Genomic DNA, 61,049 nt, shown 5'->3' on the forward strand with positions numbered 1-61,049 from the left:
TTCTCCCGACCGGGCTTATTACCTCGATCTAACTAACTTTCTTGTTTTGCAGCTATGGCCGAGTTCGGTGATGAAGACACCGCCCTTCCCCCACCCGTCAAGATCTCGCTCGGCGGGAAGAAGAAGGCCAAGACCAAGGCGGCCGGGGAGAAGGAGATCCCATCTGCCCGACCTCTGAGCGCCTCGACCATGACGACGGGCGAGGGCTTCATCGTGGAGCAGCCGGACGTTCTAGTCACCCGGGTGGAGGTCGCCCGGGGCAAGGAAAAGGTCGCCGACCAGGGCGCGACCGAGGTGGGCGGCCTGAAGCGCCGCCGTGAGCAGCACAGCCCGACCCCTTCGGCCGGGCGGGAGAGGGAGCCGGCATCCGTGCTGGCACGGATCGGCAATGCCGCGCCAGCCCGAGCGGACCTGGGGAAGATGACCCCGACCCAGGTCGCTGAGCGGATCGGGTACGATCTTGCTGAGGTAAGCCCCAACTTTTAATTTTTTTACTGCCATAGTATCTTTGATCGGGCTAATCTTGAATACTCTCTTTGTACTGCAGATCTCCCGGGCGACCCAACTTCTTCAGGGTCAAGCTATGCTGGCCGAGGAGGCTGATCACCACAAGAAGACGGCCGCTCGCCGTCTGAAGGAGATCAAGGAGCTCCAGGCCGAGCTAGAGAAGACACAGAAAGCCCTGAAGAAGGGTGATGAGGAGCGGGTCCTCGCTGAGAAGGTCGCCAGCCGGGCGATTGGGGAGGCCAAAGAGCTGAAGGCTCAGCTCGAGAACCCGGGCGAGCTGGCGCGGGCCGCCTTCAAGGACAAGGACCTGGGTTCGGCCTTCCTCACTGAAGCCCGGGGAACGGCGATCGGTGAAGAGCTGATCGTCTCGTTCGGCCGCTGGGGTTTCATGGCCGGGAAGCGGAAGATGCTCGAGCGGGTCCGTACCCGGCTGGAGCAAGCTTTAGAGGGGGAGGACCTTCAGCTGGTCCTCTCGGTCTTGCCTCCCGATCTAGCCGATCCCGGCCCTTCTCCCTTTGACCCAAAAGCCAAGGCTTCCCAGCCCGGGGCATCATCGGCGGCCCCTTCGAGCGGGAAGGACGCAGCTGCCGGAGCTCGGGAGGCGAAGAAGTAGGCTAGGCTTGTCTCCCCTTTTTTGTAACGCTGACTGATCGGGAGCCCGGTCCCGCATTGTACCGGGCATCTTTTGTTGATTAATAAAATTCCTTTGCACACATCGCTCGTTTTTTATTTTCTTGCTTCTCCATTTGCACACATTGATCATAATCACTCGACCACCTGGCCTTTAGACCCGGTCTCGCGATACTCGATCCGCTCAACGCCCGACCTTACGGCCTTATGGCCTGGTCGTGCGTTCGATGTTTCGACTTCAAACTGGCCAAGAACAAGCAAGCCTCTACGGTCGGAATGTAACCGAGCGACGGGCCGAGAACAAGCAAGCCTCTACGGTCGGAATGTAACCGAGCGACGGGCCTTGTATACTTCCTTGTCCCAGCCCCCACACTATTGTGCACTCGAGGCACGAGTGGGTGCGATAGTGGACAGAAGTTGGACGGATCGGGGAATAATGGTGAGAGCTCCTGGCTTCCCCGATCGGTGGCGTGACTTGAGTGTCCGCCTATGTGGAGCGCGCTTTGACCGGTCGACAGACTTCGCCCGATCGATTGAATGTTGAACTGATCTGCTCATGACAAGGGTGAAAGAAAATAACCGATCGTGCCGCCGTATACAAACGGTCGAGCAATCATTGATCGTATATACATTAAACTTTCCCGCTCGCAGGCGTTTGAACTAATTTTTACAATCATAAAATTTACATAGAAATGACGACCGGGACTAACTCGCAGGTCCAGTCCCCACTTCGTCTAAAAATACAAAAGATAGGCTAGTGCCTAAAAAGAACGAGGTGCTCGGAATTCCAAGTCCCCTTTATTAGCCGACCCGTCGTTGTCTCTAGTCGGTATGTTCCCGGCCGGATGACGGCGTTGATGATGTACGGCCCTTCCCAGTTTTGAGCTAGCTTTCCCCCTTCTAAAGGTTGACTGGCCTCCGTTCGTCGTAAGACATAATCTCCGACTTGAAAATAACGAGGGTTGACCCGAACGTCCTTCGAGCTTTTGACGCGCTTCTGGTACTCGGCCATACGCCGAGCGGCTAGCTCTCTTTTTTCTTCGACCGCATCGAGGTCCACAGCCATGGCGTGTTCATTGTCCTCTGCATTGTAGGTTCTCTCTCGATCGGTCGGGATCCAAGCCTCGATCGGTAGTCGGGCTTCAGCACCGTAAACCAGGGCGAAAGGGGTCTCCAAAGTAGCCTCCCGCGGGGTCGTCCGATAAGTCCATAAGACATATGGCAACTCATCGGCCCAACTACGACCGGCCGAGTGTAACTTCTTTTTCAGACCTTCCAATATCGTCCGGTTAGCATTTTCCACTTGTCCATTTCCCTGCGGGTAAGCGACAGACGACCGGACATGAGTCGTCCCGATCGTAGCCAAAAAATTCTGAAAATATTGGCTCACAAATTGGCGACCGTTATCGCTGATGAGATGTACGGGCACGCCAAAACGGGAAACGACATTGCGCCAAAGGAACCGAGCACACTGCTGAGATGTGATCGTGGCTAAGGGCTCGGCTTCTATCCATTTGGAGAAGTAATCAACGGCGACGATGACGAACCTTCTCCGACCGGACAGCTGAGGAAAAGGGCCCAAAATATCTACCCCCCACCTAGCGAAAGGAACTGCGGTCGTGATAGGCTGGTAGAACGTTGCCGGTCGTCCAGGCATCCGGGCGTACAGTTGGCACGTCTCACATTCCCGAGCTAACTTCTCACAGTCTAGCTGGAGGGACGGCCAATAGTACCCGATCAGCATGATACGACGGGCCAGGGATCGACCTCCCTGGTGCGAGGAGCAGATTCCCGAGTGAAGCTCCTTCATCACTAAATCCGCCTCAAACGCGGTCAGGCATCGCATGAGAGGGCCTCCATACGATCGTCGATATAGACGATCATTCACGACTTGGAACCTCGGGGCTCTCAGCTTAGCTTTTCGAGCACGTTGCGGGTCATCTGGGAGTCGACCGTGCTCGAGATATTCCTTCAGATCGGTGATCCAGCTATCTTCCACCGGTTGGATTGGATTGACCGGCAAGCGATGGATACTGTGTTTGGGGATCACCAAGATCCGAGCTATCTTCGACATGTGTTCCGGGGCATCTTGGGCCAATTTGGACAAGATATCCGCATCGGCGTTATCCAATCGGGGTATATGTCGTACGGTGTACCCCCGGAACTGTGCAAGCTTCTCCATGGCGAGGTCTCGGTACAGTTGTAGACGTTCTCCGTTAACCTCATAATCTCCGAGAACTTGCCCGACCACGAGCGCAGAATCTGTTTGGGCTCGGACGTATTCAGCCCCCAAGTCCCGAGCGCATTGCAAGCCATTTACGAACGCCTCATACTCGGCTTCGTTGTTGGTTGGGTGGAACTGGTACATGAGAGCATAATAGACTTTGAATCCTTCTGGGCTCGTGATTACTACTCCTCCTCCTGCTCCTTTTTTGCTGCTTGACCCGTCAGTAGCTAGCGACCACCACTCGGCCTCGGGATCCTCAACCTCGGGGGGTCGGGTATCCCGGGCGGTGCACTCGACCAAGAAATCTGCCAGAGCCTGACCTTTGATGGCTGGTCTCGGTCGGTATTCGATCGCGTACTGGGTCAACATTAACGCCCACTTGACTAGGCGACCAGACGAAGAAGCGGTGCGGAGAACTGGTCCGATCGGCTGATCGGTCAACACGCGAATTGCTCGACCTTGGAAATAGGGAGCCAGCTTCTTCGCGGCTATATACAAGGCATAGACGACCTTCTCTAACCGGGAGTACCGGAGCTCGGGACCATGTAGCGCGTGGCTTACATAGTACACCGGTCGCTGGACCCCTTCCGGATCGGTTCGGCACAATACTGCGCTTACTGCACGATCGGAGACGGCGAGGTACACGTCTAGCTCTTCTCCGAGCTCGGGCTTTGAGAGCACAATAGGTGACATGAGGTACTCCTTCAACTCGTCAAAAGCTGCTCGGCACTCTTCGTCCCAGACGAACCCATTAACTTTTCGCAATACCTTGAAGAAAGGTAAAGCGCGCTCGGCTAACTTGGAGAGGAACCGGCTAAGGGCTGCCAACCGACCGGTCAATTGCTGGACCTCCCGAACGGTAGACGGTGGTTGCATGTCCAGAATCGCTTTAACTTTGGCCGGGTTGGGCTCAATTCCTCTCTTGGTCATCATGTAGCCGAGGAACTTGCCGGTCTGAACCGCGAATGTACACTTGGTCGGGTTCAGCCGCAACTGGTACTTCCTCATGATCTGGAAGCACTCCCGGAGGTCCCGAGTATGGTCGGACCGGTCCCGACTCTTGACCAGCATATCATCAATATAAGCCTCCATCGTCCGGCCCAATAGATCGGCGAAGAGCATATTGACCATCCTCTGGTAAGTCGCTCCTGCATTCCGGAGGCCGAACGGCATCACTCGATAGCAATACAGCCCGTCCGGGGTTACGAAGGCTGTCTTGCTTTCGTCTTCATGGTGCATCATTATTTGGTGATATCCCTTGAAGGCATCCATGAAGCTCATCAATTCGGCCCCGGCCGTCTCGTCGACCATTTGATGAATGCTCGGTAACGGATACGGGTCGAGCGGACAGGCTTTGTTGAGGTCCGTGAAGTCTATGCACATCCTCCAAGCTGGGGGCTTTGGAACTAGAACAATGTTTGCCACCCACTCGGGGTAAATAACCGGGCGGATGTGCTCGATCGCCGCCATTTTCTTGACCTCCTCTCTGACAAACTCGCGGCGATCGGAAGATAGGTGTCGTGTCTTCTGCACGACCGGCTTCGCTGCGGGATCGACGGCTAGCTTATGGCAAATGACCGATCGATCAATCCCGGGCATGTCCTCGGGTCCCCACGCAAAAATATCAGCATACTCCCTGAGTATGCTCAGAACCTCTGCTCGGAGCTCGGGGGTGAGGGCCCGGCCAATTTTAATCTTCCTATCCGGGCGGTCCTCGGATAGGGGAACTTCTTCTATCTCCTCGGAAGGTTCGGGTTGCTCCTTCCGTTCTTTAGCCTCCTCTTTGGCTATAGTGTTCACCCGGGAAGACGGACCGGAATCGCGTCTGTTGACCGCTTGAGTGTAGCACTTCCGGGCGGATTGGACATCGCCACGGACCACACCGACCCCACTGGGGGTGGGAAATTTCATGCAGAGATGGGGCATGGAAATTATCCCCCCGATCTTCATGATGGCGGGTCGGCCCAAGATTATGTTGTGGACACAATGGAGGTTGACCACAACAAACTCCAGCTCCGTCTTGATCGACTTTGGAAGCGTGCCAATCTCTACGGGGAGCATTATCTTTCCCTCGGGGTAGATCAAGGCCCCGGTAAATCCCGACAGTGGTACACCGACCGGAGTCAGCTCCTTCCTGTCGAGGCCCAGCTTCTCGAAGACGTCCAAGTAAAGGACGTTCACACTGCTGCCCGTGTCCACCATAACCCTGTGGACATCCGTCCCCTTGACATCGATCGTGACCACCAGCGCCTCCATGCCGTGGTCGCTGCTGCTAGGTTGGTCCTCAAGGGTGAAGGTTATGGGCTCCATTTTTTGTCTTTTCCCGGTCTCTCGGGAATCCACGATCGCAACCGGGCAATTCGTCTTCGATCGAGATGCATCTTCTAGCCCACCAAATATGACATGGATGGTGGGCTTGCCGACCGGGCGACTGCTGGTCGGGGGATCAGGGTCCCGTCGGTCTTCACGACGACCGTCTCTTCGGTCCTGACCCGACCGATCGGAGCGGTGATGAGATCGCCTGTGATCCCTCCGATCGGTATTCCTCTTGCTTTCCTCTCTTTTCCCCACGCACTTGTCCAATTTTCCCAAATTGAGCAAATCTTCCAGCAACTGGCGCAAGTGGGTACACTCCTCGGTGTCATGCCCGGCGCATCGATGGTAAGCACAATGCTTACTCTTATCAGGGCCGTCTCGATCGGGATGGGGGAGTTTGATGAGGTTGCAGGACTGGGCATATTGCATGGCCTCCGCTGCGGATCGGTTCAGGGCCGTAAACTCGCCATGCCTGGTGCGGGATCGGGGATTGTCACCTCCCGATCGATGTTCCGCCCGGCCGGCCGGTTTACGGGAGGAAGAACCGACCTCTTGCGAACGTTTCACGGCATTCGCCTCACCAGCATTGGCGTAATCCGTGACCCTTCGGAGGGCCTCCTCATACGTGGTCGGGGGGTGGAGGATGAAATCCTGGTATAGATGCCCCGCCCGAAGGGAGATATGGAGCATGTGAGTGGCGGTCGCATCATCCATGGGCTCGACCTCCCCGACCGCTGCCTTCCACTTGATGAGGAAGTCGGTCAAGCTTTCCCCTTCGAGCTGCTTGGCCTTTTCGAGGTACATATAAGATTTCCTCACCACTTTGGACGTAATGAACTTCCGTACAAACTTGATTGCCAGGGTCTCAAATTTGTCGATTGACCCCGGCTGCAGGGTTCGGAACCACTCTGCTGCCCGACCGGTGAGGGTTGAGTAGAAGGCCCTGCACATCACGGCGTCTGAAACGCCCTTCAGCATCATGTTGCTGAAAAAATCATTCACGTGAGCCTCAGGATCTGTCCGACCGTCGTAGCTCTTCTCTCCCGAGACCTTTAAGTCGAGCGGGTAAGGCTGAGCCATTACCGCTGCTGTAAAAGGCGTCTGGTGTAGGGTCGATCGGTCGGCCGGGGGTGCTGTAGGATACGCACTCCTGAGCTGCGCAACTTCAGCTTGGAGGTTGTAGAGCAATCCTCGGGTTTCGTTGAGCTCGGCGTTCTGGGCGGCTTGGGCTGTATCCCGAGCGCGTCGACGTCGATGTGATCTCGACCCGCTGTACCCGGACGAAGCCTCGTGGCTAGCTTCCTGCATTTGTACGTCCTCTTTCCTGGGATTCGGGTCCTGGGGTCCCAGACGCTGGCGCATCTCTGGTCGGAGACGATCGAAAGCTACCGCACGGGCAACCTCCTCGGGGTCCTCCGCTCGGGCAGGAGCTTCCCCTTCTTGCTGGGCCTGCGCTGGTGCCTCCATCGCATCGGCACCCCCCGACCCCAACCGCGAATGAGCCGAGCGTCGAGCCCGGGAAGTGGACTGACGCTGCGGCTCTACCTGTGCGATTGGTGGTACTGGAGGGGCGGCGGCTGGAGCTGTATAGGCAGGCGTATATGGTGGATAGCCGACCGGGGAAGGGTAGCACATCGGTTGGCCTGGCCAGTACCCGTATGGTGGAGGTGGGACCGGGTACGGGTACTGGGCGGGATACATCATCGGCTGCTGCTGATATGGCAGACCGGGTGGTGGGTATCCCGGTTGGATGTAGTTGACCGGCTGTTGGGCGGCCGGGTAAGCATTTGACAGGTGCGGTGGTGAAAGGTTGAGGTTGAGGTCCATCGTCTGACCCTGCTGTTGGGTAGCGTAGTGGTCGGAGGAGCTCGCTGCATCCGCCTGGTCGTCGGCGAAGTTGTTGTGTGCCCACGGATACATGCTGGTATGGTGATCGGGTGCTCGTCAAGACGTTGGCTTGTTGCACGGATCCCCACAGACGGCGCCAAATGATACTGCTAATTCTACGTAAGCAATATAAATAACACAAGACCAATTAAAGCAGGTAAAGTCTTTATTGATCAAGGTAAAGTTCCTAAGTACAATCTACTTGGTTGCTCTGAGTACCGACTGAGTGCGGTCGGGATTCTCTAATAACAACCTATCGATCGTCCAAAAGTCCCCTCTACTGTAGCTACTGTGGGCATTTATAGCCGCTGTGCCGGAGACAAGATCCCCGCTGCTCGGCATGTCTTCCACGTAGCCACCACGTGCCTTCCTCCTGGGTGCCCTGCCTGTCGATGTAAAGAGCCGCCACGTGTCTTTAGTCAGCTCTCTCGCCGAAGGACTACCGCTCGGGGTTGACACCCTCGCTCGGGCAACTCCCGGTCGGTTCCCGACCGGGTTCTTCTCAAGGAGCCCGACCTGTTACCTGCAAAGACAAGGAGAAAGAGAGACTCCTCGGTCGTGGTGAAGGTATGTCGGTCGGGATATTCCCTACCAATAATTATTAAAATTAAAAAAAAAAACGGTGACAATTTGGTAATTTTTGCATTTAGGTCAAATTTGAGGTGCATGATTTTTGACTTTTTGTGCTTAAGGTGCGTGGGTTTTGTGCTCAAGGTGCGTGAGTTTTGTGCTTAAGCTAAGGTGCGTGGGTTGTATACTTAACGTGAGTAGTTGTTGAAACTTAAGGTGCGTGAGTTTTGTGCTTAAGGTGCGTAGGTTTTGTGCTTAATGTGAGTAGGTGCGTGAGTTTTCTTCTTAAGGTGCATTGTTTTCATTCTTAATGTGTGATTTGTATGCTTAAGATGCGTCAGTTATGGTGAAACTTAAGGTGAACTATTTTTAAACCTTATTAGGTGCATGGTTTGTGTTCTTAAAGTGCTTTGTTGTGTGCTTAAGGTGCATGATTTGTATTCTTAAGGTGTTTTGTTTGTGTGCTTAATATACGTGGTTTGTGTTGCACCCCAAACCTGAACCCTTCCATATATATATATATATATATATATATATATATATATATATATATATATATACCATTTAGACATTATAGAATTTTCTAAATCTTTGATTATTGTTAATTTGGTAACTCAAGAATAAATTAATATTAAATGTATGGGCAGCTCAATGGGTCATAAAAGTGAAAGTTGAAAAGAGATCAGAGATCGAGTCTCACCAGCAGCAGTGTCCAAACTTTCACTTCTAGCCTCTGTGACTATTTATCATTTTTTCAAACTTTCACCTCTATGACCAAATAAAATATTTAATATTATTGACACCGATATTGATCCCACCTATAAAATTATAGAAAAATAATTTATATACAAAGCTGAGTGTTAGCTTGTAATAAACGTTTCCACCTTCCTTTTTAAAAAATGACGTACACAGAGGAGTGAGAAAGGTGAAGGCACTACATATATTACACACACCCTTCTCTTTCATGCGATATTCACATTGAGACACGACAGAGAACAGAGAGAGAGAGAGAGTTTGATGAGCTGAAGAAGACAGCGGCGGGCGTTGAAAAAAGTGAGTAATTAATGTCGGTTCTTTAATCTCTCAATGTCTCTCCTTGTTTCTCAGATTCAGACATTTTTAATTCGCTTGCTGTTTCTCTTTGATTGATCAACCGATTTGATTCGGTTCAGCTAAGCTTCTTATCGTTGCATGCTTTGATTGCTTTCTAGAGATCCAGAGAGAGCGCATTGAACGGTTATATCCTCTTTTTTTTTTTTTTTTTTTTTTTTTCCCACTCAATTTCGTATTCATTTCCGTCAGTAATCCATTCAAAATGAAAGGAAATGTGGCAATGGATCAAATGCTGTCAAAATATGTGTAATCTATGATCGTATATATGAGAATTGTTACTTTCTAACTCGTTTTCTTAGATTTTTCATTATGTAGTTTTCATGATTTTGCGCTCTTCTTCGACGTATGAACTGTAATATTATGAATACTCAAATGGAATGAACCTTATCATTTTAACTTTCCTTTTATGTTTTTTTATTTGTTTGCTTTATTTTATTCTATTTATTTGTTTTCTTTTGGTTTGTCTACTGAATTTCCTATCCTGCACGTGAATTTTGGCAGGAAATGTGTTATTATTTCGGAGTAGTTGAATAATTGGCTTATTGTATTCTCTGTTCCAGTTGTTAAATCTAAACTTGCTTGTTCTTTCCCTTATTTGGCCAACGAATTCGTGAGTGATCCAAAATTTTAGTAGTGCATGTTAATAATAAAAACTCTAAAAAAATTTCTTCTGCCTGTTTACACTTACAGATCACTGGAAATTGTGTATTGTGTGTTTCAGTTCTTACTGATAAAAGGGTAACCGTTACAGAGTTGCAGTTAGTTAATGATGAGCTGGAATTCGCAGATGGAATTTCAATACACAGACACAACCTTGCCTTATGACTCAATTGGAAGCTTCATGGATTTCTTTGGAGGGATAGCTTATGACCATTTGAACTATATCTTTGCTGATGTTCCATATGCTCAGGTACATTGTTTTATCTTTTATGAGTATTTAGCAATATGGCCATTCCAAATTGACTATAAATGCTGTAATGGACTGATGTTGAATCGGGGAGAGTAAAGCAACTGTAGTGCCATTTTTGCCCCTTCACAAAATGACATAACTCTTAGCCTATAAGTCAATAATGGAAGAAATTCTGTGTCTATCCAGTATTGCTGGCATAAGCATTGTTGCATTATTGGAGATATATTTCTGGTATTGATGTGACTAAGTTAATTTGTACTTTTTTAACATAGTTATTCATCTCTATTGAAGTACTAGTTTTCTTCCTGGTGAATTTGGATATCTTCTTAAGCATAATAATTAGTTTTTTTTTTTTTTTTTTTTTTTTGACAACACCTAAACACAGTTTTTAACCTTCTGTGTTCTGTGCAGGAGAACTCTTCTGTTAATACCAATATGTACAAATTTGGGTTCTCTGAACCTGAAAGTTTCTCTTATTATGATTATAGTCCTAGCTATTCTGTGAGTCGTCAAGTTTGTGGAAATGAGGGACAAGATTGTCATTTTGAAAACTCTCAAACACTTGCTGATAATGATGTAGTAGCAGCAAATATGCATCAAGAAGACAATTCAATCTCCACCCCGCATGCTAATTCTGTGGAGTGTGAGTTCATTTTCTCCATTTGCTCTGGTTGCAAGGCTGAGGAAATAGTTCATTTCATTTCTTTGACTGGCATGAACTAGTTTAGCAACTGTCTCTCTTAATTCACTGGAATCGTTTTATGGGGATTTTGTATAATTTCTCTAGTGAGTCATGTCCTCTTGTCTTTGTGTATTCAATAATAACTTCATTAGTTTTAGATAATGTGGAGTAGTAGATACAAACTCTGCTTGTAGGAGTCCTATAACTGAATATTTTGGATGCTAACCTGTAGGTTAAATAATTAATGCTTAATCAAGCAGTTCTGTTCCCTGGTTTCAAGTTTCTTATATTTGTTGATAGATGCATTGTAGTTAGAAATGAGTTACATATAGGGCACTATTCTGCCTATCTTTGTGCTTAGGTTGTAACATGCATGAAATTTGTTAATTACTAAAAGCCTTTGGCATCTTACATTCTTAAATCTTTGTACTTATCCTTCTCTTTGCTATGAATCAGTGACTGTTGAGAAATTAGATTGTCATGACTATGATAGATGCAATATTAATTATGTTTGCTGCAATTGCAGGTTCTCGAGTTTATCAGAATACTTGTGATAATGAGGTAAGAAGTTTTCTCGCTTACATTCAGACTTTACTACCATGGAACATCCTTTTAATGAAAACAGATTTTTCACTCTTTCTGAATTGATACAGGTTGTTTGGCAAGACAATATTGATCCTGACCACATGACCTATGAGGTTCAACATCTAAAATTTAGAATTTGCATCATTGAACTGTGTGAATTTGTTATATAAATGCTGATAATTCATTTTCAGACACCAATTATCTTCTGTCTTTCATCCTAGGATTTGTAATGATTTAGGAGGATTATGATTTATTAAAAGGAAAAAAAAGAAAATAAAACAAAGTAATGGAAGATAAAGGGTGATTAATATCTGCAGGGAGAAAACAGCACCCAAAATGGAATCCATTAATTGCACATATTTTATTTGCATTTAAAAGACAGCTAAGAGGCACAAAAGAGAACTACATTAAGGTTAATATTATAAATTGAAAGAGAAATTGGTAGGTTCAAATAGATAAAGTGCACTTTCTAAAACTATATGCTTGGTGAGAGGCCAATGGAAATGGAGGTAATATATCTAACCAATAAAATTAGTTGGTTGATTTTATAGCTAAGAAGTGAGAAGGATGGGAGTTTTGCTGATATTTGGAACCATGTTGGTCTTGTTATCATCCCTAATCTCTACGGCCTTGGTTAGTCATTTACCTTATAGTTATGGCTTGCTTGGTGATTAGTGGCTTACTCTTAATATTTGTTCTACAAGCAGTTGGCATATTGACTTTAAAAAATCGTCCATGTTTTTCTTAAGATTGCCTCAGTTTATTAACTGCAACAACTACTTTTCTTCCAAGTCTTGTTGGTCTTTCTGGACCCTAAGGTTCAACACTTCAACCTTCCCTTTCTGCACCTTTAAGTTACATACTCTCAACACATTGCTTAATTAGTTTCTTGCTTTTATTTATTTATTTTGAAAATGAAAAGTATTGAGAAATTCTTTGTTACTTCTGACTTCTGAAATTCAGGTGATGAGGATGATAAAGTATATTGAGAAGCCCAATCATTTTCCTGTCACTTTATTTTACCTTGTGTGGAGGAATACTAGCCAAATATATATAATTTACATATTTTGAGTCAAAGATGAACCTAATAACTAGGGTTGAGCCTGCGAGGTTCTTTTTATATGTTTGGTGAAAGTAGCAAATAAAATATCTCAAGAATACTAAGAAAATGATGTATAGTGGTCCATATTTCTGGCTTTCAAGTATCTAGAGATTTCGCTCTTATATTGGGAATTACTTGCTGGATATTTGTTTGAGATAGGATCAAATTACGAGTTGTTAACAAGAACTCTTTGAAAGTAAATATAATAAACAACCAGAAAATAATGCCAGGACATGTAAAGCAACTGGACCTTGTTTTGAATTTTATGGTAGAAACTGAACCAGATAGAAATAATTATATAACGAACAGCAATTATGGATCACTGCTTGGATGCAGTACTTTATACAAGATTTTAGCTAGCATTAAACTCCTGTTTTCTCTATAAGTGCCAGAACCCCACACTTTTTAATGTTTATGCTGCTATTTATGGAGTATGTATATAAATTGTTATAGATTTGCCCATTGGTTCACAGGAACTACTCGAATTGGGAGAGGCAGTTGGGACACAAAGCAGAGGCCTTTCTCAAGACCTTATCTCTTTACTTCCAGTCACAAAGTTCAAGTGTGGCTTATTTTCAAGAAAGAGATCAAGAAAAGAAAGGTAAGATAATGAGTTTCTAAAAGGCTTGAGTGGCTTTATAAATTTTGTGGATTTTGTCAGTACTCACTTCAATCCCTGTCAATAGAGTTTGGAGAAAACAGATATGCAGTGAAATTTCTTAAACTGTTAATCCAATTCTTAGAGAAATATAAGTATCAATTTCATGCATTTGTAGACTATTTGCTATTTGACCTGAAACATAAATAAATATACCCGCACATCTACATATCAGTTTACAATTGTTTATCCCTCGAGGTTACATCCTTGTAATGGCATGAAGTCAAAATCTCTAAAGGATTATCTTCATCATCCTACATATATATTGGGGCAGAATTCATTTTTTGTTTGTTTGTTTTTTGGACTCTTAACTTAATATGGAGTCATCATTTTTCTAGATGGATTTGCCATCTATTGATGACCATCTATTTTCATGAACATATTGAATTTGGTTTCTTTCTCAACAGGTGTGTAATCTGCCAGATGGAATACAAACGAGGTGACCGACAAATCACTCTTCCATGCAAACACGCGTATCATACTAGTTGTGGCAGCAAGTGGCTAAGCATCAACAAAGTAATCAATCAATCACCATATATAATGCTTGGTCTAGCAAAAACTAGCTAGGCTATTTATTATATTGCTAAACTTGTCCTAATGTAACAGGCATGCCCGGTCTGTTACACAGAGGTGGTGGTTGTTGATGCATCAAAGAGGTGAAGCTTTTTTGTTAATCCATCAGCATAGGGGCGGGGTACCAACTTCAAACGTCTCGCCTTGTCTTTGTTCAAGCTAAGGTTATGAACAGTTTTGCTCCTTCCTTTTCCTTTGGTGCAGAATGTAGAATGTGAAACCAATTCAACCAGCATTTTGAATTAAAGGAGTTTAATTTGTTGGAGCTTGCATGCACCACAGACTATATTGCTCCACATTTTCAATATTTCACCTATATATATGACCAGATAACTTTAGGGGTTCGTGTGATTGGACTAGCGATCCTTTCCTTCCAATCCCGTCTGGTTCGTATGATATATAACCAGAGAAACAAGATTTTCTGCATTTAATTTGTACTTATCTGATATGTGGACAAGCTGTTTGAAATTAATTGAAGATTCACTTGTTTGCTGAATGGAAAATGCTTATTTCCATGCATTTTGTTACCGCTAAGAATCTCTCCTTAAGTTAGAAGAGCTCACTAAATAAAAACAATGTTGAACAGTTAAAACATTTTCATTGGTAAAAAAAAAAAAGGTAATATGGCTTTTACTAAATCAAAATGTTATAAAAAGTAGAGGGAGTTTAGCTTGATTACTGCTGAATATTTCATTATTATCAATGTTGCAAAATATTCTTAGGCATCTATTAATCAGCGCTTAGGTATTAGGTATCGGCTGGTCGCTTAGCATATCACTATAATTGGTGGTCTAAGCGGGTGGCTGCCTAAGCGCTGCCTAGGCCTCCTAGGCACCGACTAAGCTGCCTAATTAGCCGATTAGTTATTTTTTTTAACAAAATATATTATTTCACTCAAAACGACACCGTTTTAAGTGAAACAACTCCAAATTGTTCAAACTCTAGATGTTTTTTATTAGGTTAATATTTTAAATTTTAGTACTCTGTATTAACTATTAAAATATTAAATAGTTTATAATTATCAAGAGTCTTAGAAAAATTAAAAATTTTAAAACAAATTCAAATAAAAAAAAAAATACATTGGCGCCTAAGTGTCGATTAATGATCGTCTAATACATTGGTGCCTAGGTGCCGATTAATGATCGTCTGGGAGCGTCTAGCGATTTTTTCAACCATGACTAATATAATATTATTAATTTTTTTTTTTAAAGAGAGCGTGTTTATTTAAATGATCTATTTATTTAAAAAAATGATCTATTTATTTATTTATTGTTTGTATAGTTTAAAAGAAATATATTTTTATTCCCCCAATTATTTATAAATTGCCTGTATTAGTATTTCATTATCCAAAATTATAAATTATATATCTTCAACTCTATGATTGTGGCAGTCTTAATGATTAATTTCATTCAATAATCGATTTACACAAAATTAATTGAATTATTCATTGAATTACACACACACATACCCTACCATTGCATGCAAGCATACTAGCTAGCCATAGCCAATATAAATTAGTTAAGGCAAACCTAATTACTTAATAGTAAATTTCTTATTTAACTTTATTACCAACTGGATTATTTTTTAGGAGAAAGGGCCGGTTTGGAAGAAGTATAATATAATGTATATATGATAAACATTATTTTTGTTGTTATTTTAAATAATCTTTTTATAGTTAAGTTGCGAATAATTGATTAATTCTTATCTATTTTTATTTAGGGAAAATGACACTTTTTCCCCCTGAGTTATATACTTATAGCACTTTTTCCACCTCAATTATTTAGCTAAGCACATTAGCCCCATCAATTATTTAAAAAGTGGTGCTTTTTCCCCCTGATATATTAAATTGACATTTCTACCCTTAAAGTAAACATTTTATTTATTTTACTTCTCCAACAAATTATTGCGTATACGTAGGGATGTCCATAGTTCGGTTTGAACTGAACCGGACACTAAAGCAATCGAATTAAAAGTTTCCGGTTATGATTCAGATCTAGAACCCAATATTTAGATGTCAATTTATTAAAATTATGTATCAAAAAAATTGAATCTTGAACCGTGAACCGGTGGTTCCGGATCCGGTTCGCGATTTTGAACTGTCTTTATTTTAAAATAGTCTAAATTCAACAATAAATGTATTTTTTTTTTAGTTCGGAACATGAACCGTCCGTTCCGGTTCACGATTTTAATAAACTCTAAATATTGGGTTTCGATTCTAAATTGTAATTTGAATATTTCAGTTTGGTTGCTATAGTGTTTGTTTGGTTTGAACCAAATTATGGTCATAATTTGTTGGAGAAAAAAATAAATGAAATATTTATTTTAAGGGTAAATATGTCTATTTAACATTTCAGGGGGAAAAATAGTCACTTCAATAATTCAGGGGGAAAAAATGCTATAGGTATATAACTCAGGGGGAAAAAGTGTCATTTTCCCTTTTTATTTATTATTGCTATAATTAGTTTTTAGTAATATTATTCAATTTTAGGTTGTTTTTATTAAATTTGTCTATTATTTGAATTCTGTCAGTCTAATAATTCTTTAATCTTAATTTAATAATAATTTTTGATAATACATGATCAGCAGGAGTTTAATAAATGTAGATTAATTATATATGGTCTCTAATAAGTTTATTATTATTATTATTATTATTATTATTATTATTATTATTATTATTATTATTATTATTATTATTATTATTATTATTATTATTATTATTATTATTATTACTAGTAGTTGCGCCCGTGCGATGCACGGCCATATTATTATGCCGATATGTATAAAAAAATTGTTTTATTCATTATATGGTCAATAAGGTTATAGACGTCACAAATACACAAAATAAAATATTTCATTGTAAAATAATGAAACAACAATTACAAATTATTAAAGATTTCTTTATAAACTACATTTTGAGTCTTATTTAAAAGACCCCTAGACTCGCCACATATTAAGACCTTAAGACCATCTGGATTACTGACCCGAGAAACTGCAACATACAATTGTCCATGGTTAAAAACTGGTTTTTTCAGTAACAAACCAACATGTGAAAGCGTTTGACCTTGACTTTTGTTGATCGTCATTGCATATGATAACATCAGTGGAAACTGCTTTCGTTGAAACATGAATAGAAGTCTTGGGTCTGAAGGAGTCAAAGATAGTCTCGGTATCAAAACCTTTGTACCTGCGTTATTCCCAGCTATAATTTTTCCCTCGATAACATGATTTCCCAACTGTGTTACTATTAACCTTGTACCATTGCACAACCCCATAGAGTGATCTATATTTCTCAACAGCATAACTGGAGTTCCAACTTTCAACGTTAGAGAGTGATTTGGTACACCCGAACACCTCAAGCTATTTAAAAATTCTGTTGTCTGTACTTGGGACTGCATATCAAAGTTTGAATCTGCCTTGCAAACAGAATCACAACTCAAGTATGTCATTGAAGCAGCTTGATTAATACCATTCATGTATTCATTGACCTCATCAACTACATCTAAGGTTGGAGCTAATATAGCTCTATTCTCCAGTTGAATTCCATCCATGTTCCCAGTACAGTAGTCAGGAAATGTGCTTTCAACAATTTGCCTAATAGGATCAACCTCGTTTTCTAATACAAATGAAGACGGTATCATTATATTGCAATCAACACCATTGTCTTCACCAAGATTACCATCACCTAAATCCGCAATCCATTTGGCAAAACTATCTAACTTTTGAACATCATCTTCATTAGTAAGCCCTTGCAATCTTAAATTCTTGGTTAGACGCAGAACTTCACAATTATTCCACAGGTAAGATGAATTAATACTGGCTTGAACAATATCTTGTCTAGTACCTTTTGGGATAACGGGTAAAATTTGTCTAAAGTCTCCACCCAACACCACTGTTTTCCCGCCAAATGTCATTGATGAGCTCCTTGAGTTCTTGAAACGCATTAAATCTCTCATTGTTCGGTCCAATGCTTCAAAACAATGTTTGTGCATCATCGGAGCTTCATCCCAAATTATGAGTTTGCATTTGATTATCAATTCAGCAAGCGCACTGCCTTGCTTGATGTTGCAAGTGGAGTCTTCATTAATAGCAATTGGTATAGCAAACCTGGAATGTGCAGTCCTACCACCAGGCAGCAGCAACGAAGCTATACCGCTTGATGCTACATTTAGAACTATCTCGCCCTTGGACCGTACAGCTGCTGAAATAGTCTTCCACAAAAATGTTTTTCCTGTCCCACCATAACCATAAACGAAATACATTCCACCTTTCTCTGTCTCAACATCTGCCATCACCTTATTGTATATGACTAACTGTTCATCGGTTAGTTTCGGATGCAACGAATTATGTTGATGCAATAGAGCTTCCCTATCATATGACATCTCCTCGAACAACAACCTGTTACCGGAAAACAAATCGTTGTTTTCATCTGGCATTGGCATAGGTGGATAATCTAATAGAGATTTGTTCCAAGCATTCAACAACTTCTCCATTTCAATCAAAGCAAAAATTTTTTGTTGAGATTCATTTAGACTTAAATCTACAATATAAGAAGAAAAAACCGTAAGATGTAATGCTTTAAAGAATGGCTATGAATAATTAATAATATAACAATAAATGTTACTTGGGACTGAGAGGTTCCTTCTACAAATATATTGAGCATCATCTGATAAGTATTGCCAAACCATCTCCCAAACATTTTCTGGCTTGGACATTGAATTGGATGTCAGAAGTGTAACAAACAACTTACGTAGAGAATGGGGTAAAGACCAAGATGCTGCCTCAGTGATTGCATCAACATACTCTTTATCATCTTCGATTAATCCGCGTGCATAACATGCATCTCTAAATGAATTGTATTGAACACCATCTACTTGTTTAATCTCATCAAATGAAGTCGGTCCACGAACTATATTAAGTAAACATCTAAGATAAAAAATCTCACCAGTATTTGGTGGCACATAAAAGATTCGACCAATTGCCCAATTTCTTTGCCTAGGTTGCCATTCTCTTTTATTATTTTTCCAAACAAATTTGGTTGGCATCTGTGAGTAAGTCAACTGCCTCCCTGCAGCGTACTTTTTATTAGCCTCAAACCAAGCAGTAAACATGCTTTGAGCTACTGTCGGTCTATTTACAACATCATTGACCAAATCGTCGTCATGAAATATTATTGATTGCTCATTGGGGAGATGAAAACTCAACCGCTCAACCGATGGATTCCTGAATTGTATGTCAAACGCAAAAATCCTCCACGCGGCCTCAGGGGGTGAAATATATCTACAGTCATAGTACATCTTGATTTCATCTATAATCTTTCCAGTAGATTCTTCCACCCCACTGTTGTAGAATTCAGCCGTGACCCTATCATTACCCTTGTTGACGTACTTGAATAAGTACTTTATTGACCTAGATTGGTTGCACCACTCCACATTAATATGAGCCATGTACTTCATAAGCAAATGTCGATTGTGTGGAACAACATATCTACTATCAAGGTCAATCCCATTCCTCCGAACTGTACGACCATTATCTCTACGCCGATATATTGGATATCCATCAAAATCCACTGTTGAGTTTTCCACAAATTTTTTGGGGAAGAATTTAGAACACATGCCTTTTATCATGCAAGGTGAATTCTTCCTAACTGCACCACATGGACCGTGAATCATAAATTCTGCTACAGCTTGAAAATACTCGGGTTCGCACAGTGGGCTTGGAATCTCGGCAGATATGATCCGGTTAATATCTTTAGGATTAGGGTAAGGGTTACTCTTGCTCAAGAATATCAGAATGTGAGCATGTGGCAGTCCCCTTTTTTGAAATTCAATGGTGTAAATTACTGCAAGAAACAAACAATATGCACATGGATCTTTAAAATTGTTGAAAATTTTAAAAGATATGTAACAACCAAAAACAATCAAATATATTGATGAAATGACATAAATTACCTACATCTACCACTCCAAAAATTTTCTCTTTCTGAATGTCTTTAATTAGTGCATTTAATTTCAGTTTAAACACATGGCATACTATATCCGGCCTATCTTCAGCTTTGACTTTCCTTGGTTGTAAAAATCTTTCAATCTCTGGCCACTTAGGATTACATGTGAATGTAATAAATAGACTTGGATAACCGATCCATCTACAAATAGCCATTGCATCTTGGTAAGTCTGCACCATATATCTTACCCCTCCGGTAAAACTCGATGGCAAAATTATGCGTTTTCCTTGGGCAGTAGGATCTACTTCGCCACGTGTTAACGCATCTGTCAAACCTTTGTATGATTCACATCAAAGTGACTTTTGATGAGACCTAATATAAACCAAGCGTCCTGATTCTACCATGGTATTGTTGGAGAAATAGGCTGATAAAGTGAAAACTCAATAACTGTTGTGCCGTGGTATAACCACTGCCATAGAAGCGAATTCGCCGCTACCGGTGCAGGCTCACAACAACGGCGTTGCCCCCGAAGGTTAACACAGCAATCCCCATCTCCGTGCACCCGGAGCAGGGATTGGAACATACACAACATTCTCAGAGTGGAAAGGGGACAATAAAGACAACAAGACAATGTTTGTTTGTGTGTCTGAACTCAAGAATACCCCATTTAAATAGTAAAAGACCAAATAATTAGGACCATATACTGCCTAACAAATCTTGGCCATTCACCACCTTGTGGTGAATAGTGGACCAAGACTAAGTTATCAGTAAAATACTGGCCACACACTTGCATTTTCCCAACAATCCCCCACAAATGCAAGGGAATGTCAAGGATGCTAAGACTCTGAGAAGTATAAAGGTTTGACACTTAAGTGCTAGTGAACGAATCTTGAACTGGCACGTAGTGACACATGGTATACTCTGATCTAGTGAGTGAACGAATCTTGAACTCTTAGATTAGAAGTTTAAACCAAGTGACACGCATCACACCTTAGATCTTGTGTAAGTTCCGCGAAAAAACTACATATATATTTATCCCAACTGAACTTTGGGTTGCTCATGAGTGCTCTAGAAAGATAGCCCATTATCTTTCATAAAAGGCGGCTAACCCTTTTCACTCAAGTAGGTGATCTCATTAAGTCTATCTCAATATAGACTACCCAATTTAGAGTATGAAATCATTAAGAGCATTTTATGCTCACCCTCTCAATTATCAAGCGGTGAATTCATTAGGTCCTCTCAATAGGACTACCCATCTCATAGGTTATAAATTCATTAAGAGCTGTAGCTCAACCTCACTAGTACACACATCATAAGAATGACCAATTAGTGTACTACTTTGTGATTCTTTCCATGGCTTCGTTTGACCACAAAAGTGGGATCCACCACGAATTCATCACCTCTTGGGCTTTGAGTCATTTCATCAATAACTTAACAACTAACCTCATAATTAGTCCTCTTTATTAAAGTAAGTTGATCCTCTCGATCAAACTTACGTACACTTTAACGTGTACTTTATTTACTCACAAATAACTCCCTTGAAATTTTCATGTTCAACATAAAATATATTCTCTTTTTACCATTATTTTCGGTACCACAAAGGGACTTATAGGAAAGAAATATATAAGGATTTAATTACCCCCACAATGCAACACTTACAAATACTTTTCTCAAAAGTATTTTATTTCTTACCCAGATTTATTTTAGGCGCCCAACATTGGCTCCTTAGAAGACTGAGCTACCCAGACTTTTATAACAACTCTGCACTTGGTTAATACACATTCAGTAGTGGATTATATTTCAACTAAAATAGTTACCTCTATTTCAACTAAAATAGTTACCTCAAACCACTAAGATTTCCCTTTATATAGGAATCCTAGGTCTTGAAACCGACTCAATTAATACTTTAAATCATATGTATAATTGCTCATTGCCAGTAAGCCACATAGATAATATTGTTTGCATGTTGCTTCATAAATTTCACATAATTTTTTTTTTTTGAGAAAATTAAATCTCATATTCAAAAATTATATTTAAACTGACATTTATTAGAGAATGATTTATATCTACATAAATTTCAACAAGGTGAAATTCAACATATATAACTTTATCATTCAAAGTTATTTCACCTTCACAATTTTCCCACTTGAGAAAATTAATAACTCATATATAGCATTGATGTAATGCAAATCAATACAAATTTCATATTTATTCTCAAAAGGACAAATAACCCGTAGTTATTTATAACATGATAATTTAAATCAATGCTGTTATTAAATCACTTAAGCAATATATATTTGCAAGGCTTAGATATTTTAACATCATGTGAAAGTCAATCTCATTTTAAGTGAGAATCAAGTAGCGCTCTACATGATCAACACCCTCTCAAGTCTAATGGTGAAACCGAAGTTTACCTAAAAACCATCTTTCAAAAATGATCTAAGCTTTATTGAGAATATGACTCTTCCATGTACAAATAAATTTCAACAATTTAAACTAGCCTTTGATATGTGCTTGTAACCATTATACAATTAAATTGAGTACATGCTTCATATTTCTAAGGTAATGAAACAATAACATATATGCATCTCATATTCTCAATTCATTGCATGTTAATTTAAATAACATGTGATTTTTCATTTGAAAACAAAAATCACAAAATCACTATAATGCTTTATTTTCACGCACCTTACATATATCACCATAATTATATTCCAAGTGCGTAAAACCACATAAATTAAAGAGGTATATGTGATATATAAAGCATTACCTTAAAAATGTAATAGGCCGGAACTGAGTCGTGAAACATTCTGAAAAAATAGCAATAGCAACCTTACATGCATGTATCACTTCTTAGTTATACAAATCTCCTCGTATGTTTTGGCGTCGGGACCCTGGGGAGTCATGCAGCTATGGAGGCTTGCACCAACTGGAAAAAAGTCATCAAGTTTTGCCTAATATCCTCCATAGATCAGGCCCATAGATTCACAACTTTGTGTATTGATCAAACAAATTGGTGTTATAAGGGCAGAACTTGCTTAGATCATACTGCATGTAAACATAGCACTTTTACTCCATAAGGATTAAGGAACTAGTATTGATAATTTTATCAAGGTGTAAAGATCCTTATACCTTGAAAGAGTAATAATATTTAAATTAAAAAGCTTGCATAATACTTAGCTTAATTAAGGAGGATGCATTAGACCCATATATACTTAGCTTCAATCGTGCTGCCAGGATATGATACTGCATACTGCAAAGTACCGAAACCATGCATCATCAAGTTGACCCTAAAATTTAAGTTTCAAATGGTCAGAATCTCTCCAGTAGCAGCAGGATCATTCAACTCATCCGCAGCAAGCGCCCTAGTTCACTTTGCCACCTCCTCCTCTTCACATCCGTTTCACAAGAAATATTGACTGCATTTATTCAACAGTTTCCACAGCCGTTACCGCCGCCCACAACGTCACCACCATTCTCGAAGGTCACCCGGAATACAACCAGTTCATCGATGACTACCTCTCCCGAACTAGCTGGCCGACGAGATCAACAGCAATGCGCTTGGGAACTTGGGCTTCGTCAACATTACGGATCAGAAAGTTGGGAAATTAAATTCAGATTCGGATCTGCTCTTCCCGGCTCGCCATTGGCGTCTCTGTACACCAAGTCTGTTAAGCAACGTGATCATCACCCACAACATAACCTGACATCAACGTTCACCGGTTATGGCTTCACTGTAGCGTTGGTCTTCAAACTCTCATTTAATTACGGCTAAAACTGTATTGGAAATCTGGAAAGTACAGCGTAGCATATGCAGGCATTCATAGATATATATAACATATCCATGCAGACACCATTTAAGAAGTACAAACAAATGCATGAGTTCATAAGTATACTTAGCTTTGTTAGCAATGGAATAAACGTTGCCTTCGATTATCCACACCAACGAATGAGCCAGCATCACCTTTTAGTTCGTCAATAACGTGAGTATCCATGCCCTTCACATCCACAACATCGTACGCGATAGATGCCCTGGTTAGAAAAGTCGAGACCACCTTGGCATTCGCATGATGAGCAACAGGGATGATGTTCTCAATTTTGGTTTGGTTCCTCATTCACTATTATCAGCACTAATTGAATTCGCTTCTATATTGTTGGAGAAATAGGCTGATAAAGTGAAAACTCAATAACTGCTGTGCCGTGGTATAACCACTGCCATAGAAGCGAATTCGCCGCTACCGGTGCAGGCTCACAACAACGGCGTTGCCCCCGAAGGTTAACACAGCAATCCCCATCTCCGTGCACCCGGAGCAGGGATTGGAACATACACAACATTCTCAGAGTGGAAAGGGGACAATAAAGACAACAAGACAATGTTTGTTTGTGTGTCTAAACTCAAGAATACCCCATTTAAATAGTAAAAGACCAAATAATTAGGACCATATACTGCCTAACAAATCTTGGCCATTCACCACCTTGTGGTGAATAGTGGACCAAGACTAAGTTATCAGTAAAATACTGGCCACACACTTGCATTTTCCCAACAGGTATAAGCATCAACCAAATATTGTTGGAACAACCGCCTAGCATAAAGCAAAGTTGACATTTCATTGAACCTATCTTGCAAACGGAATGAGAAATACTCCCTGGGACTAAGTTTACTCCTTGCATTTGAACTCCTACCTTCAAGAGTAGTAAATTGTATGTCGTCTCTGTATCCGTCTTCACCATAAGGAAAGAGTAATGGGTACTGCAGTGGGAGATATGCCGGATTTAATTCAGTTATTCTTTGAAAATGTCCAGCTTTGGACTCCACCAATATATCTCTTTCTCCCATGTTTGGGTCTAAATCACCAACAATCAATGCAACCACCTCCCCAACCTGTGGCAAGTTATATGTCCTTGCATCCTTGGTCCTCTTACCGATGAGTTTGATTTTAATATCAGCTCTATGGTTACTTTCCATCTCTGTTTTGGCCATTCTAAAACTCTGAACCAAAACATTATTTTCATCCAGTGCATCTTTAATGTCTTTAACAATTTCACGATGGATTGTAATGTTTGACTCATCTTCCCTGTTTGGAATATAAAAACCCATACAATTTTATAATGTATATTGTTACAAAAATGATGTTAATCTATTTAAAATAAATAAACGTACATAACTTACCCAAGTGCAGTTATACGATTGGTGATCTCGTTTTGAGTGTCATAAATATACAATTGAGCAAACTTTGGTCTCTCGCAAGATTGTGGGAGCAAACTACCGATCAAGTGAAAATTTTGACCATGTAACCTAAAAGTCGGTGGTGCACTACCATTGTTGACCGTTCTGTCAATTTTTCCACCCATGGAAGTAAAGCAAAACATATTGTTAAAGCACCGAATGTTCTTTAGGAAATGGTTACTCTTTTGATCTTGGTTAAAGAACAACTGCCTGATTGCCATTGGTGGAATATTAGGATGCGGCAACTTTATCTTTCCATGACCGCAACATAGTGAATATTTGGGATTCCGAACACCGCTAGATTTATTTACTCGCTCCTCTAACCAAAACATAGCTCCACAATGATTGCATGAGTACGTTTGATCACCAATATCACTGTAATAATCTAGAAGAAGCCAAATGTTATTACTCTTACCTAAAAAATAATAATAAAGGTTATTACTCGTACCTATACTCACCATTAACATTTGCCGAGTTTGACGGTGTATCATGGACCACACTATCAAAAGCGGACAACAAATTAAATTGCATTGACGCCTTTGGTGTTGAGCTATTGTCATCCACAACGCACGATCTTGTTGTTCCAACTATAAGATGATAAAAAACGTTATTATTCATAAACTAAACACTATACATTTATATTTTTAAAAAGGATTTACTTAATTGCGCAACTTTACCATTTGTTAGATTTGACAAAGGCCCTCGCCTTTCGTTGGACACCATAGGGGTAGTTTCGAGCACGTTAGATTGCAATGTCATTGATTGAGTCATATTTTGTAAAACTATTAGGAAAAAAAATCAATTTTAATAGACCAAAAAAAAATCCAAAAATAATATAGTAATTATATATAGATATATAATTTATAATAGAAATTTGACTATTAATACCTCCACTTTGTCCACCCAAAAAACGGCTATTATTAACATGTGTAATCTTCTCTCTATCACTTGCCAATTGTAGTGCAATTGAACACTCTAAACAAAGAATTTCCAAAAATCTAACATTAATCTCTATAATATAAACAAATAAAATAAAATTTATTATACCATATTACCGATAATATTGATTAAAATAAGAGGACTAACCATCTATCACAGTTACTTTTGGTGTGTTGAATGTTGCATTTTCTGTACAATTAGATAATAAAATAAAGAATTACTAATAAATCTTACGAAAGAATACAATGGTGTTGTATGTACTAATAAAAGACAATAAATCTATATTGCACCATATAGATTATCACATTAAATAAACAAATTTATCCCAAAAAAACAAATGCTATATATGTAACATTCCTAAATTAAAATACAATAAACACCACACCAAAGGTTCCTATATAAATAAGCGTATGTATAATTATGGCTGATTAACCATCAGTAACCATAACATCTCATACCATTGTATACGTTTAAATGTTGTGTAGAAAGACCCCCACACCGTGTCCCAATAAAACACCTCTTATTTTGAGATGTTTCAGTAACAAATGTAAGCTGAGATCTATCATTTGACACTTCGACTGTCATTGAGCACTCTAAGCAAAAAAAAAAAAAGGTACAAAAAGCTAACATTAATATCCCTATAATATAATATGAATATCACAAATAAATGTACTATAAAATAATACCTATATTGCAATTAGAAATAAAGGAATTACCAGCAATCGTAGTTCGTTTCGGTGTGTTGAATGTTCCACTTTCCGTACACTCATTTTCTATCATGAAAAAATAAAGATTTTATAACCAATAAGATAAATAAGCATGAATATAATTTATGATTTTGAATTAAATAATACAACGATTACATAAAATAAACAATTCGACTGAACAAACAATAAAACATATATGTCGTTCCAAAATTGAAATACAATATATGAATCATAATAAACACCATATATAATACTAATTTAACAAAAATGAATAAAATAACCATATTAAGATAATTTATTCCACCATATATATAGTAGCTACTAATAATAGATAGGCATACTATATATTATACACATATATATACATGTTATCTACTGCGCATTTTATATATATATATATATATATATATATATATATATATATATATATATATATATATATGTGTGTGTGTGTGTGTGTGTGTGTGTGTGTGTGTGTGTGTGTGTGTGTGTGTGTGTGTGTGTGTTTATTTATTTATTTAACCAAAAAAAAATAGGATCAAGTGTCATTCCGCACCATGAACTAATTGCGATTTGTCATGCCGCACCTTGACCTTTAATAAGTGTTGTTTGGATGCACGAACTAAAAAAATTTTGTCGCCTAGAACATTTTGCAGGTTTCCCTGTTGCCTGGATGACGTGGAACCGGTAATGTGCTGACGTGGACCTTTTATTAAAGTCAATTCTTATTTTCATCTCATTTTTTTCAATGTGCTAATATGGACCCTGTTCTTCAATCGCGGATTCGCGGTGAGGTCCGACCGCCTGTTCTTCAACCGCGGCGACAATAGCAGCTACTCCCTCGCAGCCATGGCGGCAACGACGACGAAAACCCCAACGAATAATCAAGAAAATCTGGAGGAAGAAGGACAGATCTCGATCTCTGTCACCGAGATTTGAATGTTGATCGGAGAATTCTTCGTCCTCGTCATCTCCATCGGCCGAGGAGATTGACTGATAGTATTCTGGAGCTTTGTCGGAGTTCGTATCTGAATCGCTTTCTCCGACGTTCACTAGCACAAAAAAAATCACTAAATAAAAACTCAATTCCGTAAATACTGCGAAGAAGGTTAATCCTCAATTACCTTGGTTGAATTCCGGCGGAGTGTTCGACACCGCGTTCATTGCGCCTCAGCTACAGAGAAATCGATAAGTTGAGATAAATGTTCAAAGCAATCACTTGGGGATAAGCTTAGATGAATGTTCAAAGCAATTGATAAGCTGAGATGAATGGTTGCATAAGATGCCAAAAAACCATATAATACAGCAGTGGTTATTGAAACTGGGTTGCATGGGGAAACAATCACTTGCTTTGAGTATTTTTTCAATCACTTGCTTCGGCGAGGTGGACCAACCAGGGCCTTTGCGGGGGAGCTGGAATTTTAGACGGCGGAGTGGAGGGAGCCGGAGAGAATGCCGGCGTTTGCGCCTACGTCCTTGAAGACCGATACGGTGTCAAGGGTGGATTGATCGTATTCCTGGGAAGATTTGAGGACAGGGGAGTACTGGAGTAGATACCAAAGGCGTACGATAAGTCGCAGCTGCATTGAATCCATTTGCTAAAAAATGGATGCGCCGGAGAAGAAGATGGAAAAACAGTTTTGGGTGTTCAACAATCGGCAGTGGAAAAGTCAAAAAATAAGCATGCCATGTCATATATTTAATAATTATTTAAAATAGGCTAATAAAAAAAAACTCCACATCAGCTTTTATTACCTACAACTTGTAGAAAACCTGCAAAATGTTCTAGGCGACAAAATTTTTTTAGTTTGTGCATCGAATCATCACTTATGAAAGGTGAGGGTGCGATTTGGCACTTGAGCCAAAAAAATATAAAGGAGTGTCCAGAAGTGAGACTTCTGGACACAACCCGATCCTAATTCACACTTGTCTACTTCCCTCTTCTCCCTACGATTTCTCACTCCGTCTATCTCTCTCTATCGCTCTCAATCTATCTCTGTAATCCAGACGTCTTAGGCGTTAATGGCGTCTGAATTTTGTATCGGCCATTATACACAAAAGACATTCTTGATCCAATCGCAGACTATACTACGATTTGCTTCGAGAGATAGATAGAAGAGGCCGATTTTAGGGAAACCCTAAATTTGTGTTTGGGGTTTTAAATCCTCTTTTATTTGAAGGAAGATCTACTGAGATGGTTGTTTGTTTGTACGGATACACTTAAGGTGAACACTCAAGGTGGTTACTTGTAAGACTGTAACGTACTCATTCTTACTTAATCTTTACTATCCTTGCTAAAATGTATATTTGTATAATTAGGGTTTGAACCTGACTAATTTAGCGACCGAGTGTTGTATGTTGCACTTGATTTATATTGATTTGCATTTTCTAACGTTAAGCTTTCCTATATTTACCCAGAAAATTGTTTTTTGAATATGGGGATACTATAGTGTTATCCTTGCGCTCCTATGAAAATTTATGCTTTTTAAACAGAAATGATTTGTAAAAAATGTTTATACAGTTGATAATTGCAAGAAAGAAAAAAAATCAAATTTCATAGGAGAAGGTTTATAGACAGAAAATAAGAAAGACGCAAAAGCTATGAGAATAATAGATGTTAAGATAAATGTTCAATGTACCTTTGTTTGAAATTGTGTCCTTCCTTTTGGACCAATGACAGTTGATTTAGTTAACTTCCTCATTTGCTTGATCTCCTCAATGTTTGGAAAGTGTTTCTCTGTAAGTAGTGTGTTTAGTTGAGAATGAATTGTGTACTCTCCATTTAAAAGTGATTATCTGATTGTAACTGAGTTTAAAACATAAAAGCCCAATGAAATTCCCTAGAATTTTGCTGGAATTCATTAATGATTACTTCTTTTGGGAAGCAGAAAAGACACACCTTGAAAAGGTAGTATTTATTCCCATTCTTTATCCTGGCATATGTTGGTGTCAAAACAGTTATTATGGTTTCTAGCTTTACAACATTACTGATTAAATTTAATTTTGATGTCAACAGTCACCTAATTAGTATATGTGTATTTTGTTTCAAAATTTATGATCCAGTACTGTTTTTGATTACCAGTTCGATATGTTTATTATTTTCTGTTTTTGAAAATAGTTCACAATTCTGTTTGTCTTAATTTATTCAGATTCTAACATTTGTTTTCAAGGAAATAGCACATGATGATAATAATTTCTGATGCCATTACATTTCAGAGTTACGATATACCATATTACTATATTTGAAGTTTAATTTAAGGTGATCTATTGCATTCCACTACTGGCAAATACAACAAAGGAAGGCGTCATGTTATACTTACATACCTGGCGCACCGAGTCTTCAAGATTTCACAACTTGACTATAGATTTATTTATAAAGTACAATCCAATTTTGATTGTTTACTATGTTTGTGTGAATATACAAAATCAAAATCATTGTTTTTGTTTGAAATTGTATGTTCTAAGACTTTGTTTAGACTTAAGTATTTACTACTTGACTGTTTTGATTGGGAGAAATGTTTTGATAAATGAATGTTTGATTTGGAATTTTGTTGTAGTCCTTATTTGGAAGAAACATTATGGCTTTAATATAGAGAGAGAATAGGCATAAGAAAGTATATTTGTATTAATTACATACTTTGCTGATTTTGATTGAGAAGAAGCTATTTTTTAGCTATTAAAAGTACTTGACTATTAAGCTGTAGTCCTTGACTATTAAGCTGTTTTCCATGACTATTAAAAGTACTTGAATATAGATTTTATTTAAAAGTACATGACTATTTTGATTGTTTACTATGTTTTTCTCAATATACTTGGACTTTAATTTAAGCTGTAGTCCGTTATTGAAACATTTATTACATTTATTCATAGAGAAGAACCTATTTTTTAGTTCTTAAAAGTACTTGACTATTAAGCTGTAGTCCTTTATTGAAAGTACTTGACTATTAAGCTATTTTTTAGATATTTAAACTACTTAATGTTTATATATGATTAAGCCATGATATTTCAATTTGATATTCTTTATGTTTTGTATGATATTCTTGATTTGGTTAAATTTCAAATGTTTATTGACTTTGTATATGATCTATAAAGTAGTTTAGTATTTTAGAATGTCATGAAAAGAGTGTGAAGCCAAGTTCAGATGTTGACAAAACTGAACTCATGGAAAAAAAAAAAAAAGAACATAGCCAAAAAGGTGCCATTGAAGTAAAATAGGTGAGAAATGAAACAAATGATAATCATAGCTTTATTGTTCAGTTAAAAAACTTCAACAGTTGGATCAAAATACATAATGCAACTGATGAATGAACAAATTCCTCTATTTCAGATGTATTGGAAGTTCAAGGCCAAAACAATAGAGATACTATGCCTCACAGATAAGTCATTTTAAATTTCAGCCACTCATGTTTCTTGCAAATCTATTTCTTGTGCCTGCCACTTGATATCTGCCTGTTCATACCTGCAATGAGTTAGGAAATAGACAAACCACAGCATAAAAACATATAAAAACCATCAATGTTGCAAAAATCGCGCCTAGGCGCTAGGCGCCATTGCGCCGCCACGAGGAACGGCCTCCGCAGCCTCCTCCGCGGCCGGCCGCCTAGACTGCCTAACCGGCCGGTTCGGCGGTTTTTTTTTTTTTTTTTTTTGGAAAATGTCGGAAAAGTTTCGGAAGGCATAACTTTTGACTCGGTTGTCCGATTTGGACAATTTTTTTTTTTCAAATCGCGTATTTTTTCGAGATCTATCCACCGCCGAAGGCAGTTTGGTCCACTAATTTCTCAAAAAGATGCTTCTTTAGCTCTTAATTTTAGTTTTTTATGTATTTAGATGGTTTAAACAATCTTTTGAACACTTTTACAACCACTTTCGTAAATAATTTCTAAGAAATAACTATAGAAACCTTATGTTTTATTACTAAATTTTAAAAATTTTTAATTTTTAATTTTATTTTTAATTAAAAAAATATAAAAAAATATAAAAAAAATATAAAAAATCGGCGCCTAGGCGCCCTAGGCGCTAGGCTCCCCCTTGGCGCCTAGGGGGCGCCTAGCGTGTTTTGCAACATTGAAAACCATTGATAAGACTGTAAAAGAAAGCACTAATAGACAGTGCATAGTATCCTTGTCAATCCATCAACAATCAAACATAATATGTACTCAGTAGTACATATTATCAAAATCCATATTACAAAAACAAATGAGCACCCAAGTCACCAGTATCATATTGTCCATCATTGAACCACAAAACACAAACTTAATTTTACTCCTGTTTAACCAAAACAGCTTTTGCTTTCTTAACATCTCTACTTGATGAAAACTGATCAAGTAGATTCCTTTTTGATGACACTGCTTCCAATGGTTCATCTTGTTCATCCAGCTTTTGCTTCTTAGCTTGAATAGGATTGGGACTGGTTGCCTCATCACCCGATTCAGACTCCTGTTACAAATAAGAAAAAAAATTTAGTTTTACCATGAAGTAGTTAGTTTATTGAATCAAGTGACCATTAGTTAAATACTTACATCAGACTCGACTTCTGGTTCTTCTTCATTTAACATCCTTGATAGCTGATCTTGTTCATCACTTAAACATGGACAGTAGTGATCAATTAAATCTTCATCCTGTGCTATTCCAACCACAGGTATCGCTATTGCTCGGTTCCTGAAGTGATCACTCTTAGCAGAAATCTTGAAGACCATAGCCTTATTACGGACTTCTTCCATACCGGTTGGCAGAGGAGACCCATCCTGAAAAAAACAAAAGTGTTTAGACAGCTTTCAAAGGTTAGAAAAGTATTTCATAAAAAAAAAACATTTAGAAAAATGTCTAGTAGTCCTTTTTTGACTCAAGGTTTAATAAAATACCACTGAGTATTTGCTCCTTAGGTCGAATGCAGTCTTTCCAATTATCTCGCAGCCCTCCTTGTCCCACAACAGAAAAGGAGCATCTGTGGTCTTATCACCTACCCTCACAGTGAGCCTGTACCTTAAGTTTCCCTCTTGCCAGCTTGTGGCACATTTTAGGCATTGCAAAGCCCCATTCTTCAAGTGTAATTTCCTAAAGCATCCCTCACTTCTACATGAATGGTAAAACCAATTGGTAGTACTCTCCATAGCAACAATCCTTCCAGGAACCCAGTAGTAGCCCTCCTGGTGGTTCAAATTAAATAAAATTGTTAAGTTAGGATTAAAAAAATGAAAATAGAATGTTAAGGTTAAAGTAAGTTACAATGTACCTCGGCTCTTTCATAAAGATCCTCGATTGTAGTTACTTTAATAGGAGTTTTTGAATTATCAGCAGCATTGCCATGAGACATGTGAGACACAGTCTGTACACTTAGAGGTGGCCTGGTATCAACTTTCAAACTGCAAGGTAAAGAATTAAGATTAATTCATCATTGATCTAGGAAAGGTGATTAGAAATACAAATTATTTGGAATTACCTGTCTTTAAATTCCTGGACTTCCTTGCAAGGGTGATTAAACCATAGTTGTGTAGCGTTGTATGAGCTTGAAATCCTGAATTCATCTACATATTACAAACACAAATTTGATTAGAAATAATCAATACAGATGTTAAAGAATATCTTATCATGAACTTACTATCCACTTTCTTTGCTCGACAAAGTTGGAGTAAAACAATCAAAGGACCTTCCACATGAGTTTTGAAATAATGCATGGCTGTATCCACATGTTGATCACAGACAGTACACTTCAGACGATTGCCCCTAAAAATTAGTAAAATAGATTGTAAGTAGATAGAATATATTCTACTGATTAACTTTATATTGAGTTGATTGTTTAATGCTTTTTTATTATATAACAGTTCATTAAATGCAGGTGAAACTGAACTATAAGTCTGAGTGATATATAAAGAAGTCTGTAAGCAGTATAGTCAGAAAATGACCAAGATAAGTATTTTTGAATAATATATGTTTTAGCTTAATCACTTCATATGCACAGTTTACTTTAGCATGATTTACTTTATTTGAGATACATGATGTACATTTATATTGAGTTGGTTGTTGAAAATAGTTTGAGATGGGAAAAAATATACAGTGGGAGATCAGAACCTTGGGTTCATTAAAGGGATAATACAGATATGTAAGAGGTAAGCTAAAGCTAATTGCTTGTAAATTAAAGCTCAATGATTACCAGTTGAATTAGTTCCTTATTTGAGTTTTAAATTTTATTTGAATCTGCTTAATAGGCAATTTCCGATTTAATCACAGCTTGAATACATACAGTGGTTGGAGTTTGGCAGAAATATATCTTGGGAGAGCAGAAAATTGGGTTCAATCAGTCTCAATCCTAATAACAATATGTAAGAGCTAAGTTACATATAGTTTATTGAAACTTCAATTAGTTTCTGATTTCAGTTTTAAAATTTAATTGAAACTAATTAATAGCAGATTTCTTATCTCACCACAGATTGAATACATAAAAAATGGATTGAGATTCGCACAACTATACAGTGGCAGCTCAGAAACTTGAATTCATCAAGTAATGTTACACATATGCAATAGGTAAGTGAAAGCTTATTGATAGAAAGTTTTAAGGTCTATGTTTACTGTATTGGTGACAAAAATATTTAACACACATGTCCATTTTCTAAGCATATTAGAATTAGGAAAAAAACTGTAAATCTTATGCAGTTTTATATGGAAATAAACTTAGAAAAGTAAGCATACTTATTGGTCATCTTCTATGAGAAAATCCACCAATTTGGAGGGAAATCCAGCTATAAGAATCTCTTTGGGAGTGTAGTACTCCACCACTCTACCAATCACATCTAAAATGTGAATAGAACAAAACAAATTAAAATTAAAACATAGGATATAGGATATATAATATAGAGAAAAGAGCAATTAGAAATCATACCAATGGGATGCTTTTCAGATACATTGCCACTCATTAAGTCAATATAAGACTTAAGCCGAAACATTAGTAAGGGAAACCCCTTGCGCCTGTGCCTCTCAACAGTAGTCTCATGACTAAATCTGATCATATAGCTATGATCAGTAGTTTTGTATTGGTAGTAGTGTGATATAACTGCAAAATCTTTGATGGCATAAACCTTCCCTTCTTTCAAAAGTTTAGAATACTTTTTAACACACTCTTTAGGGATGTTTCCATGAATGTATGTACCCTATCAACAAAGAACATATATATTGACTGTAAAATTTTACATTTTTTGTAGGCAGTTGAAATCGAAAGAGAACTTACCTCAGAATCATGAAAGACACATTCCTGACTCTTGATGCTATCCGAACTGTTGCGACCTTCGGGTACCGTATAGGTACGAATCAACCGTAGCCTGATAGCTTTTCTGTAAGTAGACAATTTGATGTCTTTGCCTAGAATAAAAACAGGAGCCATTGCAGGTTTCGGCCAGAATTTTGAAAGCAATGAAGAAAAAGATGAATGGCCAAGTTAGACTGAAGAAAATAACAATGGTAGAAAACGCAAGAGAACAATGGTAGAAAGCAAACAACTAAATACCAAGGTTTTATAGAAGGTGGTAGAGAAGTTTCAAATGAGCCATGATCTCTCGGTTGCCTCCTAAATGAGACTGCACATTGGAAGAACAAACGACACTTGGGAAAATGCAATTACCCTTCATATATATATATCCTGTATCCGTTATATGTAGATCATCATTGTATGTATTTGTATTTGTATCGTATTGTATTTCTTCTATTATTTATTCGTTTATAATGGTTGGAATTCAATTGTTGGCCGCCGCATTAATATAAAATGCGACTGACCACATTCCAAGATAATTGGGACTTTAAAAAATTGATTGTAATCATAGATTTATAGATATTTATTGATATAGATTACTTATTCTTCAATTAAGATACAAACTGAAATGATTTTTTGTATTCTTTATTTTTTTTTTCTGATACCGAGATTCAACCAAAACGATGTAGTATAGTTTGAGCGGGAAAATGGAGCCATTTCATTGGCCGAAATCTTATGGCTTTAATATATAGAGAGATTATTATTATTATTATTATTATTATTATTATTATTATTATTATTATTATTATTATTATTATTATTATTATTGAAAATAAAGGGATCGCGAACCAACTTCTGGACGAGTGGACGGCATTCTTCAACAATTGAGTCTTATGGGAGATCCGATCGTGTAGCAAAGGAGTCGGACGGGAGCCGTTGGGTATGGTATTATAAATGAAGAGATGGATCATCGTTCTCATCATCGAAATCCATCCCGGATCAATTCACCCGGAACCAATTTCCGGCGGCCGTTCCTGCCGCTTCCGGACGGCGGAGACAGGTTCAATTTGGTGCAAGCAGCGTGATTAATCTTTCTAATTGGCTTGGCGGTGGAGGTTTTTGGATGGTGGCGGCCATCTCTTTTGGTACCAATTTGTTTCTTGGTTAGCAGCAGAATTTATTTGGCCTTTTACAATTCTTAATTATTCTCCTTAGTATTGTTTATGAGTAAATACTCAAAATGGTCCCTCGACTATAGCTAAATTCACAAATTAGTCCTCGACTTTCAATTTCAACCAATTAAGTCCTTAACTTTACAATTTTGACACGATTTGGTCCTCCATCTATTCGAACGTTTGTTGACCGTGATCGACGATTTCCAGAAGAACCTTCAGCTCTCGTCGGAGCATGTGGAGGCCTCCAGGATGACGTTGCACCGATTCGGAAATACGTCGTCTTCTTCGCTCTGGTTCGAACTCAACTACATTGAATCCAAAGGGATGATGAAGAAAGGCGACCGGATTTGGTAGATTGCTTTCGGCAGGGGATTCAAATATAACAATGCGGTCTGAAAATGCAACCGGAACCTTAAAAAACCGACGATGGACCATGAAATTACATATATATCCTCAAAAATCAAAGTCAACAAACGATCAAATAGACAGGACCAAATTGTGTTAAAATTACAAAGTTAAGGACTTAATTGGTTGAAATTGAAAGTTGAGGACCAATTTATGAATTTAGCTATAGTCGAGGGACCATTTTGGGTATTTACTCTTGTTTATATTCGGGTTATTCTATTGTATATATATAGAACAATTATTAATGAAATGCTAGTTCCTGCATTATCCAGTTTCTCTCTCTCTCTATTCTATGTATTGTTATTGGCATACAATTGTGTTAAAATTAAAATCATTCTGGAAAACTGAACTAAAGAATGACGAATTTACAACACATTATCAACACGATATAGAATGTGAATGATAATGTGTATTCAAGCATAAACATGTACACATGTATATACTGTACGGGGAAGAGAAAATAACATAAAAGTCCTAGTCTAAAGGAGAATAAATATAACAGAAATAAACTAAAACAATGCATAGGATACTACTGCTTAACACGCCCCCGCAAGATGGAGGAACCATCAGTTACGCCAATCTTGGACCGAAACCGCTGAAACAACACACGACCCAACGGCTTAGTTAACATATCAACCACTTGATCATGAGAAGATACATGACACACAGAAAGAGAACCATCAGCCACCATATCCCTAACGAAGAAGTAATCCAAGGCAACATGCTTCATTCATGAGTGAAAAACGAGATTTTTGCACACATATGTAGCCCACAAATTATCACAAAACAAGTTTGGTGGTTGAGATAAGATAACACCAATTTCTTGAAGGAGACTCTGAATCCAAATTAGCTCAGTTGCCGCATGAGCCAAAGCACGGTACTCAGCTTCCGTTGATGACCTTGACACTGTCTTTTGACGAGCAGACTTCCAGGATATAATATTTGTACCAAGATAAACTATATAAGCAGTAGTGGATCGACCATTGTCATTTACATTGCCCCAATCAGAATCTGAAAAGGCTGTTAGCACCGACAATCATATTTCAAGAATAAGCCATGATGACACATGCCTTTTAGATAACGAAGCACACGTTTTGCCGCTTGCCAGTGACCATCATTAGGCGCATGCATATACTGAGACAATTTATTTACCACATAGGCCACAACTGGTCTAGTAATCAATAGATATTGTAACAAACTAATTAGACGCCGATAGTTTGTTGCATCTATCACATGCCTAGAGTCATTGGCCTGAAGTGCAATATCTGAAGCCATAGGCATGGATACCTCCTTTGCCCCTTCCATTTTGAACCGATTGAGAATATCTGCTAAGTACTGACCTTGAGATAAAAACATGCTGGAGGAGGTAGGTACCACTTCTACGCCCAAAAAATGATGGAGAGCACCAAGATCCTTAATGGAAAACCTGTGATCTAAAACAGTAACAAACTTATCCAAAAAAGATGTATTGTTACCAGTTAAAATTATGTCGTCCACATACACCAGAAAATAAGCCATAGTACCATTTGATACATAAATAAACAAAGATGTGTCAGCCCTTGATCTCTTGATCCCAAACGCCAATAAGAAATCGTATAATTCTAAGTATTATAGAGGACTGTGCGGACTGGTGTAGTCGTGTGCCATTAGTCTGTATGTCGTGTGCCTGGCCTAATGTAGTCGTGTGCCACAGTTTGTATGTCGTGTGCATAGGTTTGTTAATTAATAAAGCCTGGGTTCGAAACCTGATGTTTATATGTATTCTTGTGTGCCATTATGTATTAAATTGTGTGCATGATACTAATTTGTTGTGTGCTCGTAATCAGTCCTCTATATATTGTGGTCCTCATGTGAACTCAACCCTATATATATATATATATATATATATATATATATATATATATATATATATATATATATATATATATATATATATATATATATATATACACACACACACACACACACACACACACACACACACACACACACACACACACACACACACACACACACACACACACATAGAGTCGAGTTCAGGTGCGGCGAGACCCTTCTGTGCGGTCGTGCGGTGGTTTTCATAATACACCAATAGTTAAGCAAATATACACCATCAACGTTAGGAAATGCACTATAAAACACACACAAAAATTAGTTACGCATCACCAAAACACACCATTAGGTATGACAAAAAACACCACACAGTGTTCGGAAATATACCATTAGTGGTAGCCGGTAGGGAGTTATATGGTGTATTTTTTGGGTGTGTTGTGTATCTTTTAGTATATTTTTGCATTTCATTGTTGTGTGTTTCTTTACTCTATTGGTGCATATTGTTAACACTGTTGGTGTATTTTGAAAACCGCCGCACGGGAGGGCCTCGCCGCATTTGAACTTATATATATATATATGTGTGTGTGTGTGTGTGTGTGTGTGTGTGTGTGTGTGTGTGTGTGTGTGTGTGTGTGTGTGTGTGTGTGTGTGTGTGTGGGCGGAGTTAGGATTGGTTGGTGCGGGGGGCCAATCACAATTTGAGAGGGAATAATAAAACATATAAATATTTATTTAACATATTTCAAAATACATCATTATATTACAAATCTAATAAAATTTGGAACGTCTTCCAAAATTCAATGGCTCAATACTTGTAAATGAATTTACTGATGTTGAATTTTCAGAATTCTTTCTTTTAAAGAAAAGATCAATTTAAAGTAGTAAAAATTTAAAGATTTTGATACAAAATGACAATTTATTATTATAATAAACACAATTGTAATGTATTTCATTTGCAAATTAAAAAAGATAAAAATTAAAGTAGTAGAAATTTAAAGATTTTGGTAGCAAAATGACACTTTATTATTATAATAAACACAATTGCAATGTATTTCATTTGCAAATTAAAAAAGACAAAGATTAAAGTAGAAGAAATTTAAAGATTTTGGTAGCAAAATGACAATTTATTATTATAAATTATAATAAACACAATTGCAATGTATTTCATTTGCAAATTAAAAAACTAACTATATAGCAAATTAGCAATCCACTAAATTACCCTAAAAGCTTGCTTGGAGGGGGCAAAATAACAAATATTTAGTGAGGGGGGCCAAAAAAAAAACTACAATTTTAATAAATAAAAAAAAATGGTTGGGGGGCCTTGGCCCCCCTGCACCTTAAATGTGGCTCCGCCACTATGTGTGTGTGTGTGAAAACACCCCTACCATTATAACTTCCGTTATTTTTTTCAACTATTATTACCATGCACAATCATCCAGAATATATTTTCTTATCTTCTTCAATGGTAATAATATATAAGTACTATATAAGTTATTTCTTAAAATCTAAATAACACATTTATAAAAATGGTTTACATTATTATTTATTTCCTAAAATCAAAATAACACATTTATAAAAATGATTTACATTATTATTTTGAGTACTATTGACTCTGTACAATATCACTAGGACTCAAACTTATGACCTCCAATTTGTTGTTATTATTATTGTTATTATAATACAATAATATAAATATCTAAAATTTAAATAAATCTAATATTTTAATATACATTACTAATTATAGACATTTATTTTTGTGTATTGTGCAGAAAAAATACTAGTATTATAATATATACTGTATAATTCCTTTTTGCCAAGATATATATATATATATATAATGATTTGATAAAGTGCTAAATTGGAATGCATGGTCTTCAAGTTTATCATTTCCCAACCCAAAGAAGAAATCAGAGATATTCAACGGCCAGAGGCCAGACTGCCAGAGGGTATAAATAAATTAAAAAATAATAATTGTAAAACCCCACTGTCTGTCAACTATGAAGACTAAAAAGCAAAATCAAATGAAAATTGAAGTGAGAGGTTAGTCCATAGAGGCTTTTTCTTTTCAATATCTCCGATTCTAGTCGCCTTGATTCGCTGTTCTTCGATTGTTCTACTCAATTCTGCCCGAGTTCTTAATTCGGTAAGCTCTCAGATTCAAGCTAATGTTTTTCAATTCCATTCATTCTTTTTATTTTATTATTTCTCATTAGGTCATCAATTGTATTGCTTTGTTTATCAAGACTGGATTTTCAGATGTGATTTGTGCTCCCTTTTGATTTTGCTTGTTTTTAAATTCCCTTTTTACAGCTTAATTTTGACTAACGGAAAATTCCAGTAAAAGATTGGAAATGCCAACTGCAATTTTGCAGTTGGAGGAGATGATTGTGGCATTTTTATTTATTTATTTATTTTTTTAAATTTATATTATGGGTGGGGTAGTTGTTGAATGGTGATGATGTTAAGCAAGTATGGTGTTTTGGGTCTCCTTGGGTTTGGCTATAGTAGAACTTGATTTTGTACCTCATATTTTTTTTGAGAATTTTGAATGACATAATGTTATTGAGGACAATCTGCTAATGAAGAGTTGTCTGTCCCAAGAGGTACAGAGCTGAAGTTGCCTACTTTAGTTTGTGGAAATGAAGAGACGCCTACTGGGATTGTAATGCCCAAAGCTAAGATCATGCATATAATTCTGTAATTACTGATATTGCCATTTTTGTATTTTCTGAAAAATTAACTCATTTTGATGTCTTTAGTCCTGCCTTGCTTTCCAGCCTTTTCAAATTATGAGTTTCACCGGCTAACAATTACATGTACCATTCAACTGAATAGGAGTGCATAAGGTTGGATAACTGGATAAGAACTCACTTAGTTAAGAGTGGATAAGGCTGAATTGTATACGAGTGGACAAAGCCAGATATCTTATGCTTGGTTGACATGGATGTAATTTGGAATTTCGGATATACAATTTGTTAGTTTTTCCGAATATAAGATTACAAACTAATTAACTGCAATGAAAACTTTGACTGCAGAACTAAGTCAAATTTGACCTGATTTCTAGCTATGTCATACTAGTTTGCTTTGTGCCTTCCCTTGGCATACATGGTTCATAATATAACTCATTCACATAAAATGGAAGTTAAGCCATGAAAACTTGTTGCCAGTACTTCTCGTTATTGCAGTCAATTTTATTGAATAATTTGGAATTGTGATAATCTATTAATAGTGCAATGACTACATTAAATTCCATTAGTGGCCTAATGGATATGAGGATATCTGCTTGACTGCTTCTTCTTCTTTTGGTGGATCCAATTGGAAGATAAAATTTTGTCTGTTTTCAACATCACATTCTAGAATGCCTTCTTTTGATGGATCCAATTGAAAGATAACATCTAGGCTGGCTGCAGTATCACATTGTAGATTATTATAACTTTAGTTTCCATTATTGAATCTATTTAAGAAAGGAATAAACAAGTAAATCTTTTTTCACCTTGAGGTTTCATTTATAATTGGGCTCTATGACAATGTTCTAGTGCACCTAAGTGATATTTTGGCAAAAAGTTGTACATTTTATTGTATTGTCTTTTTCCTGGGTTGCCTTTTAACTAAAAAAGAACATGTAAAAATGAAGGGTGTCAAGGCGCCCTTTTACTTTGCTGAATACATAGGTTCTATTGAGACCATTTTTGAGAGTTCTATTTTTTATTTTTTTAATTGCAGGTTTTCATCCTGTGAAGCTTATTAGATGTTGGTGCCAATCAAGGGTGAAGTTTTCTTGGCTTCTTAAAATCACCCGAGAAATCAATATGACCGTTTGAAGCTGAGGATTTTACTACTAAGGTTTGTACATTAGTAATTTCCTGTCAGTGTTTCTTTTCCATTGTAGACAAACTCATAATGGTTAATCTCTTTGTACTCTAATTTGCACATTTTAGATAACCAGCAATTAATTAGGTGAATTTTATTGCTTAAACTATGAAATGATTATCTTTCTACAATGCTAGATCACTATCAAGTTATTTTTGCTAGACTTTACATGTTTGATACAATTAATATGGTTTTTCATATCTTTGTTTTCTAGAAATTAGATGTTCCTTATTTCTGTCAATTTTGTGCTGCAGCCCACTAAACCAGAAAAGGAAATTAAGTTCAGGGAAATCGGTGATAGGGGATAGAAATTGGAGGAATCAACCTTCTTGGAAAAAAAAATCTGAGGAAGTTTACTATATAGTCCAAAAACAGAAAGTTAAAACCTTTAATAAAGCAAGCTTTGCAGGACAACCTAGATAATTCATTAACCTTATAACTTTTTACCCTCAAAGTACGTAGAAATCCCTATTTGTAGATCCTTAAGAATGAGAACATACTGAATTCTAACATGATTCAGTTACTGATTTATCAACTAGTTTTAATGACAGACTCTAGACACATTAAAAATTCACTGAACTAACCATATTACACAAAACTATTACATTTTAAAAATATATATGACAGTTAAAATAAGTAAATAACACATTATATTTTCCACCAAATTGTCAGTTATTATATTCCTTTGTCAATTGTTCTTGTACTAAGTTCCTTTGAGGTTTTTGCAAACAAAATTGATGAACCGTTGCCAGAATTATTATTTTTATTTAAGAAATTAGCTGGGAAAATTTAGAGTTGAATTGTTCTTCTCATACTAGAGTTTCTGTGATTTTTTCTCAGAATTCAAGTTGGTAACAGGAATATTTGAGGATCAATGTCTTTCATACAATTTTGTAATTTTGACTTCTCTTGGGTGTTTTACTTATTTCAATCTCTATTTTTCAGGTTTTATTTAATATTGGTTTCCTTTACTGAGGATAATACTGTTTTAAACAACAGGCGGGATGGAGATTTCTTTATTAAAAGCACTTCTCAACAACATCTCAAGCTTCTTTCATATATCATCACTGGAAAACATCAATTCTTTACTAGTTCTTAAGTATTATTGGAAGGCAGAAGACATACTGAAGCTATTAAAGCCAATTCTCTATGGCATTGTTGATTCTGAAATAGTCTCTGATGAACTGTTTCAAAAAGCATTTGCTGGATTGGGCCATTCAATTGATCAACTAAGGGAGTTATTTGAAACCTGGCAACTATTGAGCAGTAAAGTTTATTTTGTATGTCATCAGATATCTTTAGTTAAATTACACACACACACACACACCCACACCCACACCCACACCCAACTAACCTCTGGATTTGAAATCACTGAATCAAATGCTCATGATAAAGGGCAATAAAACATTAATTGAAAGTGTCGTTTCCTGTCTGTTGTTAGATGTGGTAAAGAACCCCTTTGTCCCTTTCCTCTTTCATGCTGATCTTACTTTTTTGGTTAATGTGTAAAGCCTTTTGAATTCTTTACCCTATGCTACTAAAAGGGAGTAGTTTTAGCTACACTATTTTTATCTAGCTGATTATTGGATTACATGCAGGTTTTGCAAGCTGAATCATTAATTGTAAAGGTTCAGAGTTGCAGCCTGGAAATTCTTGAGCTAATTGTCTCTTCTGATTGTTCACTTCCTGCTGAAGCAAGCTTGACATCTCTTGAGGTATGTGCTGACTTGTATATATTCTTATCTCCCATTATTTTTATACACCAGAGTTTAGTTAAAACATATACCAATTCGTCTGTCATTATACTCATCTGAAAGAAGTACATTTAAACTCCTGAACTGGATGCCCCGTGTTTGGTTTGCAGCAATGTATACTGAAAATCAAGTCAATTGATAATGAATTGTTATCACCAATCATCAGAAAAGCTATAAAAAATCAAGTGGAAGGTTCTGGGGCTAGCTCAGATAGCATGTCAAAAATAGCAGACTCGCTGAGCTTAAAGTCAAACCAGGAACTTCTAATTGAGCTCGTGGCACTTGAAAAGTTGAAGGAGAATGCAGAACAAGCAGAAAAGAGTGATGAAGTTGAATATATTGAGCAAATTAGTGCTCTTGTTACTCATATGCATGACTCCCTTGTAATGATGAAACATTCTGAGAGCTGTACCCCTGTGCCGATACCTGCAGATTTCTGTTGTCCTCTATCACTTGAGCTCATGACAGACCCTGTAATTGTTGCATCTGGACAAACTTATGAACGAGCTTTCATTCGAAATTGGATTGATCTTGGGCTCAATGTCTGCCCTAAGACACGGCAGACCCTGGCTCATCCGAATCTTATTCCCAACTACACTGTTAAGGCACTGATTGCAAATTGGTGTGAATCAAACGATGTAAAGCTGCCTGATCCAGTGAAGCCTTTTAGCTTGAATCAAACTACTCCAGTTATAGCACAGATGGAATCTGGTACACCCAGGGAGAATCATATCTTTCCTCATTCAAGGGCTAATAATTCTACTTCACCTGAATCAACTCACTCTTTCGATTCCCCAAGGAAAAATTCAATCTCATCTACTGCAATTCAAATTGAGACAACATCTCAGTCTCATCTCCGTTCATCTTCAGAGGAATCTTTGCCAGAAATTGAAAGTAACAGATTGAATGTTGAGCGGATGTCTCTTGAGAGTTCCGAAGACGGGTTGGCAAACTCAGGAAAACCGAGTATGGACCAAGTTAGCCGCTATTCTATGCCACTAACTATGAATTCTGTGTCATCAGCTGATGAAGATTTCCATCATGGCCATAACCGAACTACCTCTGCACCCAGCACGCTGTCTGATTCAAAATTTTCACATGTGAGTGCTGATGATGGAAATGAGATGTCTTCATCTGCCAGTGCTGATACTTCAGTGAAGGTTGCATCAGAATCTAAACCTGCTGCTACAATGGCTGCCTCGAGGAGAGAGTCTGAGTTCTTGTCACCACTCGGGACAAGGCCTCGTCCTCCTTTCTGGCGCAGGTCATCTGAGGCCTTTGTTCCGAGAATAGTTTCTTCCACTGCTGCTGGAACAAGGGCTGATATTGCAGAAGTGGAGGAGCAAGTTAAAAAGCTTGTTGAGGACTTGAAGAACACTTCTATTGATTTGCAGAGAGAAGCAACAGCTGAACTCCGATTACTAGCAAAGCATAATATGGACAACCGTATTGTGATTGCAAATTGTGGTGCTATCAGTCTGTTAGTTAACTTACTTTATTCAGTAGACCCACAAGTGCAGGAAAATTCTGTTACTGCACTCCTTAATTTATCAATTAATGATAATAACAAGTCTGCAATTGGTAATGCCAATGCAATTGAACCTTTGATTCATGTCCTTCAGACAGGGAGCCCCGAGGCTAAAGAAAACTCGGCTGCCACTCTTTTTAGCCTCTCGGTTATTGAGGATAACAAGATTAAGATCGGGAAGTCTGGGGCAATACAACCGCTTGTTGATTTATTGGGAAATGGAACTCCTAGGGGCAAGAAAGATGCAGCCACAGCTTTGTTTAACTTGTCAATACATCCTGAAAACAAGACTCGAATTGTGGACGCAGGTGCAGTAAAGTACCTCGTAGACTTGATGGACCCCGCTGCTGGGATGGTTGATAAAGCAGTTGCCGTTCTGTCAAATCTTTCTACCATTCACGAGGGAAGAGTAGCAATTGGTCAGGAAGAAGGGATCCCCGTTCTGGTCGAGGTTGTCGAGTTGGGATCTGCAAGAGGAAAGGAAAATGCAGCTGCTGCTCTACTGCAATTATGCACAAACAGTGGTAGGCACTGTAATATGGTTCTCCAAGAAGGCGCTGTACCTCCATTGGTAGCACTCTCGCAATCTGGCACCCCCAGAGCTAAAGAAAAGGTTTGACGGTAACAAAGATAATATGCCCATTTCAATCTTTATTTTGGATTGGATTAAAAAAAAAACGTATTGCTTTGTCTCCTTGCAGGCTCAAGCACTTCTTAGCTACTTCAGAAATCAGCGTCCTGGTAACGCAGGCAGGAACTGATTTTGTAGATTGCGGTTTGGACAACATCCCGTGTTTGAGGTACGAGGTTATTATGTGTGTAAATCTGGTGTTAGAAATAACGTGTGTTAATGTGTAGACTACTATTTCATGTACTTGTGATATTTCTGAGATGTGGAAAAGGTACTGATTTTGACACTCTCTGTGACATGTAAGATTTTACCTTTTGCACGGTATTTATTGGCTAAGCATTATTTATTATTTTTTACATGTAAGATTTCACCATTTTTTTTTTTTCAGTGTGAATTTGAGTAAAGAAAGTTGTGTATTTTTCATTTTGAAAGAATGTGAGTAGCTTATCAGCAAATTCTGTGCCTTTACCACACTGCAGATGGTAGAACAAGAACAAATTTCCTCTAGTTAGATAGTCTCTTTGAATTATGTTAATCTTAAATTCTGACAGATTATAATCTTAATTTAATTGATATCTATTCCCAATATATATAATACTTGTGTGTCTTTTTCTTTTTCAATAAAATCATTTCATGTATTCTTATACCATCTATCTTAGAATTTATATATTTTTTTGGTATGATTTTTCCACCAAAAGGAAAAAAAAAAAAAAAAAAAAAAAAAAAAACGGCAAACACTACTATAAAAAAGCATGGTTGAGTTTGCCGGTTTTTTTCTTTTCTTTTCTTTTCTTTTCTTTTGGTGGAAAAAACATACCAAAAAAGCATACCAAAGGAAACGGCAAACACTACTATAAAAAAGTATGGTTGAACCAAGGATCTTGTGGTCCAATGGTATCAAGTTGCTCTTGGCAAATAGTGCATCAGGGCGCACAATGCAAAACGACGTCGTTTTGTACCTTTTTCGCGTGTTTGCTGTTAACCCCTTAAAAAAAATCATGTTTCGAATGTACAGAATTGTATAATTGAAAACACAGAATTGTATAATAGAAAACACATAATTTTTATAACTAAAAATCCTCATGTTTCGAATGTACAGAATTATATAATAGGAAACACAGAATTTTATACCTGAAAACACAGAATTTTATAACTGAAAATTCCCATGTTTCAAATGTACAGAATTATATAATAGAAAACACAAAAATTTATATCTGAAAACACAGAATCTTTTTTAAAATGATAAAAATCTCATGTTTCGAATGTACAGAATTTTATACCTGAAAACATAGAATTTTATAACAGAATACAAAACGACGTCGTTTTGGGAGGCGGTGGGGCGCACATTGCTATGTGCGCCCTGGTGCACGGTATAACGATTGGTTGCTCTTCTATGTGGGAGGTGGTGGGTTCAAGCCTCGATGGAGGTGATTATGGTGACATTTGATGTAGTAATTTGAAAAAAAAAAAAAAAAAAAAAAAAAACATGGTTGAAAAAATTGATAGGCGCTCGAGGGGTGCTTGACGCCCGTGTATGTTTTTTAGAATTTTTTAAATTTTTTTTAAAGATTTGATAATTATAAATTATTTAATACTTTAATAGTTAACACTAAAATATTAAATATTAATCTAAAAAATATCGAAGGTTTGAACGATTTAGAGTTATTTCGCTCAAAACAACATCGTTTTGAGTGAAATAACTCTTAAAAAAAATACGGAAACAAAACCTAATTGGCTAACTAGGCAGTTTAGTCTGCTGCCTAGATCACCAATTATGGTGATATGCTAGGCGGTCGGTCGGCGCCTAGCGCCTAGGCGCAATTTTTGCAACACTGTAAAAAAGTACCCCCTACACCTGAAAATGATCCATGTGGGTGAAACATTATTTTTATACCAGAAGGTTACAAGTTCAATTCTTGTCAATATCCTTTTAGTTAAATCTATCTCACAAGGTTTGTGCACACTTTCGATCGAATAATGGTCGTGAGTTTCCTTTTTTTGACACATAAAGAAAATACTATAAATGATTCAACTATCAATTAAGGATTGCATAATTACTAATTGTACTATTTTACTGCACTCTCGAAAATTAAAAGAAAAAAAAGGCGCACTTGTACAATTGTACTCCTCACTTGCCCCAAAAAATAACATAAAGTAGAAATGAGAATGATACTACTTTGGATTATATATTTTTGTAGCATGATTTTGATTTGTATTAATTGACTAGATACTATATATTACTTTATAAGAGATGAATGGAAACTAAAAAAAAAATTAAAATTAAAATGATAGTTGTGGTTATTTTATTTCTTCAATTTTTCTTCTTCTTTTTAAATTTTTCATTTTTTTTTTCAGAAAAAAATAGAAAATCTTTTAGGAATGTAATAGGATTCAAATGAAAATGTGTAGAGAACTTTTATAAGGGAAAAGAAAAAGCCAAGCACCTTGTGCTCAGATGGGCATATAGTGACTCTTTTATATGAAAGATCATGAGATCGATCAAGTAAAGAATATGTACAATTAAAATATCCAACAAATTGGTGCTTGTACACCTATATATATATCATTAGGTTATCAATGACTATTTATTTACAAATTAAATATTGTCAACTACACTTTTCTTTTTATGGTGTTAAATAGTTTACTTGTATATTAAGAGAAATGTACAATAATTCCAAACAATTAGGTTTATCAACCCAAAGTAGGCCATAGCACAGCAGCAACAATAATAATGATAAAAATAAATTCTCATAGCAATAATTATACTAATAATAATAATAAATTAATAACAAAATCATAGTCAATTATTAGTCCTTTCTGTAAAATCATCAACAAGACTAACAATACAAATATCTTAGAGAATTAATTATTAAAAATATCTTAGAGAATTAATTATTAAAAGGGAAAATGGCACTTTTTCCCCCTGAGTTATATACTTATAGCACTTTTTCCCCCTCAATTATTTAGGTAAGCACATTAGCCCCTTCAATTATTCTAAAAGTGGTTGTTTTTCCCCCTAATATATTAAATTGACATTTATACCCTTAAAATAAACATTTTATTTATTTTACTTCTCCAACAAATTATTGCGTATACGTAGGGATGACTACGATTCGGTTCGAATTGAATCGGACACTATAGCAATCGAATTAAAAGTTTCTGGTTATGATTCAGATCTAGAACCCAATATTTGGATTTCAATTTATTAAAATTATGAATCAAAAAAATTGGATCTGAACCGTGAACTGGCGGTTCCTGACCCGATTCTCATTTTGAACCGTTTTTATTTTAAAATTTTATTTTTATTTTAAAAATAGTCTAAATTCAATAATAAATGTATTTTATTTTTTCAGTTCGGAACATGAACCGTCCGTTCCGGGATTTTAATAAACTCTAAATACCGAGTTTCGATTCTAAATTGTAATTGAAATATTTCGGTTTGGTTGCTATAGTGTTTATTTGGTTTGAACCAAATTATGGTCATAATTTGTTGGAGAAGAAAAATAAATAAAATATTTATTTTAAGGGTAAATATGTCCATTTAACATTTTAGGGGAAAAAATAGCCACTTGAATAATTGAGGGGGAAAAAATGCTATGAGTATATAACTCAGAGGGAAAAAGTGCAATTTTCCCTTATTAAAATTAATCCACCTGTGTACAAATTTAATCTATCTTAAAAAAATATATATATATATTTCAACCTTTAATTTTTTTTATTCTGTCGGCTTTCATCCTTGTAACTCAACAGTCTCTTCCGCCTCTTCGGCACCCGCGGCGGGGATGGCCGTTGGGGGCGGTAGAGCAGGCGAGCTTTCCTCAAACAGTTTCCTTGACGTCACCTTCGAGATGTCCTCTTCCTTACAATTGATCCAGCTCCGATGCTTCACCGCCAGCAACGGTGGCGGCGGTGGGGATTCAAAGGGGTCGGGAGATGAGGGTTTTGACGGGGAATTCGTTGGGGTTTTCTCATCATCAATCTCCATTTCGTCAACGGTTTCCGGATCCACGGCGGCCGCCGGTGGCTCCATCAACTCTTGATCCAGCTCTGCGCCCTCAGTGGCGGCCATGGCGGGACTTTTACAAATAAAAATGATTTTTGCCTCGAAACTTGGAGGGAGAATTTCTTAGGGCTAATATATATTAATATACACTGTCATGCGGGTAATTTCATTGGACCCCCTAAGGTTTATAATAAGTGTACAAATTTGATCCCTGTTGTTTTTATAATTATACATTCACCCCTAATGTGTTATTAAATGTTAACCTAATAACTTAGAAGGTGTCAAACGGGTGGATTAGTCAGAAACTTGGTTCAAACTCAATCCATTTGGGGCAACTGGTTGGACTCATTTATATAGTACTTAGATTAAAGCTGGCATTATTTTTAGTATACACTGAGTTAAGTCATATTTTTTTGTTCATAGATTGGCTCGGTTCGACAAATTTCAATTTAAAGTTCTTTTAAATTTAATTTTTTTAAAAAAAAATATTCATGATTCTTTTACAATGTATTATCTGTTTTATACTTTCTCAAATATTTTTAATTCAAAAAATCTAAACCCCCACCATCAAAATTTAAACTTATGATCACCTATTTAGAATGGTAACTGAAATGTCATTCCACTATATAGTATTTGAAATTTAGTAAAACAAAAAATGAAATTGGGGTGCTTAGTTTCTAATTAATGAAACTTCAGGGGTCGAAATTAATTTATTCAAATGTCAAGGTCCAAGTGAATTATCCCTTTTGTATAATCACTGAAAATAGGGACCACACTGCTTTGCTGACACGCCCTGATTGGAGTTGGAATTTGGAATGTTCTCTTCATTCTCTGTGGAGATTCCTACACGGATTCCACTCGTATACATTTGGTATAAATACGAAAGCTAATAAGTAATAAAGATCAAATTACACTTTTAGTCCTCAACTATTATGATATTACCATATTTAATTCTATTATTTTAATTTTGTTATATTACATCCCTGATTTTGATTAACTTCCACATTTAGTCCTCGACTATTATGGCATTGTCACATTTAGTCCTATTTTTTTTTAGTTTTGTCATATTACATCTATAACTTTGAGCAACTTCTACTTTTAGTCATCGACTATTGTGGCATTGTCATATTTAATTATATTCTTTTAATTTTGTCATATTACATCCATGACTTTCATTTGATTGTCATCATTAGTCTTCCGTTAAAATTTTCATAATAAATAAATAAAAATTCTTACACATATCGTAACTCATATTTCGAACATATTAGAAATATCGTAAATATCAAAAGATGTAATATCGTAACTCATAGAAATATGTTCAGAATATGAGTTACGATATTGAAACACAGTGATATCCTTAAATTGATACGGAGTATATAACAATGGAAAAAATCCTTACACATATCATAACTCATATTTCTATGAGTTACGATATTACATAATTTGATATTTACAATATTTCTAATGTTTTTGAAATATGAGTTACGATATGTGTAATGACTTTTTCCTTTATTATTTCAATTCTAACGGTAAACGAACGAAATTTTTAACAGAAGACTAATGGTGGCAATTAAATAAAAGTCATGGATTTAATATGGAAAAATTAAAAGGATAAGACTAAATGTGGCAATGCCACAATAATCGAGGAGTAAACGTGAAAGTTGCTCAAAGTTGTGGATGCAATATGACAAAATTAAAAGAATATGACTAAATGTAGCAATGTCACAATAGTTAATGACTAAAAGTAAAAATTGCTCAAAATAGTGATATAATATGATAAAATTAAAAGAATAAGACTAAATGTAATAATGTCACAATAATTGATGACTAAAAGTAGAATTTGTTCATTTAATAAATTATTATAATTGGATGACAATTACTAACACTATGAATTGTTTTACTAAAAATTAATTTAATATGGTAAATAATATTATAAGGGGATACATTTTTTTTGCGTCACCTCACAGATATAATATTGAAATGTACTTCGTAATACTTGTACTGAAATATGTAATAAGAAATAAAGGGGCCGTTTACTAGCTGTAAATTTCTGGAAACTGAAAAATAGAAAGCAGAAAATATGTTTACTAACACAGTTTTCATTTTCAAAACTGAAAATAATTTCTGGAAATTTCTAAAAAACTGAAACACACCTAAAAACTGTTTTCTAAATGGAAAAATTATCATCTTATTTTACTTATCACCATCTTCTATCTTTTCTACTTCATTTACTTATTTAAACATAATTTATTTGTTTACACTTTAAAGCAAGACATTATTTACATTATCAAAATTAAGAATTAAATTATATATAATGTTTTAGATTTTGATTGAACTCAATAGATTATTAGTTCGAATATTTTTAATTATGTTATATCAAATTCATAATACAAGTTCGGTCCAGATATCGGATATTGAAATCTCACATGTATTAGAATTCAAAGTAAAAGTTATATATTCATATACATGTCATTCAAATGAATATATTCAAAAAAATATTAATATTATCTAAACTAAATTTTAAGTGAAAACTGAAAAATTAAAAAACAGAAAACAGAGAATATTTTTCTGTTAGTAAACGGACCAAAATGTTTGTTGAAAAGTGTATACCTTAGCTTGAGTCATGTTTTTTTATCAACAAAATTTACAGTTAATTATTTCTTTTTGTTATCTTTATTTTCTAGAAGACAAAAATTTTATTGAATGACCAGATGTGGTCGAAGTTTGGTTTTTTCAGGATCAGAAGCCTTCAGAACACCTTCTATGAAACAGACCTGAGACTTGATCCTTTCCAAATAAGATTCGCTCCATTTACCCATCATCAGATGCAGCAAGTCCTCCAATCCCAGTCGCAATGAAAGGACAACTGACCCGCATGGGCAGTTCAACTGGTCACAGAGATGAAACTTTGGAAGAATGATTAGAGATCGAGTCTCACTAACGGCAGCAACGTGAGAGCAACCTCTCAAAGTGAGGGGGGTTTCTTGTATGTAGTGAGCACCGGTACTAACCTCTGTGTTTTGTGTCCAGTTAAGTATTGGGTTGGGGTTCAACCTTTTGGAAGAATGAAAGTACAACTGGATAGATCGATCATCTTGCTAGTCTCCTACTTCAGCAATGAGTATCTTCAATTCGATGCTTCAATATTATATTCAACTGCAGTACTTGCTCTGAGAATATAATGTTAACATTTTCACTGAGGAATAAAATAGTTATAGATCTGTGCAAGGATAATGACCTGACAACATGATCTTCAGACTTCAATTTTTGTGAAAATTTCAGCTCGCCCTTTCAAGTTTGGAACTCAAGTTTTGTTGTATGTCTCTGAAATGTGATTTTATTGTTGAGCCTGCGAATTGATATATAAACTCAATCTGTAAGACCGTTTTATGAGACTTGAAGTGAAAATATTACATATGGATCTAAACAAAAAAGTTTGCTAGACTATATAAATAAATTATAAAAGTATTCGTATTCAAAAAAAAAATTATGAAAGTATTCTATCTTGGTCCATATATTTTTTTTTTGAAAGTTACTGGCTCTATTACATTGTAGTATCTGTTCATATACTTTCACAACCTACTGAAACACAAAGAACCAATAACGCCTCCACTGAGGCTTGAACTCATAATCTTCCAAATGGAAGTCCAACCCGGATACCATTAGACCACATAGTCCTGGTATCTTGGTCCATATATGGGTTTTCCAAAGTTTATTTTTTAAAATAAGGGTCAAATATGCCAATCAACTACACACCAGGTTATCGAACTTAACAACACAAGATCATGCAATTAAACTCAAAATGACTTATTTACCTGAAACTATGATGTCGTGGCAGTTACTGATTTTAAAAATAATTTTAAAAAAGATAATTAATAATTTTTTTTTTTTTTTAAAAAGGGAGACGAAGACGATAGTTCTGCTTTTTTTTTAAAAATTGTTTTAATTATTTAAAATTATTTTTAGAATCGGTAACCGTCACGTCATCATAGTTTCAGGTAAATAGGTCATTTTGAGTCTAATTGTATGATTTTGTATTGTTCAGGGACTCAATTACATGTTTTTTTGAGTTTGATGGTCTAATTGCAGTTTGGTGTGCAGTTGAGTGGCTTATTTGACATTTATTCCTTATTTTTTTAAAGATGTTATAATCTCATTAAATGAGCTTGATTGAACTCAATGGATGCAAAATAGATTTTTAATCCTAAATTATTAGTAAAAATAATTAATTAATTAATTATTTGCGATAGAACACTAGAAAATGTTAGGAATTGAGCTTCCTAAACTGAACCAATTTTGAACTGAAACCAAACTTTTTCAAATTGAACCGACCTAAAATATTGAACATAATGGGTTCATTTTTTTTTTTAAACGAACAAATCGAAACCGGAAAAAAAAAAAAAAAAAAAAACGAACTGAATACCAAAACGTCCACCCCTAATTAGTAATACTGTAATAGTGAAATAGCAATCACTATACGAGACTCTACATTAAGTATCACTCTAACTATACGAATCATATTTCATTTACTCAGTCACTATTTTCGAGATTAATTTTGTATACTTATACTAAATAAAAAAAAAAAACAAAAAAAAACAAATACTCCGTAATTCTTTATTCTTCATACATATAGTGAAGAGTGATAAGACTAACATTATCCTGCAAATTATGAATTGGCAAGATGACATGGAAGAGAGAATTTTTTTAAAATATATTTAAAGCTAAAGTGTATTGCAAATAGAGAGAGAATTTACAAATTTAGCAAGGGGAGAGAGAATTGGCAAAGGACAACTTTTTGTAGTAACCATTTCACTTTTTGATTGGGCAGCAGCAAAAGCTGCCTAACCATTTCACTTTTTTATTTCTTTTATTTTTTTACTATTATATTTATAATATAATATAAAAGTAGGATCCATTTTAAAAAATGAGAGAGAGATGTAAAACAAATATTGGAAAATTTGTAAATTTGATGATGAGGAAGTAGGACCTATTTTAGCAAGTCAGATATATTTATAGGGATAATATTAGCCTAATGTGATATCAAAATTAACACAGAAAGCAATATCTGATGTGAAATTTGATGTGACTCCCATTCTTATCGTATGGGAAAGATCTTCTAACATCATTTGGCTTAGCATTCATCAATTTTGACATTTGCCTCTAATTATCTAATAGGTGTTTAGTTGGAATGTCGAAATTTAGAAGAAAGGAATGATAATGTTGGTGATAATGAACCAAAAATCGATTTAATATCGTAAAATAATATTTATATATACACACACGAAGTATATATAAAATATTATTCGATATATTATATCCGATATATATATATATATATATATATATATATATATATATATATATATAAGTCAGACCACCATGTTATATGCATGAGTATCTACGGAAAAGATATATGCATATCAACCAAATGGAATTTATAATACACAGATTATAATTCCAACCAAACTATAACATAAAGGAAGGATTTTTGTTTAGAAGCATAATTCAAAACCGAAAGAAGGAAAGATTGGCTCGTGTTTGGGTAAGGGTTTTTAGCGTGAGTCAAGAGACCACTCTTTCCTTAAAACCTTATATGCCACCTCCCAAAAGTGCTAGGAGCGCCGTGGCCTAGGTTTCCCAGGATAAAACGCGCTACGGTTCGACGTTTGAGCACCCAAACGAACGGACCCGGCGAACTAGAGCAAAGCTATGAACACAGTTTAGGCAAAGAAAGGAGTAGAAGCAGAGTTTTGAGGCGAGAAACCACTTTCTGTGTTGTGTGTTCTTGTCACTATGTGCTTGTTGTAAAATATGCTCCCTCTACCCCTTCTTATATAGGGATCAAAGAATGAATAGCATTCATCATGGCATTTAAATTGGTTTTAAAACCAATTTTGTAACTCTTGAAACAACATGGCCATTATCCAAGATTTAAATTCAGATATTAAAAATTGGAATTAATAGAGAATTTAATTCCGTAACGGTTGAATTTAATCTCACAACGATCTAAAAGCAGAAGGCAAAAAACCTGTTGCTGGTTCGGCTCCCAAGGCCGAACCCATGTTGTCCCATGTTTCGGCCATAGCCAAAACAACAAGTTTCGGCTGTCCACAGCCGAAACAACAAGTTTCGGCCACACAAGGCCGAAACCACAATGTCATGTTCAGTTTCGGCCCCCCAAGGCCGAAACAACACATCTCTCCAATGGCTATAGTGTGTTGGAAAAAGATACCGAAAGTTGGCATAACTTAGCCCGCAAGGCGGGCAGCCAGTTCGGGCTTGATTCAAGCATATTCGATCTCGTTTCTAGTTGGAATTTGATTTGCGTGAGTTTGGGTAAGGGTTTTTAGCGTGAGGGTTTTAAAACCAATTTTTTAACTCTTGAAACAACATGGCCATTATCCAAGATTTAAATTCAGATATTAAAAATTGGAATTAATAGAGAATTTAATTCCGTAACGGTTGAATTTAATCTCACAACGGTCTAAAAGCAGAAGGCAAAAAACCTGTTGCTGGTTTGGCTCCCAAGGCCGAACCCATGTTGTCCCATGTTTCGGCCATAGCCGAAACAACAAGTTTCGGTTGTCCACAGCCGAAACAACAAGTTTCGGCCACACAAGGCTGAAACCACAATGCCATGTTCAGTTTCGGCCCCCCAAGGCCGAAACAACACATCTCTCCAATGGCTATAGTGTGTTGGAAAAAGATACCGAAAGTTGAAACAACACATCTCTCCAATGGCTATAGTGTGTTGGAAAAAGATACCGAAAGTTGGCATAACTTAGCCCGCAAGGCGGGCAGCCAGTTCGGGCATATCCGATCTCGTTTCTTGTTGGAATTTGATTTGCACCCCCCCCCCCCCCACCCCACCCCCGCGCGAGAGAGCCTCTATGTTATACAATTCTACAAGCTCTAAAAAAGCTCTTGTATAAAAGGGGGGTCAAATCCTCTTTCCAAATCAATGTGGGACAAAAGCTCACTTTTTCCCTTCATTTTTCCAACTCAATGGGTCTACTTTGAGAATCAATATCTCATTCACCCATTATCCGTTTTGAGCGTACAATATATCGATCTCTTCGTCTCACTACGAAGAACCCGAATCCACTTTGACCCGACCCAAATTGGAAGTGGACCCCACTGATAATTGTACCACAAAATAGCCACTTAAAATGTCATTTTAATGCTATTTTTCCAACAATCCCCCACATGAATGAAAAATTGATTTTCGGGGTATTTTGAAATCGGAAACAACTGTGTTCAAACGGTCGATCCCTGCATAGGATAGGTAGGGAGTCACTATACCCTTTGAACCTTCCCTTGTGAAGAAATGTTTACTCTACTGGCTGTTCGGTAGAACGCGATGTCTTTGAACCGACTGCCGTTTGTGTAGACGATGACATATCTCACACAGGAATCTTCCAACCATGCTCTGTTCTCATGAGTGTGCCCATTTTGGTCGTGGGTCACCGTTCCTGGTTCTGCAAGAGTTTCTAAAGAATTGTGCCCAACAATTCTCCTTTGAAGCGACCCTCACTTCTCTCTTACATAGGTGATTCTTTCTCGAGTATCCCGCATACTCAAGAATCATTAAAGCATCAACATGCTAGCCTCGTGCGGGAGTCACTGTTTCTAACGAGGAGTGGTAGGGAGTCCGAGACCCCCACAGTGACACGCTCCGTTCCATAATTTAGTTGTCCCATTGAACCTAGGTGCCAGCTAGGTTGGGTATCCACTATAGAACTTTTTAGTCCAAGGGCTTTAGACCCATTCCTCGTTCCAACTTCTCAACAACCATTTGCTTACCCTCAGGTTAGCGAGTTAGCGGCCGCTATGTTATCTTTTGACATCACGTAGTCAATAGAGATAACCCCTGTTGTGAGAAATTGTTTAATGGTATTATGTCAACGACTTATAAGTCTAGACTTACCATTCTACATCTAACTCTGTACTTAACCAATTTTGGCTTGACTCTCGCAACGCACACAAATTGGAGGTACGAGTTTACCTCTAGGAACATTCCCGGAAAAATGGAATAGCCATTCGGCCTACTCGTTCGCGACACGAGTGTAAGGCTCTCAGCTTAGATCCCGTCGGATCTTAGCTATCACAAATCATTTCGAGAATTTCCATCCAACCGACTGCACTTGCCTATGTAAAGACGTAGCCTTTGATGGATTTATCATCCTTTGATATCCCGTTAACGTGCTATACTTTCCAAGTACAGCTAGATATCCCACGTAGTGCAATCCAAAGTCACGAGCATACCTTAAGTATCTCATAACCCTCACTATTGCCTTCTAGTGCGTAACACTAGGGTTACTTGTATGTCTACCGAGTTCGTTAACCGCAAAGGCAATATCCGGCCTAGTACAACCCATTAGATACAATTAAACTACCAATAATCTGAATGTATTCTCCACGAGAAGTACAATCTCTGTGATTATTGGCTAGTTGTACGTTAGTATCTAACGTGTCCAAGCCACTTGATTATCATCCTTTACAAGGATTCAATCAAACTTAATGAGATTGGCTTAACACGAGACCATACGGTCTTCTCACGATTTTTAATCTCGAAGATTAAATCTGCCAAACTCACACCTCTCATGTCAAATCTCGAATTTAACATGTTCCTGGTTGAATTTATCATTTGATCGTTACTACCCACGTTGAGTTTATCGTGTATAAACAAACAGTGATATCACCGTCTATCATACGCAATACGTAGACCCACTAGTCACTTTTATTTATACTAAACTCGTTGGTCATCATTGCATGATCAAAACCTCACATGCCAAACACTAAGGCAATTGTTCCGAATCATACCATGACCTTACCAATTACACACTTTCTTTTCACATAGTGGAACCACAGACCCTCAGGTCGTTCCATGTCTACTAAGAAAGCGGCACATCCATTTTGATGAACTTCCAAGTCTCGCTAAACGACTTTGGCAAGTATCATTCTAATGGATTCCATTCTCATCACAAGAGAATATATATCGAAGTAACTGTGGCATTCGCGTTGCATGTAATCTACAATTACAAGCCTGGCCATTTTACTTCAATATAACCAACCGGTTTTATCTTCCGACTAGTGATCCACTTAGGATCCAAAGGTTTTACAACCCGGAGGAAAAACAACCAGTTCCAAGTGTGATTCTTTAAGATAGAATCTACTTCACTCTCGATAGCCTCTCTCGGGTTGGTCCACCTGTAGAAGTCAACACTTCTACATATGTTCGATGCTCATTTTCTAACAACCATGTCAGAAAATCCAATTTCTTTTCTAGTAAACAAGTTAGATTGTACGCATCACACTCTAATATATACGTCAGAAAATCTGGACCAGAGGATTTTTCAATCCTAGCTCTCTTGCTACGTCTAGCTTTGAGCTCGGGTTCTCTTTCACACCCTTCAACCATAGCTACGCCGAAAGTTCCTTTCAACGTGCTAGGTCCTTTATTGATCCTTCACAAAAATACATCTTCCAAGAACGATGAATTTCTTGAATCAATCTTTCGTGTTCTTATGTACATCCAAAGCATAGGACTCGTGTACTAAGAACCAAACGCCTTTGGCAAGACACCCCCACATTTCAGGTATTCGTAGGAAAACTTCCTGCGTACCCACAATTCGTAAGAATTTCATGCGGGTTACCTTATTTAAAAGGTACTTGTCCAAAGTATTGTCTCACCCCACATACCTTGAGGTAGACCCGAACTTATCAACGTCTTGATATTTATGTTCGGCAACAACGTTCGATTGAGGTGAATACCGTGTCGTACGCTCGAGTACGATACCAACGCTTGCGCAGAAATCACCAATAGGTGTTTCATGTTCACCACATCGATTGTTCGTAACCACATTAATCCACGATTAATTTGGTTTTTCTCTTTTACTCTATTAAAGAGTAAACATGTGTTACACGCTAACACATCTCGTAGGAGCTAACAGATTAGCCCTCACGAATCCATTCGAATTTTGACCGAAAGGCCACAAACCCGAATCAATGCTTCCGAAATTGAAGCACAAATCGGTGCTTAGTAGTGAAGCACGAAACATGCTACACAAAGCACGAATCATTGCTGTCAAACTAATGCACCGACTCCAAAGCAATCTCTATTGCTTTAAATTATAAACTCACAACAACCTTTCGTTGCTTAATTTATAATTACAGTGCTACATGGCACTAGGATTATTAGTTAATTACACAATTAACCAAACTTCCTTTCGTGCTAATCACATAGCACTTATTCAACGCTAAATTTAATTAGCAACATACGAAAGGTTTAAGCCAAGTAAATTAGCATTAGAACCAATCATAATCTAGCACCTTTATTACTTTTATCAAAGCACCAAATGCTTAAGTTTCCAACACATAAAGGTGCAGCCACCAAGTGGCCGAAAGTGCCTAATTAAGCACTCTACCTAGTGCTTAATAGCACTATTACAGTGTTTTAATTTGCACTCCAAAGTGCCAAATTAAATTGCACTTTCCATTAGTGCTACAAAAGCACTATTCACCAAAACACAATTTGTCTCAAATTAAATATACTAGTATAATTTGGAATTTTTGATCAAGTTAATTATAACACAATTAACGAGAACAAATCAACCAAATTTTCCAACTAGTTGAATCACACTTATATAATCGTTCTCAGAATATTAATTAAAATATTCAACAATTGAGCTGTGACGCTCACGATTATATAGCTATCCCAATTTTTGACAAATTGATCCTTGAAATCCTTATCGTTCTACATGAACCAGGACTGCAGTCCTTTTACGGGATTTCAAACATGTAACACGCTTGTTACATTTCGTTCCGGCCGTTAAGCCATTTTAGCATTTTCCACATAATGCTACGTGATGCACTACGCACCCATATTGAGTCATTTCATACATTCAATATTATTTCATCAAATAATTCGTATGTACTATGATTCAATAGCTCAATGGAACAATTCATTTTTTATTCAACAATAAAAAATGATACTACAACATTTATTTAACAAATAAATAAATAAGAAAATTA

General features: G+C 37.2%; 7 protein-coding genes across 19 annotated transcripts; 2 read left to right on the forward strand and 5 right to left on the reverse strand.

Annotated features, from left to right (window-relative positions):
- Positions 1-9,080: 9,080 nt before the first annotated feature.
- On the forward strand, positions 9,081-19,769 carry LOC109159731 (E3 ubiquitin ligase BIG BROTHER-like). 9 transcript variants are annotated; one of them, XM_019307836.1, is made up of 9 exons: positions 9,081-9,190; positions 9,310-9,373; positions 10,002-10,160; positions 10,572-10,803; positions 11,369-11,403; positions 11,496-11,540; positions 13,003-13,130; positions 13,595-13,703; positions 13,794-14,256. In XM_019307836.1, the coding sequence occupies exons 3-9, from the start codon at positions 10,017-10,019 to the stop codon at positions 13,845-13,847; spliced, it is 747 nt and encodes a 248-aa protein (XP_019163381.1). In that variant the 5' UTR covers positions 9,081-9,190; positions 9,310-9,373; positions 10,002-10,016; the 3' UTR covers positions 13,848-14,256. The 9 variants fall into 9 exon arrangements, 8 of the variants coding, with proteins under 8 accessions (XP_019163381.1, XP_019163383.1, XP_019163384.1 ...); XR_002050642.1 differs by lacking the exon at positions 9,310-9,373 and adding an exon at positions 19,758-19,769 and having other exon boundaries at positions 9,082-9,190; positions 9,972-10,160; positions 13,794-14,146; XM_019307839.1 differs by having other exon boundaries at positions 9,082-9,190; positions 10,038-10,160.
- On the reverse strand, positions 16,637-23,816 carry LOC109159822. Its single transcript, XM_019307932.1, has 3 exons — positions 23,624-23,816; positions 18,382-19,599; positions 16,637-18,297 (listed from the first exon to the last, which is right to left on the reverse strand). The coding sequence occupies exons 1-3, from the start codon at positions 23,814-23,816 to the stop codon at positions 16,637-16,639; spliced, it is 3,072 nt and encodes a 1,023-aa protein (XP_019163477.1).
- Positions 23,817-27,327: 3,511 nt separating this feature from the next.
- Positions 27,328-27,789, reverse strand: LOC109159823. Its single transcript, XM_019307933.1, has 2 exons — positions 27,699-27,789; positions 27,328-27,626 (listed from the first exon to the last, which is right to left on the reverse strand). Exons 1-2 carry the CDS (start codon positions 27,736-27,738, stop codon positions 27,328-27,330), a joined length of 339 nt encoding a protein of 112 aa, XP_019163478.1. The 5' UTR covers positions 27,739-27,789.
- A 3,186-nt stretch (positions 27,790-30,975) lies between these two features.
- LOC109159824 lies at positions 30,976-33,251 on the reverse strand. Its single transcript, XM_019307935.1, has 7 exons — positions 33,176-33,251; positions 33,017-33,101; positions 32,810-32,939; positions 32,439-32,723; positions 32,097-32,321; positions 31,841-32,013; positions 30,976-31,033 (listed from the first exon to the last, which is right to left on the reverse strand). The coding sequence occupies exons 1-7, from the start codon at positions 33,249-33,251 to the stop codon at positions 30,976-30,978; spliced, it is 1,032 nt and encodes a 343-aa protein (XP_019163480.1).
- A 1,012-nt stretch (positions 33,252-34,263) lies between these two features.
- Positions 34,264-34,951, reverse strand: LOC109159825. Its single transcript, XM_019307936.1, has 3 exons — positions 34,799-34,951; positions 34,454-34,721; positions 34,264-34,364 (listed from the first exon to the last, which is right to left on the reverse strand). The coding sequence occupies exons 1-3, from the start codon at positions 34,949-34,951 to the stop codon at positions 34,264-34,266; spliced, it is 522 nt and encodes a 173-aa protein (XP_019163481.1).
- Positions 34,952-36,925: 1,974 nt separating this feature from the next.
- LOC109159826 (uncharacterized mitochondrial protein AtMg00810-like) lies at positions 36,926-37,914 on the reverse strand. The gene is made up of 3 exons (XM_019307937.1): positions 37,467-37,914; positions 37,256-37,416; positions 36,926-37,120 (listed from the first exon to the last, which is right to left on the reverse strand). The coding sequence occupies exons 1-3, from the start codon at positions 37,912-37,914 to the stop codon at positions 36,926-36,928; spliced, it is 804 nt and encodes a 267-aa protein (XP_019163482.1).
- Positions 37,915-40,122: 2,208 nt separating this feature from the next.
- On the forward strand, positions 40,123-46,443 carry LOC109160261 (U-box domain-containing protein 4-like). 5 transcript variants are annotated; one of them, XM_019308538.1, is made up of 6 exons: positions 40,123-40,372; positions 41,947-42,072; positions 43,045-43,379; positions 43,698-43,814; positions 43,964-45,994; positions 46,083-46,443. In XM_019308538.1, exons 3-6 carry the CDS (start codon positions 43,104-43,106, stop codon positions 46,140-46,142), a joined length of 2,484 nt encoding a protein of 827 aa, XP_019164083.1. In that variant the 5' UTR covers positions 40,123-40,372; positions 41,947-42,072; positions 43,045-43,103; the 3' UTR covers positions 46,143-46,443. The 5 variants fall into 5 exon arrangements, with proteins under 5 accessions (XP_019164083.1, XP_019164086.1, XP_019164084.1 ...); XM_019308541.1 differs by having other exon boundaries at positions 43,099-43,379; XM_019308539.1 differs by having other exon boundaries at positions 41,953-42,072.
- Positions 46,444-61,049: the final 14,606 nt, after the last annotated feature.

This window comes from Ipomoea nil, unplaced genomic scaffold, assembly GCF_001879475.1.
Source record: "Ipomoea nil cultivar Tokyo-kokei standard unplaced genomic scaffold, Asagao_1.1 scaffold2845, whole genome shotgun sequence".
NCBI classification, from domain to species: Eukaryota; Viridiplantae; Streptophyta; class Magnoliopsida; order Solanales; family Convolvulaceae; genus Ipomoea; species Ipomoea nil.

Coding starts and splice junctions, on each gene's coding strand:
- LOC109159731 (XM_019307836.1), top strand. CDS start 10,017: ATGATGAGCTGGAATTCGCAGATGGAATTTCAATACACAGACACAACC. Junction 10,804..11,368: donor GCATGCTAATTCTGTGGAGT/GTGAGTTCATTT, acceptor CTGCAATTGCAG/GTTCTCGAGTTTATCAGAAT. Junction 13,704..13,793: donor AGTGGCTAAGCATCAACAAA/GTAATCAATCAA, acceptor CTAATGTAACAG/GCATGCCCGGTCTGTTACAC.
- LOC109159822 (XM_019307932.1), bottom strand. CDS start 23,816: ATGAGGAACCAAACCAAAATTGAGAACATCATCCCTGTTGCTCATCAT. Junction 19,600..23,623: donor TGTGGATAATCGAAGGCAAC/GTTTATTCCATT, acceptor TGTTTCTTGCAG/TAATTTACACCATTGAATTT. Junction 18,298..18,381: donor AAGGAACCTCTCAGTCCCAA/GTAACATTTATT, acceptor CTTATATTGTAG/ATTTAAGTCTAAATGAATCT.
- LOC109159823 (XM_019307933.1), bottom strand. CDS start 27,738: ATGAACGCGGTGTCGAACACTCCGCCGGAATTCAACCAAG. Junction 27,627..27,698: donor TCCGCCGGAATTCAACCAAG/GTAATTGAGGAT, acceptor TTTTTGTGCTAG/TGAACGTCGGAGAAAGCGAT.
- LOC109159824 (XM_019307935.1), bottom strand. CDS start 33,251: ATGCATTATTTCAAAACTCATGTGGAAGGTCCTTTGATTGTTTTACTC. Junction 32,014..32,096: donor AACCAGAAGTCGAGTCTGAT/GTAAGTATTTAA, acceptor TATTTGTAACAG/GAGTCTGAATCGGGTGATGA. Junction 31,034..31,840: donor GCTGTTTTGGTTAAACAGGA/GTAAAATTAAGT, acceptor AACTCATTGCAG/GTATGAACAGGCAGATATCA.
- LOC109159825 (XM_019307936.1), bottom strand. CDS start 34,951: ATGGCTCCTGTTTTTATTCTAGGCAAAGACATCAAATTGTCTACTTAC. Junction 34,722..34,798: donor GTGTCTTTCATGATTCTGAG/GTAAGTTCTCTT, acceptor CTTTGTTGATAG/GGTACATACATTCATGGAAA. Junction 34,365..34,453: donor ATCTGAAAAGCATCCCATTG/GTATGATTTCTA, acceptor TTCACATTTTAG/ATGTGATTGGTAGAGTGGTG.
- LOC109159826 (XM_019307937.1), bottom strand. CDS start 37,914: ATGGCTTATTTTCTGGTGTATGTGGACGACATAATTTTAACTGGTAAC. Junction 37,417..37,466: donor TGTGCTTCGTTATCTAAAAG/GCATGTGTCATC, acceptor CGGTGCTAACAG/CCTTTTCAGATTCTGATTGG. Junction 37,121..37,255: donor ACCGTGCTTTGGCTCATGCG/GCAACTGAGCTA, acceptor TCATGAATGAAG/CATGTTGCCTTGGATTACTT.
- LOC109160261 (XM_019308538.1), top strand. CDS start 43,104: ATGGAGATTTCTTTATTAAAAGCACTTCTCAACAACATCTCAAGCTTC. Junction 43,815..43,963: donor CAAGCTTGACATCTCTTGAG/GTATGTGCTGAC, acceptor TTTGGTTTGCAG/CAATGTATACTGAAAATCAA. Junction 45,995..46,082: donor CCCCCAGAGCTAAAGAAAAG/GTTTGACGGTAA, acceptor GTCTCCTTGCAG/GCTCAAGCACTTCTTAGCTA.